We start from the raw sequence: 72,089 nt of genomic DNA, 5'->3' as shown, positions 1-72,089 counted from the left end.
AACCTCCGCCCTGCCCCCCCCCCGGAAACTCCACCCTGCCCCCCCCCCCTCAAAAAAAAAAAAAAAATTTTTTTTTTTTTTTTTTACATATGATAATTCCTAAATCGCTTATTACATTGTAATAAGTTTAATCCTCATAGTAGACATTATATTTGAATGGTTTAATAATAATGGGAATAATACAACTATTTATAACATATAAATTAACATGCAATAGGAAGAAATTTCCAGAAACACCAGCACGCTCGAATGTGCCCTTTTCACAAAATACTGCGCGTCAAAAGTGCCCTTTTGACAAAATACTGCGCGTCGAAAGTGCCCTTTTGACAAAAAAGCCCCCCTGCCCTTTTCAAATCCTAGCTGGAGCACTGATATCATACCTTCCAAATCACTCGAAGCCTTTGACTAGTAATGGCTGCAATATGAGAACCATAGCTGAAACTTTCAATTTAAAATCCACTGGTGATCAGCAATTTAACGAACTTGTTCGAACATTTGGCCATAATTGAGGAGGGCGTATTTTAGTCACACCTTACCTCTAATTCTGAGTTCTTGTGTGTGTATGTGTGTGAGTATTCTGTATGAAATTAGTATCATCTCTGTAATTTGTGCATTCCTAGAAGGATTTCAATGTCATTTCATATTTATGCCCCCCTTCGAAGAAGAGGAGGTATATGTCGTTCATTGTCAGATTTTAAAATCATTTGGCACATTTGTTCACCATCATTGGACGGTGTGTCGCGCGAAATAATTACGTCGATATCTCCAAGGTCAAGGTCACACTTTGAGTTCAAAGGTCAAAAATGGCCATAAATGAGCTTGTCCGAGCCAAAACTATGTCGTTCATCGTCAGATTTTAAAATCATTTGGCACATTTGTTCACCATCATTGGACGGTGTGTCGCGCGAAATAATTATGTCGATATCTCCAAGGTCAAGGTCACACTTTGAGTTCAAAGGTCAAAAATGGCCATAAATGAGCTTGTCCTGGCCATAACTATGTCATTCATTGTGAGATTTTAAAATCATTTGGCACATTTGTTCACCATCATGGGACGGTGTGTCCCACGAAAGAATCACATCAATATCTCCAATGTCAAGGTCGCCACGACAAAAAATAGATTTAAAAAAAAAAAAATTACAAAGGGGGTTAATTTTTTTTGGTCATTTCAAAAGTTCAGTTTGAGTTTTCTCCCTTTATCAGATTTTTTTTTCACAATGAAAACCTGGTTTTGTGACAATTTTGTCCCTTGTTCTATCTTACAGAAGTGTTTCCATGTGATTAACTTAAATGTGAAAATTCTTCTCAATAACTTGCTTCATTAACAAAATATATTGAACAATATCCTTAAAATTGCCCCAAGTGTACTGGTTTTGCGTGACATTTTTTGTAAAAGGCAATTTTCAATTTTATACTTCAATAAAACTTTCAGAAATATAAGGTATTGCCAGATTTGTTTGTTTTGGATTAAGCTTCAACACCTTGTTTCGGAGGCATTTTTTCTGTATTATATATGACTAAGTTACACAAAGTTAAAGCAGGTTTTCATCCGGGGATTCGAGAAAATATCATAACACATTCTATTTAAAAGGTAGATTCTAATTAGTTTGTATTATACATCAGCGGCTCGACTAGAGCCAATCAAAAGACTTGCTGGAGTCTTCAAGCCTCATTCGGTTAATTTAACTCAGCGTTCATTGCTACACTTTTGACTCATACACAAGATGGTTTGTGCTTATCGTGATTCGCGTATGCGGTAATGGATACAGTTCAGCAATGCGTCCGAGTGGACGCACATATTTCAAAACGATGCGTCTATTTCGATATTAATTTGTGCGTCATAGACGCGAGACGCACATGTAGATTATACCCTGGAATAACTAAATCAACAAAAGGTTACCAGACAACAACTTTTGAATGACCCACGTACATTTGTTCAAAACACATTAAATTAAAAATTAATATTTATTATAATGTGATACATTGTAATGGTTTAATTATACTCTTAGCATTGAAGTGCAATTTTATGCCTGGGACTTCCAAAATTTAATGCTTACAAATGGCTAACATGAGAAGGCTGAACTCCAAGGTCAAAGTCGCACTTACAGGTCAATAGTCAAATATGGCTATTAACAGGTTGTGTTTGACATAAGCGTAGTTTTGCGACAAAAGTGGAATGTGGGGGCAACTGTGCCTTATGAACACGTCTTTTTTTTTTAGGTCTATCATATTTTTCTTTTACTAAGTTCATGCCTTCTATCAGGTAAATTTGTGTCCGTGAACTCATATGAGCTCTTAAGGGCCATCATGGCCCGCTTGTTATGTTAAATAGCTACTTTATTTCAAAAATCTGTAAAATTGATAATTTTTAAATGTGTGAAAACAACACAGACTTCAATTGGTATTAGTCTAATTAAGTCTACAACAAACATTTGACATTTTGCAATACATGTATAGCAAAACCATAATTTATATTTAATGAAATTTTATATAATACAGTTTAGAAAATGTCAATATGTGTGTCACACAAATAATAGAACATACATTATGCCACAGTGGATGATTGGTGTTTGAGACGCAGTTCGTAGTTCGGAAGACGCGCAAAAGCAACTCACAAAGTGTTGATTATTTTAGTGTTTATTTTCATAAAGTACTCAATTAACAGCAATAATAACAATTATCTTTAGATAACACAGTTCTGACACACAGTATTAATTGTTTAGTTAAATTAATGTTTGTTTAGAAGCAATGTTTTCTTGTTACATTTAATGCAATTTATATATGTATCACAGAATAACACAAAGTCAAGTAAACAAGGAATTGACACATTTTTATCCCCCGCCAAAGGCGGAGGGATATAGTTTTGGTGTTGTCCGTCAGTCTGTCATCTGTTAGTCCGTCCATCACAAACTTTTCAGGTCTATATCTCAGAAACTATAATTATAAGAATTTGTATCATGAAACTTAATGAATTTATAGATATCAATGAGGAGAAGTGCCGTGTAGAAGAACCATAACCCTACACTTTCTTAAATAAGGGTTATTGCTCTTTGTTGTTTTTGTATGATGTAACTTTTCAGGGCTATATCTCAGACACGATACAAGATTTCAACATGAAACTTCATGGGGGTATAGATATTAATAAGGAGAAGCTCCATGCACAAGAACCATAACCCTATACTTTCTTAAATGAGAGTTATTGCCATTTGTTGTTTTTGTATGATGTAACTTTTCAGGGCTATATCTCAGATATGATACAAGTTTTCAACATGAAACTTCATGGGCGTATAGATATTAATAAGGAGAAGCTCCATGCACAAGAACCATACCCCTACACTTTTTTAAATAAGAGATATTGCCCTTTGTTTTTTTGTATGATGTAACTACAAAAAAGTAAGAAAAGGCACAACCCTACAAACATGAGATAAAACCCTGTAATTTAGTGCCATTTTAGGTCAGATGGTGACTGCTTACAAAGGCATTGAAGTAAGAACATATGTGTTATGAATGTTTTTCTTACAAACTGAAAAAAGTCGGGTTTTATTTAAATATGTTGAAAGTGACCATATATCTGGATGAAAATATTTTGGATGACATGTTAATTTCATGTCTTTTTTTGTAGTGTTAAAACCAGTTTAATAATATATTATTGATTTTAAAAACACAACTTCCATGAACATAATTATTTCAAGAAAAGTCAATATATGATACTGCAAGGTAAACTCAAACTTTGTATCCAAGAGAAGGTGTTGAAATTAATGAAGTGCAATGTTCTTAACTATCGTATATGCTGCTTTTTAATAACAAATGATTCATTGTTCCATTTGTGAATCGTGACTCATGAATTGTGGATATGATTGTCAATTGCTCAACAATCCATATATATTTCTGACCATTTTATAATTTTCTTAATATAAGTTATGAATTGATCTTAGAAGTCAAATGTATTACTTAATTAAAAACATTTATAAATATATAAAGAAATAATCTTTAGATTATCATAATATTCTCAGGCCTGTTGGTCTAAGGGATGTGTGGGTTGATGAGCAATTTCTCCTTTTATCACAATTATTTCTACCCTACCTGATCATTTCCTTCATATTCCATTTTAATTTAATTGACATCTGCAACCTCTTTCAAATTGGGAAAGTCCAAAATGTGTCGTTTGGTAAAGGTTTAAGGCATTTTCATTCCTATGGGTCTTGAGAATCTGTTTCAAATCAAATGCGTAGATTTGATCGTCGGCGTCTAAAAATATGTGAAATAGAAAGAACAACAATATCTTTTGGAGAGATAAATGTACCTACGTTATAAGCAAAGGACCTGTGCAACAATTCCCGGGCTTTTAAGTCTGTTTAGTTTACACGCTAGTAACTTTTTCCATTTATAAAAATGCTCACCCTTCCAACTTTAAACCCCCAGTGGGACGAGGGATAGAAAGAGAAAGTCACATGCTTGAGTTCATTTCAACCCATCATAGCCATGCGCATTGCACGTTTTTTTTCGCAAAGAAAAAACAGTGGAGCGATACAGGGCTATCATGGCCCTCTTGTTTTGAATATACAGTTATTATATATGACTTATTACTTATTAAAGATCTTTGCTAAAAGAATATACAAACAAGACTTAATATCTCGGCTATCAAAACTGATTTATATAGTTATCATTATAGTATTCAGATATTACATACTGATATCCATACACAAATTCTGGCATTCATTTATTTTCCTTGTCTTGACACTTTCTTCCAACAAATAACCACTTACTGTTAGATCAGCAATATTCGGACAGGTAAACTCTATCTAAAACCATGGTAAAGTCTAACCCCATTATTGCAGTTTATGGTTTATGTATAAATATGTGAAGTACATGTATGATTATAAAATTAAGAAATTTAGAAGCACAAGATAATGTATCACTTGTGACCAACCAATAGCTTTACAATAATTTTGCAAAACAGAAATGTACATGGAGTATAAAATTTAACTTAGATTTATTGGAATGTGAAATACATTTTTAAAAGCTGAATAACAGATCTATTAACATATTTCTCTCTGACAATACTAATGGCACAAACTTGACATTGCTTATTTGATGACTTGAATTGATAACACTCTTAAATAATTATAATGCACATGCTATGCCTTAAAAATGTTCTTTGGTCCAATTATGACATTTTTTTAAAATTATTCAGTACCCATGCTTCAATAGCTCGTATAATCAGATTACCCTACCCATTGAATACCTGAACATTGTAATATATTTATAAGATATAATCGCTCCGCAAATTTCTTTGTGTGAGTGTAGTGTCAGGCAATTTGAAAAAGATCTACAATAAATTGAATTTCTTTCATATCCAGTGCTCCAGCTAGGCCTAAATTGAAGGGCGCCGCGCCCTGCCCTCCCGAACCTCCGCCCTGCCCCACCCCCCCCCCGGAAACTCCACCCTGCCCCCCCCTCAAAAAAAAAAAAAATTTTTTTTTTTTTTTTTTTTACATATGATAATTCCTAAATCGCTTATTACATTGTAATAAGTTTAATCCTTATAGTAGGCATTATATTTGAATGGTTTAATAATAATGGGAATAATACAACTATTTATAACATATAAATTAACATGCAATAGGAAGCATTCCAGAAACACCAGCACGCTCGAATGTGCCCTTTTCACAAAATACTGCGCGTCAAAAGTGCCCTTTTGACAAAATACTGCGCGTCGAAAGTGCCCTTTTGACAAAAAAGCCCCCCTGCCCTTTTCAAATCCTAGCTGGAGCACTGATATCATACCTTCCAAATCACTCGAAGCCTTTGACTAGTAATGGCTGCAATATGAGAACCATAGCTGAAACTTTCAATTTAAAATCCACTGGTGATCAGCAATTTAACGAACTTGTTCGAACATTTGGCCATTATTGAGGAGGGCGTATTTTAGTCACACCTTACCTCTAATTCTGAGTTATTGTGTGTGTATGTGTGTGAGTATTCTGTATGAAATTGGTATCATCTCTGTAATTTGTGCATTCCTAGAAGGATTTCAATGTCATTTCATATTTATGCCCCCCTTCGAAGAAGAGGAGGTATATTGCTTTGCACATGTCGGTCGGTCTGTCGGTCCGTCCACCAGGTGGTTTCCGGATGATAACTCAAGAATGCTTAGGCCTAGGATCATGAAACTTCATAGGTAGATTGATCATGACTCGCAGATGACCCCTATTGATTTTGAGGTCACTCGGTCAAAGGTCAAGGTCACGGTGACCCGAAATAGTAAAATGGTTTCCGGATGATAACTCAAGAAGGCTTATGCCTAGGATCATGAAACTTGATAGGTACATTGATCATGACTGGCAGATGACCCCTATTGATTTTGAGGTCACTAGGTCAAAGGTCAAGGTCACAGTGACTCGAAATAGTAAAGTGGTTTCCCAATGATCACTCAAGAAAGCTTATGGCTAGGATCATGAAACTTCATAGGTACATTGATCATGACTCGCAGATGACCCCTATTGATTTTCAGGTCACTAGGTCAAAGGTCAAGGTCAAAGTGACAAAAAATATTTTTACAAAATGGCTGTCACTACAACTGAGAGCCCATATTTTATATTTGCCTGACTACAGTACAGACACAGTGTACTTAAACAAAAAGCCCGTCAGCAGTGTTCTTTTTTCTCGATGGGTGACACTTCCCGGGGGATGGACACGCTACTTACCGCGTTGTTTGGCCGTCATTCACCTTGTTTCACGATGAAAAGGAGTCGGCAACATGGGAATTGGAAATATGCATTCCGCAAACTAGGATACATTGTAAATAACCGAAATAATAAATATTCGGCCGATGGGGAAATGGCAAAAAATGACTTCGCAAACTGACAATCTGAAATTCAAAATTCAGCAATCCGGTACAAAGATAGCGACAATCACAGCTTCATTGCTTTATTTGTCCGTTTCACCAATTTTAGATTTTTAACTGTGTAGAGGTTAAACCACTTTCGACAGCTAATTGGTGTTTATCTGTTGTGTAATGCCAATAAAGTTGTGAAAAACTAAAGAGTCAGTGTTTATTACATGTATTCCCTATCAGAGCTGTATGTGTAAGAAAAATAAATGAAATTATGAAGATGATTTATATACATGCTAACCCAGTGTAACTGTTAACAGATATTCATTTTCATTTTTACCCGTTACGGTTATCAGAAAGTCCCCAGGAAGCACTTTTTTTTCATAATTTGTATGACACAATAAAACATTATTTGTACATGATCGTATTGCATTTAATCTAAATAAAATTTGCTCGTCCAATGAAAGTTGTGTCCCATAATGCATTGTACTCTTTACACTTCTGATGAATGGTGTAGGCCTCAGATTTTGGCTTTTTGAGAAAAAAAAACTGTTGAAAACATGCCCCCGGGGTAAATTTTGGCCATGCCCCATTACCCAGGTGAGTGATAAAGGGCATTTTTTCAATCTTGTCTAAAAAAATTCATAAATATAACAATGTTTCATTACAAATTTCTGCTTGAAAAGAGAGAATATGTATTGCTTAAATAAGGTTTATAGTAAATTAAAAACAGCGTTATTACATGTACCGGTATACCCCTTTAAGCTACTGTAATCCTTTAGTTCAGAAACATTTCAAACAGCTTTATGGGGAACAAAATAATGTTCTATGGTCCAACCAGTTTGTATAATGTTTTAAAACTATTCAATATTCCCCACAGGATTTTGAATAGCTCAACAAATGAGATATTTTACACCTAAAGAAGATTCCTTTGTGTGAAATAGACATGCTCAAATATCCACAAACATTTTTTATGCTCCCCCAAAATTTATTTTGGGGGGAGCATATTGTCGCCGCTTCTTCTGTTCGTCTGTGTGTCCGTCCGTGCACAATTTTTGTCCGGGCTATTTCTCAGCAACTCATGACCGGAATTCAATGAAACTTTATGGGAAGTTTCACTACCAAGAGGAGATGTGCATATTATCAGCGGGTTTTGGTCGGATGATTTTTCACACAGTTATGACCCTTTGAAATTTTCCATTAACTGTACATATAGTGCAATTCTTGTCCGGGCTATTTCTCAGCAACTAATGACCGTAATTCAATGAAACTTTATGGGAAGGTTCACTACCAAGAAGAGATGTGCGTATTATTAGCGGGGTCTGGTCGGATGTATATTCACAGAGTTATCGCCCTTTGAAATTTTCTATAAAGCAATTATTGTCCCCCCAACTACTGTGCCCTCAAGACGTTTCCTTTTATCTGAATATATAGTGCAATATTGTGACAAAAAAAACTTTGGGGAGCATTGATCACCGGTCTCCGACGGTTTCTTGTTTTATTATGTTTCCTTTAAGCTGAATAATGTTCAATATGATATTTAAGCAAATTAGCCAATGGTTTATTTAACCCATTCCAATAAGAATTGGAAACTTATCAACATTTTATTTGTATAACTTTATGTGCAATATGCATGTCAGATTTTTGTGAATTAGTAGCTTTGATATTGCAATTGTTTAATTACTGTAATTTAAATCATGCTTACAAAACCTTTAAAATCAATGCTATTAAGTTTCTATATATGAAGAAGACGACGCAGAAGAAGAGGACAAGGATGCATTCTACGACGCCTTCAAAGTGTTTCAAAGGACATCCCCCAACACGACATGCTGATGTTGCTCGGCGACTTCAATGCTAAGGTTTGCTGCGACAACAAAGACAAAAAGAGGACCATGGGAAGACATGGAGTGGATGTGATCACCAACAACGGGGAGAGATTAGTCAATTCTACCAACAGAACGACTTGGTCATAGGAGGGACCCTGTTCGCGCACAAGGAGATCCACAAACTTACATGGACATCACCAGACAGCAGGACCCAGAACCAGATCGACCACATCATCATCACCTACACAAGGTCGATATATCGTATTAAATATATCATGCGTCGCCGCGACTGTCAAGAAAAATATTGTGCGTCGCCGCGACTTTTAAGAAAAATATTGTGGGTCGCCGCGACTGTCAAGAAGGACATCCCCCAACACGATATGCTGATGTTGCTCGGCGACTTCAATGCTAAGGTTTGCTGCGACAACAAAGACAAAAAGAGGACCATGGGAAGACATGGAGTGGATGTGATCACCAACAACGGGGAGAGATAAGTCAATTCTACCAACAGAACGACTTGGTCATAGGAGGGACCCTGTTCGCGCACAAGGAGATCCACAAACTTACATGGACATCACCAGACAGCAGGACCCAGAACCAGATCGACCACATCATCATCACCTACACAAGGTCGATATATCGTATTAAATATATCATGCGTCGCCGCGACTGTCAAGAAAAATATTGTGCGTCGCCGCGACTTTTAAGAAAAATATTGTGGGTCGCCGCGACTGTCAAGAAGGACATCTCCCAACACGACATGCTGATGTTGCTCGGCGACTTCAATGCTAAGGTTTGCTGCGACAACAAAGACAAAAAGAGGACCATGGGAAGACATGGAGTGGATGTGATCACCAACAACGGGGAGAGACTAGTCAATTCTGCCAACAGAACGACTTGGTCATAGGAGGGACCCTGTTCGCGCACAAGGAGATCCACAAACTTACATGGACATCACCAGACAGCAGGACCCAGAACCAGATCGACCACATCATCATCACCTACACAAGGTCGATATATCGAATTAAATATATCATGCGTCGCCGCGACTGTCAAGAAAAACATTGTGCGTCGCCGCGACTTTTAAGACAAATATCGTGGGTCGCCGCGACTGTCAAGAAAAATATCAAGTATCGCTTCGTGTTTCTAGTTTCGCCCTTGATGAAAGAAGTGCAAGATTATATATGGCACTATCAGGATTCCGTATGTTTTAGTATTTGCTCCTTGTTGTCCTGGGTATTGAACCCTCAGGGCAGGCAAGTCTAGTGGTTATGTTTTAGTATTTGCTTCTTTTTGTCCTGGGTTTTGAACCCCCAGTGCAATTTTTGTTTGTATGCCCCCAGTAGGGTGGAATATGGCAGTTTTACTGTTCATCAAATTGTCTGTGAAGTGAACTATTTCTAAATTTGTTAAGTGCTTGATTTAAAATATGTAATTACCACTAAATGTAGATGTAAAATGACACAATTTTCAATCGAAGTTATGTAAATGTTCCTGAATTATTTGCACATGCACTAAACCATGGCAGATTTGCAAAGCCTCTGACAAAGCAATAGATGGTTTACGTGGGTAATGTCTTTGACATATCTTTCTTTTCTTTTTTATTTGAGACATCTTCAGAAACAACGATAATTATTTGTAAAAATGGTTGAGTGTATGAGTGCACATTTGTGTGTCTGTTACTGTATGTATGTGTGTGTTCGGGTTTGTACAGACAGTAACTACATCATTCAGCACATCATTCAGCATGCAATTTTAAAATTAATAATTACAAAAGACCATCATTAGGAGGCGGTGTTTAACATGTAACACCTGTCTACCTTACTTAAAGGTCAAGGGCACACTTACAGGTCGAAGGTAAAATTTGTCCAAACTGTTACTTTGTCATTAATGGAGCAATAACTGACAACAAATGTTCACCAGTTTGTGTTAAGACCCATGTTCCCGGCTCAAAGTCAGACTAAAAGGTCAATGGTCAATCCAAACTGATACTTCAATAGTAATTATGCACTTCTTAAATAACTTGCCAAATGTGTTTAACAGTTACATGTAGAAACCTCTTTCATGTTCCCTTAAAGGTTAAGGTAACACTTAGATGTCAGTTGTCATATTTGAGCATTATACAGCTTGGCGAAACTTAAAAATGGTCACGCATAAGGCATGTCTCCCTAATAATAATTACAGCGTATTATTTTCAGGTTTGCAAAAATGATATATTTTGATGTCAGATAGATCATGTGTTATTGCTAATTTAAACAAATTCATTTCAACATGCAATTTCAGCTAAGTAACCAGTTTATGTGATTTGCATAATAATAGCGTGTTCATGTCAACTTGTCAGTGTTATAGTTTATTGTACGTGTATTTCATATTCCTTTTTATTCACTTGTTTGAGAAATGGCTGAAATAAGGAAACATCAGACTTAATCCAAAGCATAAAGTTGTCCACCAAAAATGGACTGAATACAATTTTACATTTATGCTAACTTAATGGCAGTAATAAAAAGCTTGATGGGACAGTCAAGGTCACAAAGATGGCTTGGGACAGCTCTGGTTTGTTTACACCCCTTTTCAGTGTTTACATCCTGTATGCCAAGTAATAATTACTTTACCTTATTAGTGCACATAGCTTTTTAAAGGGGTTTATGGAAAGGGGTTTTATCCTCTGTATAACACTTGCTTTTTTCTTAATATTTTGTTATGTATTTCATTTTCATTTTATGTGATTCAATTGAAAGATGGAATTAACAAATTCCAAAGCAGGGTATTTATCATACAAAGAAACATGATATTCCCGTGGTAACTAAATTTACATTTATAATGATATAAAAATTTAACATTTCGTAACCATATCAGCTATAATCTCTTTTCAGTCGAATAAAACTTTACTGCCATGTCATGTGGTGAATTAAAAAATAACATTTTTTTGGTGTTAATATGATACCATTAACAACTCTGTCATATAATTTTGATATCACATACCACATCAATTATGTTAATTCGTTTAGGATAGGTGGATTTATTTCAGTTGGATAGCATATATTCAGGTGTTCAGTAACCTGGTAGGCGCCTTGTATATCATTAAAAGCGGGATAGCATCTTAAAATGTCACATTCAAATGAAATATCACTTTTCACATAGTTTATAGTCACAATGAAACATGTTTGTCTATATTTGTGTATTTGGTATTGCAGGGTATGTTTGTATCACCTGTAGTGATAGCTCTATTCTGTTTACCCTCTGTATACAAAAAACGATCTTGATGAGAAAAGACAGAAACAAACATGTACCGGTATTATTTCTGTAATGCCTTTCTATAATGGACAAAGAAATCTTGATATAATACTCTTAATTTTCTTTTGTGTTTGTATTCAGTGTACTTATTGCAAATTCTTAACCAGGAAATATGAATAAAAGTATGTTTTCATATAACCTTGAAACCTGTGTTGAAAAAGAGAATGTTTTTTTTTAATTTAGGACAATTTTTTGGTCTGTGTAGCCCTTATTTCACTAAAATGGACATGTTTTATTTTCAATAATCAGATTTTTCTTGTGATCAGATGGCATCGAAGAGTCGAAAAATTGTTAATAGGTCAAACTAAGGATATCTGAGCTGAGATTCAATTTGTTAACTTATAATATGATTTGAAAAAATCTCAACAAGATGCTATGCAAACTATGTGTAATTTACTGATATTTTAGTCATAAAGCACAGTGTATTAGAATTTATCATACCACCACATTGATATCTGCCTGATAAAAGGTTGCATGATATATTTTTAGCTCACTTGAGACTAGAAGCACATGAGGACGCTCCAACCCAACCCTCAAACCATAATCTGGGACAAGACTATACGCACATGAGGACGCTCCAACCCAACCCTCAAACCATAATCTGGGACAAGACTATACTCACATGAGGACGCTCCAACCCAACCCTCAAACCATAATCTGGGACAAGACTATACTCACATGAGGACGCTCCAACCCAACCCTCAAACCATAATCTGGAACAAGACTATACGCACATGAGGACGCTCCAACCCAACCCTCAAACCATAATCTGGGACAAGACTATACGCACATGAGGACACTCCAACCCAACCCTCAAACCATAATCTGGGACAAGACTAGACGCACATGAGGACGCTCCAACCCAACCCTCAAACCATAATCTGGGACAAGACTATACTCACATGAGGACGCTCCAACCCGACCCTCAAACCATAATCTGGGACAAGACTAGACACACATGAGGACGCTCCAACCCGACCCTCAAACCATAATCTGGGACAAGACTATACGCACATGAGGACGCTCCAACCCAACCCTCAAACCATAATCTGGGACAAGACTATACGCACATGAGGACGCTCCAACCCAACCCTCAAACCATAATCTGGGACAAGACTATACGCACATGAGGACGCTCCAACCCAACCCTCAAACCATAATCTGGAACAAGACTATACGCACATGAGGACGCTCCAACCCAACCCTCAAACCATAATCTGGGACAAGACTATACGCACATGAGGACGCTCCAACCCAACACTCAAACCATAATCTGGGACAAGACTAGACGCACATGAGGACGCTCCAACCCAACACTCAAACCATAATCTGGGACAAGACTATACGCACATGAGGACGCTCCAACCCGACCCTCAAACCATAATCTGGAACAAGACTATACGCACATGAGGACGCTCCAACCCAACACTCAAACCATAATCTGGAACAAGACTATACGCACATGAGGACGCTCCAACCCAACCCTCAAACCATAATCTGGGACAAGACTATACGCACATGAGGACGCTCCAACCCGACCCTCAAACCATAATCTGGAAAAAGACTATACGCACATGAGGACGCTCCAACCCAACACTCAAACCATAATCTGGGACAAGACTATACGCACATGAGGACGCTCCAACCCAACACTCAAACCATAATCTGGGACAAGACTATACGCACATGAGGACGCTCCAACCCAACACTCAAACCATAATCTGGGACAAGACTATACTCACATGAGGACGCTCCAACCCGACCCTCAAACCATAATCTGGGACAAGACTATACGCACATGAGGACGCTCCAACCCAACACTCAAACCATAATCTGGGACAAGACTATACGCACATGCTCTGGGACAAGACTATATGCACATGCTCAAAGCCCAGTTTTCCCAAAACGCGACTCAAATTTTAATGCTTCTCTTACTACATAGAAACCATACAGTGTGAACTTCATTTCAATTTGTAACCCTGATATAGTGATCAGTTATCTCAACAGTCTCAAACACCTCACTTTTCATTATTCCCCTCAAAATCAGCATTCATATTGGCCGTAAAGAATGTCATAGTGGTATAAAATTGCATAAGCTAAAATTCACCAATCCATACAACTCCATCATCAGACATTCAGTTGCAACCATCCGTTATATATATGAAATTTATGCAACTTTTAATTTATTCAACGTTTTCAAATAAATGAAATTCTTAACATATCATATCTTATTATCCATTCATTTGTAGCCGACCGTCAAATATATATCATACATCAAAACATGATACAAAATATATCAAATTTAAAACGCATTTCTACCGAACAAATGTTAAAACATATTCTAGGTCAATCACATTTAATTAAATATATACCCTACAAACACATAACTTTTGTTTATTATAATTTCTCAAATATCAAACATATTTTTTATAGGTCAATGACACAAAATTTTAACCCATTTATGCCTAGCGTCCTGAAAAAAAGGACTTTGCAAACAGCGTAGACCCAGATGAGACGCCGCATGATGCGGCATCTCATCTGGGTCTGCGCTGTTTGCTTTAAGGAATTTCTGTAAGAAATATTCTAAATATAGAAATAAATATACTAGACATCCCTAATTTTGGAAATAAATTGATCCAATCTAGATGGATGGGAGAGTCCACTTGGCATAAATGGGTTAATGACTATTTGATTGAGAACATTACATCAACAAATAGCCTTCATCAGCTAACCAAACTGATGCGCTACCCTGTCTAATTGGGGATTAGCATGTGAGAGCATCATATGTCAGCGCTAATTAGATAATTAATCTATTTCCAACCGTAATTAATTTATGTATGAAAGGTCTTGTATTAGCAAGGTGTCCCATCAAGCAAATGACACACTTAAGATCAACCCTTTGCATGCTGGGAAATTTGTCGTCTGCTAAAATGTTGTCTGCTTAATTTCTTAAATTAGCATTTTCTTCGATTTTTTTTCAAAAAATACTATCAAAATAGCAAACAGTTTGGATCCTGGTGAGACGCCACGTTCTGTGGCGTCTCATCTGGATCCAAACTGTTTGCAAAGGCCTTCAAAATTTGGTTCCAGCACTGAAAGAGTCAAACAAACCATCAACCACTTTTTCAAAGGTGTATCATGACCCAGCAGAGGTTTGTATAACCCAGCTATGCAGGTTTATGACAATAATACAATGACCCTGTCACAATTTTCATTGAAGTATTGCATTATTGACTTTATCATTACTTTGTATAATGATTGGGTTATGATAGTATAGGTATTGATGTTTGTGTTAATTTGTATGGTATGCCAGTAGTGTAAATGTTGTAGTTTACATTAATCCTTTGCAAGTTTGTTTTCTGTTTTCTTTGGTTGGATTCTTATTGAATGACACTTAATTGTGTGTATTCTTTAACTTGATTTCTCATTATTTGGCAAGATTGTATTTCTTATTCTGTGACTGGATTCTTTATTCTTTGACTTGATTTCTCATACAATTTAGCAATTTTGACTGTATTCTGTATTTCATATTCTGTGACTCCTAGCTGGTTTTATTAATCTTTGACTTGATTTCTTATTAAGTGGATTCATGGATTGGATTCCCTATTCTTTCAATGGAATCTAAAATCCGTCCTTTTTGTCTGAATTCCCATATTATTTGACTGGATTATGTTTTATTATATGTTTTTTTACTGTCTTACTGAATTTTTTGTTTATGCTATATACTTTATTAATGTACATAGCCGGATTCCTCATTTGTTTTCTTAAATCTGTAAGCTTAGTAGTCTTTGGCTTCATTTCTTATCCTTTGGGTTAATTCTTAGATCATTTTGCTAATTTTATTCTTTGGATTAATTACAATTTGTTTGTCTGGATTCTGTGTTGGCTTCATTTATCTATCACCTTCCATTCTTTGACTTGATAGGTTTCTATGTCTATACTGCACTCTTGGGATGTATTGATATGGCTTGGTTATGTCATCAGTAAACTTAAGATTTGTTTGAACTGGGGTAACATAAACATTTAGTGCCTGTTGATGTTAAAGAAGGATGTCTAATGCTTTATCCTGGCAACTATCAACCAACCACATGCTGTTGTTTCAATCGCTTACTTTCATTTTATGAAAGTCCAATGTTTACTTCATGCATTTACTTCATGTGTGTTGTAAAGTACATTTTTAAAGTACATTTCTTTTAGGATGGAGATAAATTATTTTACCCTTTCCCACTCAGAAGCAAAGTGAAAATGGCTGTGTGCAAACAGCATAAACCAGAACAGCTTGCGAGTAACTCGAGTCACTTGCGGGCTGTTCAGGTTTTATGCTGTTTGCTGCTCATCAGTATCTAAGGGATGGAAATGAAGCCTTTAAAACATGAATTCAAAGGTAAAAAATGGCCATAAATGAGCTTGTCGGGGCCATAACTATGTTGTTCATTGTGAGATTTTAAAATCATTTGGCACATTTGTTCACCATTATTGGACGGTGTGTCGCGCGAAAGAATTACGTCGATATCTGCAACGTCAAGTTCACACTGTGAGTTCAAAGGTCAAAAATGGCCATAAATGATCTTGTCCGGGCCATTACTATGTCATTTATTGTGAGATTTTAAAAAAACCTGGTACATTTGTTCCCAGTCATTGGACGATGTGTCATGCGAAAGAATTATGTCGATAACTCCAAGGTCTAGGTCACACTTGGAGTTCACAAGTAAAAAAATGGCCATAAATTTGGACTGCATGTCATGCGAAAGAATTCAAGATTTCAAAAGTCGAAATGGCCATAAATGATAATGGCATTATAATTCTAAAAAATCACCATAAATTTAATTCTCTTGTTTTGTAAAGACAGCATGCAAAATAGTCTGTGTCAATGCGGCACGTGGGGGTATACATCACGTCTGTGACAAAGCTCTAGTTTGCTTAGTAAAGATCTTCATTAACTTTTATTCAACAAAATAATGGGAGAATGTAGAATATAATCATCGTACCTTTCTGTTGGTGCATTGGTTTTTAGAGCCTTGCATTTTCCTTTAATTTATGAAGGTCATGATATTTCAAACTGTGTTATAGAGTCCCACTTTTGTCAAATAACCCTGAAAATTAGGTTAAACAAGAAGAATACTCATATTTTAATTTATTAATGTGTCATATAATGAAATACAGCATTCTCTTTGCTCCATTATATTATTTTGTATAAAAAGTAGTTTTTTTGTGTCTTAATGTGATTGTATATTTATGATGCATAAAACATGAATACTTTTCACTGTCAAACTATCGTTCTTGCAATTTTATTTTCAGAAATAGTATTTTTTGTGAACACTTAATCTAGTGAATATAATGCTTTTCTTATTGCAAACAAATGTTGTTGTTTTTTACGTTATGTATGAATGACTTTTACTTTATTTCCAGACTGCCGAATGTTTGGTCAGGAAAAAGCATCCCACAATGTTGCGACAGGTCCATGTTTCAGTTTATCGAGACTAGTCGTGAAACACAGACTTCTGATTCATGGAGTGCGGCAAACATATCTGTGCGACTCGTTCACTCCACTGTAAAGACCCGCACGGCATTAAAATGGATATCATCCGACGTTTGCAAACGATGGCTGCATGAGGTCTGCGTCTCACAACCTACATCCCAAGATAGCTTTGTGTGTGATGTTTGTATTGCACAATATAGTTGATGTATTGAAACCAGGCTTTAAAAATAAATCAAGGTCAACTACAATTTAAAATTAAAACTAGAAATGGCGCGGCAGAGGCCGACGAGTATCCCCACGCCGCATGTTTGACCCAGGGGCGCCCTAGGTTTGGTAATGGGGCCATGCATAGTCGAGGCTTTGTTGATTCTGGTGGCGGTGAAAATGTTAAAATCGAAGTCCTTAATACAAGAGTAAAATTCACTTGGATTTAGGTCCTCATCCTGCTCTCCTAAAAAATCTAATACTGAATCAACTTCACTGACGTCCATTATGTACATATCATCCTCATTGGAATGAGATGGCTGAACTTGCTCTGTTATAGCCAATCTTCATGCTTCTGCTTTGGAAAAATTATGTTTTGAGGTTAAATGGTTGACTAAATAGTAGCGTCTCAGAAATTTTATATCGCAATCTTGTACACAACAATAGAAATGTTAAATTTCATGTCTGTCATTGATGTGCCTGTTCACGAGTCCTTTTTGCTTTAAATTGTTTGTCACATTTTTCACACTTGAACATTTTGAAAGATTTTCATAATGAGTCTAAAAGTGTGATTGAACAAATTGAAAGTTTCAGCCCTTTTTATAGATTCTTGAGGCGCTATTTCATGAGTTTCTCATGCTTTTTATGCTTGACTGCATTCTATCTCTTCTCTAAAATACAGGTGTCCCTTTGCACCAATATTTTATAATCCCTTGTATAAACATTAGATGGATTAGCTAAACCATTTCACAGATGAATAAACACAAATAATTGACTACTAAATACATCTCTGCGCCACTACTGTGTAACTCTATATATGTTTTCAATACACAAGCTTCATTGTTGAATAATTCCTTTGTCCGATGAAAATGCTTGCACTTCTTCTGATTGGGTAGATAACCACTTAATAGATTTCGAAATTTAAACGCGGACCTTAAGTTCAAGGTCAAGGTCACATGGGTCAAAACTTTTTAATGCGCATGGAAAGGTCTTGTCCAGATACACATGCATACCAAATATGAAAGCAATATCTGAAGGTACTCAGTAGGTATGAGCCTTTTTCGAATCGTGTTTGCAGATTTCGAAACCTAAACGCTGGCCTAAAGTTCAAGGTCAAGGTCACAGGGGTCAAAAATTGTATGCGCATGGTAAGGTGTTGTTCAGATACACATGCATAGCAAATATTATACCAATATCTGAAGGGACACAGTAGTTATGAGCCTTTTTCGAATCGCGGTCGCAGATTCAGAAACCTGAACGCTGACCTCAAGTTCAAGGTCAAGGTAGCATGTACAAAATTGTATGCGCATGAAAAGATGTTGTCTAGATACACATACATACCAAATATGACAGCAATATCTGAAGGGACTCAGTAGTTATGAGCCTTTTTCGAATCGCGGTCACAGATTTCAAAACCTTAAAACTGGCCCAAAGTTCAAAGTCAAGGTCACAGGGATAAAAATTTTCATGCGCATGGAAAGGTGTTGTCCAGATACACATGCATACCAAATATAAAAGCAATATCTGAAGGGACACAGTAGTTATGAGCCTTTTTCTAAACCGCGGTCGCAGATTTCGAAACCTGAAAACTGACCCCAAGTTCAAGGTCATAGGGGTAAAAAAATTGTGTGCGCATGGATAGGTGTTGTCTAGATATACATACATACCAAATATGAAAGCAATATCTGAAGGGACACAGTAGTTATGAGCCTTTTTCGAATCGCGGTCACAGATTTCGAAACCTTAAAACTGACCCAAAGTTGAAGGTCAAGGGTAAAAAATTGTATGCGAATGGATAGGTGGTGTCTAGATACACATGCATACCAAATATGAAAGCAATATCTGAAGGGACACAGAAGTTATGAGCCTTTTTCGAATCGGGGTCGCAGGAAAATCACTGACCCGGCCCCACCCTGACCCCAATAACTTTTGGCCAAGGGGTCAGATCAAAATTCCGTCGCTGTCACCGTCGTATATATGCTCATAGCTACCATGTGTGTAAGTTTCAAGGTTCTAGTGCTAATAGTGTAGGAGATAATAGTGTCCAGGACGGACAGATAGACAGACGGCGGAGCTAAACACAATATCCCCACGCTTTTAAAAAAAACATGGGGATAAATAAAGGGTAAAGATGAGTACTAAAATTGTGTGTGTACATGGTTTACCTGCATAAATAGTTTGAAATTGCATATATATTTAAATTTTAGAACAACAAAGTAAATGTTGAAAATGGTTCATGATAGTTCTTTGTATATTGTTAAATCACTCATTTTAGGGCAATTATAATTTTTTGTTTAAAAAGGCAATCTTACTCAACATCTGCGGATTTAAGGTGATACATGTATTGATACTGATTTTAAGTTGATGCCATGTTATATACAGATAACTTGAATGTACCGATAGTTTTCAATTCATTGCTTTGTAACTGAAATAATGAATTTTTTACCACCTTCCTGTTACTTTTAATTTAGTGTTTTGTGGAAAATGAGATTTTCATGTTAAAAAGTATGCATTATTCAAGATAGATTAAATCAAAGACAACTGTTGATACCTGCACATGGATATTTCATTCCTTATGTGTGTAATTTCCTATCCTTGACATGCATAAGTAATCATGTAAGAAACAATTTGTTTGCAGCTGGTTGTTACTGCATGTGTAATTTCTATTCAAAATGATGGTTTTAATAACATGTAATTCAATGAGAAATGCATTTATCAACTGAAACATTTCTTAAGGTTCATGTAGAGGCTTCATTTTGAAAAATGTGGGACCCCTAGCATTGAACTCAAATTTGACTAAAGGAAGTGTGCCACATTGATAATGTATACATATATGCTTTAATGGATGTTTTTACTTCAAACTGCTACCAATGTTGTACATCGACGTATCATAACATCCACAAAATCAATCAAAATACACAGCGATTTTAACACTAAAATATACATTATTTTCAAAAATCTGAATCATGTTTATTCAACGTATTTCGGCGGAAAATTATATAACTAGTGAATAATATCGACATTGACGAGGGCAAGTTACGCTTAAATAGTAAAAACAAGTTTGCATATCTAGAAATATCAAAACTCGATGACATGTCATTTCATCACCATGGGGGCAGCCATTTTTAAATTAATAAAATAGAAAGAAACATGCTAAAAACTCACTCATCGCCTAATTGACATTCCAAACGGTTGACGATGACAAATGCATTGGAGTGTAATCTTTCCGTTGATATTTGCAAACTGCACGATCAAACCTCATAAACACTCAAAAGAATAACTATGTAAGAAGCATTTCACCAATGTTTACAATCGTTGTCGAATCACGTGTACTTTATTATTGCGCATAAAATAGTACGCTTACAGACTGACAGAAAGATCGATACGTTACAATTCAATTCATCACTGTATACTATTCTATTGATAATATATAATAATACATCGCTTTAACTATCTAAAAGTAGAAATAATTCTTTTAAACGGAGTTTTTAATAACGAAAGTGAAAACAACGGAAGTTGGATGGATATTCTGTGAGATGCCCTTCGGCTGCAGAAAAACAATACAAATTAACTAAAAAAGACGTGTGGGGGACAATTTTCAGCTGGAAAATATTTGAAATAGGGTAAGTGATGATATCTCTACGTGGTCATTTCTGCTATTTAGTGCGATCTCTTGCTGATTAATGTTAATAGTTGTTTTACTAGTTGCCACCCAACTGTCAAAATAAGTATGTGTTATCTCAAGTATGTGTATACACATACCCGGTTTTCTCACCACTGCACGTGGTTTCGACCGATTTGTTTTGCACGTTTTTCTACGGATCACAGCGATGGCCACGCTTTCAAATGGGCAGAAGTAATCGAAATATAAAATCAATCGTTTTGCCAATTTCTTTATATTCCTTTACAATTGTATATGTCGTCTGCAATCTATTTCAATTTGAGATGGTTTAAAATTTGCAATTTGGTTAAGAGGTAAATAACAAAATTGTTAAGCCTTTGAAATAGAATTGTGACCCTTATTATCCACCATACCTGGATTTTTAAAAAGTAGTTACGTTTTAGTTATTTTTAGAACTATGTTTAGGATATTTATCCAAAAAAAGGCAGTTGAATAAAAACTCATTTGTTGTTTTATGACAATAATTTTCTGTGAAATGTTGCTAACTTGACCTTGTATATGCATATAGCTTTGTATTTATTCAACTTAAGGTAGTGCATATCCTTCCTAACTTTAGATTGAGATTTTTTAAATTAGTGTAAAAAAGTATTGGTTTTAAACCAAAATATGCATAAAGCACACAAATATTGAATGTCAAAAATGTGTTTATGTTATTCTATCCGTCTTTAGCTTTTAAATGATATATAGTTTGACCATATTGTACCACATTCAATGAAGAAACACCTAAGCGAAGTTTTAATGAATTTTATCCCCCCCCCCCATGAACCTTAATTTATATATAAATCATATTTACTATATCATGTGCTCATGCATACATGTTGCTTATTGTTGATGTCTTAATAAACCAAGAGTATATTATCAATATGTGTTGTTGCTCGAAAATATGTTTTTGTAGCAGGAAGTGCTTTGGGCTCGATTAATCTGAGAACTCAACAAAATATTAATAAAATCCTTCTGTGCCTTTTAGTTCTGAAAACAGAAGTAGCCAGTTGGTATTACACATCTCCTAAACAAGTACAGCACAATGAAACTTAAGGTCCTAAAATCATAAATTTTATAAAATCTTTATATCCACACAAAAAAATTGATGATTGTGGTGCTCAGATTGCAAAACCACCTGTTTGGCAAAAATAATGCAGATGGTTAGATTATGATAAGTGCAAGAAAAAAAGAATAACTCTGGAGATAATAATTGATATGATAATCATTGCTTGACAGAATCACAATTGACCTAGATATTTATTTATGTAGTGATGTATTTTTCAATGAGTGCCTTAAGATTCCAAAAACATATTGACTTAAAATAAATAATCGCGATGGCGGAAATGACTTATCATTTCATGTTCATGAACCGGTTTTAAAATACTTTGTAGACTTATCTGCTAGGCGGTGAAGACTTTTAGACCACCTGATAAACTTCAACTATATTTGCCCTAGTTCAGTAATCGACTAAAGATATGCTAACATAATACTGATGACTGATGAGTCTGTTGTGTCTTATATTCTCAATGCTACTTAAAATATTAAGTCCATTTCAAAGTTTAGACTAATAATAAGCAAATTCGTTAAATTAATATCCCCCGCCAAATAAATTTTGATTATTGATGGGTGCAGAACTAACAGAAAAGTTTATTTGAAGGGTTGTACCCTTATCCCACTTATTTAAAAGTTACAGCATAAAAAACAACAACAATTGGCAATAACTCTTATTTAAGACAGTGTAGGGTTATAGATTTTGTGCATGACACCTCTCCTTATGATATCTTAACATCCAGTTAATTTCATCTTAAAATTGTGTATAGTATCTGTGATATAGTCCTGAAAAGTAACGTCAGACTGTTCATGTCACTTATTCTCATTGACAATTATACACCCATGAAATTTCATGTTGAAATCTTGTATTAATAGTTTCTGGGATATAGCCCTGAAAAGTTACATCATACAAAAACAACAAAGGGCAATAACTCTTATTTAAGAAAGTGAAGGGTTATGGTTCTTATGCATGGTTCTATAAATGAGATATAGCCCTGAAAAGTTACATCATAAAAAAAACAATAACAAGAAAGGGTAATAACCGTTATGTAAGAAAGTATACGGTTATGGTTCTTGTGCATTGATAATTATACACCCATGAAGTTTCATGTTAAAATCTTGTATAGTATCTGAGATATAGCACTAGTTACATCATACAAAAACAACAAAGTGCAATAAATCTTATTTCAGAAAGCGACGGGTTATGGTTCTTGTGCATGGCACCTCTCTTCAGCTATATTTATACACCCATAAAGTTTCATGTTGAAAACTTATATTGAGTTTCTGAGATAAAGCCCTGAAAAGTTTGTGAGTGACTGCACTGACAGACACACCGACGGTACGTTTAAGTATATTTAGCGTACCGGGGGTACATTAAAGTATACTTAAGAGTACACGGGGTACTTTAAAGCATTACCCGAGCCAAACCGACAATTACCAATCAAGCTTATTGACAAATAAATAAATGATGATAGTGGTAATTATGATTGTGTGAAATATAATACAATAGTTTTCCTGAATTGAGTGTACATGTGAATTAGCTAAAATAATGATAAAAACACTGATTGGGATTATACATTTCTGGAATATATATATATATAATCTGAAAATATTTTCTTAAATCAATGTAATATCTTTGTATTAAAACACTGAAACACTCATGACTGTAAATTAGGCATTACCATATTTCTTTACAACGTAATGCATGTACATCATCGATATATATAACATTTAAAACGAAAATCGTTTTAAAATTCAAATGTTTGCATGGTGTTAGAACTACTGTTTTGATATCTTTGTTGTGAACAACGTGTTTAGGTTCAACGTCCGAAAAAAAGATGTCCGAAAATAACTGCAAGCTGTTAAAACGCGAAATTAAGTTGAATTGAAACAACATTGCGTTAAATATTATTTTTCATCAATCTGACATTTTTCACGGCGACTGATCGGAGAAATCTCACGGGGTACTATGAAAATCGTCAGATTTCCGATTTATGTGACAGATCTCACGATCAAACAATATTCACGCTACACCGGTCTATTTCGTTTCCGTAGAGATAGCTTATGTCGTCCGTTTGAAAGCTTAAATTTGATTGGCTGACGGGTTCAATGGCTTATTCTAAAAATAAATGCTTCTCGAGCAGCATATTGCTGCTCAAGAAGGGATTTTGCTGCTCGAGCAGCATTTAAATGCTGCTCGAACAGTAAATTGCTGCTCGAGCAGCAACATGCTGCTCGAGCAGCATTTAGCAGCATTTTTTTCTGCTCGAGCAGAAGTTAAAGTTTCGACCCCTTTGGTGCGCCATAGACGTGTACAATGAAAACCACGTGCCCAAAGATTACGAAGTATGCCGTAGACAAAAAAGGAAGTCCGCTATAATATTTTGTGTGCTAAAATTAAATATAGTATTTAACTTATCACGTTACACTACGGTTGTCGCATTTCTCATGAAACAATCCATATTGTAATTTCCTACGTTAACTTCATGCTACAATGGACATGTCAATAAGGAAGTTTGTTTTAAATCCGGTTGTCACCGTGTGAAAATGACTTAAAAAGTACAGGATTTTAACGAATGCGTGTTGTTTATCGCAAGCATTCGATTATCATTTGATTTAAATAGAAGTCGATACTTTAAGAATGTATACAAAAGAATGGATATATTTATTTGTACTTGGATTTATTCTACGTGCATACATATGCGCAGGTACTATTTGATTTCATTATTTATAAAGCTATAATATTATGATTTATATCAAAATATAATGTGTTTTTTCATGCTTATGAACTTAGATGAATTAACGGTTTTAGACACAGAATTCAACTGTGACTATTACCGATATAACGTGACGTTATCAACTTATCCAGTGTAATCCTAAAAACTTCAGTAAAAAAGCACCATAAAAATACGTTGTTATTGGTATATTATCAATTTCTATACACTCATGATAAAAGATAGATAAGTTAATTCGTCATCTGTAGTATTTCTAGTTATTAAAAAAGTAACTGTTGGTCCAGTATACGTCATGATTTTTTTTTACCGCTTGTTTTTATTAGTCACTATATTTAATCTTGTAGGTGTATTTGGTTCTGTTTGTACTACCGGTATCAATGATTATATGTAGCATTGGTCATTAGCCCCTGCCAGTTTGTTTATGATGGTGCTTTGCGATTCGCTGAGTGTGTTTTGCCGACAACAGCCCCAAGCACATTATTATCGTACGTGCTTTTACTTGTTATTTCAATGTTCCTTGAAGTTTTCATTATTTCCATTTAATGTAATTGGTAACGGGATCTTCATTTACGTACGATACATTATTTAGTTCTTAATAATTAATTATTCTGTTCATTACGGTCATAATGAATGTTGTATTTGTAGTGTTTCATTTTCAATTAGCATTAAATATTACCATTCTTCAATTTACGCAAATTAGCGTTAAGCGCCAATATTCTATAATCCATAATAGATGTAAATAATCAAAGAAGTCGACAGTGTAAACAGCCCATTTTATTCTCTGTAATATCCGGAAAAACACTGTGGTGAGTCCCCCACAGTGTTTTCTTAAATATTCTTTTTGATGCAACTTTCTGAAACCTGATCAGACTTTTCCTAATAGGTTTCTCACGTGATCCTATGTGGTCTCACGTGGTACGCTGATTCACCTACTTTTTTATATTTGTTCGGGTCAAAGTTGTTAACCCTTGGTCATGGAACTTTCTAGAAGTTTCTACTGCTTACGTTTGCGTTCTTGATTTGGTAAACAATTTAGATTGGAATGTGCTATTCTTTGTTAGCTTAGTAAGCTGTTTTCTTATAGTACATCAATGTGATAGAGTTTGTAGCTCACCTGGCACAAAAAAGTATTCCGGTGTAGTTTTGTGAAAACTGGGCTTAATGCGTGATATGAACTGCGCAATTCCTAAAGTATTTCTAACAATGTACAATAGTTATTCTAAACAATATGCAATATTTATTTTAAACAATATGCACTAGTTATTTTAAACAATATGCAATAATTATTTTAAAATTTTGTTAATTGAAATTAATTAAAACTTTATTAATTATGATTAATTAAAATTATTAAATAAGTTAAAGTGAAAATTTAAATATTACAAATATTTCATAAGATTGTGATTTTAATTGGATTACATCTTCCCCTCCTTCTTTTTAATTAGAATTCCTATTCTAATATATAGGCTGTTTAAATTTAACTGCTGTTTCAAACAATCCCAGAACATTTAACTGTATAATATTAAAGCATGCATGTATGAATCTAACATATTTAACAACAATCGAAATTTATGTAATATATAGATAAAAGAATTCGTAAACACACTAGGCATTAATCGTAAATGAAAATACAACAACTCTAAATGTACACTCCGCCTGAAGTGTCTATAACAAAACAACAAATATAAACAGGGTTTCAAATAAATTATATTAGAGAATCAATACTTAGATCATTATTTGAAACATCAATAAGACAAAGATCAAGTACAACGTAATTGAAATGCACAATAATGACAAAGCAGTCTATATACATGTTAGTATTTGTTTGAAAACAAAAGAATTATCAAGTATTATTTATACAATTGAAAAGTTTGTAAGTTAATGTTTAGCATAGGTGACTTTAATAGTCACATTTAGTTATACGTTTTTATGTTTAGTATGTTCATTTGGGTTCCAACATATACTGTGTTATTTACAGATACATATACATGTACATGGATAAAGGTTTATTATGAAATAGTTTCCAGTTGAAACATTTTACAGCATGGAGACATAATTTACAAATTTTGAATCCGTTTTGTATAGTGTCATAGGAGCAGAAGATATGATGGGGTGTATGGCAACAAGGGGTTCGACTTAAGAATAAATGAACAAGAGGATCAAGTTTTTTGAATTTTGGACGACAATTTTTCAGCGAAGCATGACAAACTCGACAATATGTGTTGTCAAAATCGATAGGGATCGATTGGCATTTAAGGGATTGTTTGTAAAGGCGAAAATGTTGAGTCATTAATTTATTGATTTGTTTAAGATCTGCATTTAAGATGTCTGTAATGGAAAAATCGTATAACGAGGGAGGTAGAAATTTTGATTGAAGAAATCTTTTGTGGGCTATTATGGATCTTTGGGATTTTGAACCGAACCTTAAAATAATTGCTTGGCAGATTTGAAAATTTAGGGGGTGGATTTCATAAAGTAGATGGTCGAGCATTTGAAGATAGAGTATATTTATGTCGAAATAGTCTATAGCGAAAATTAAGCTTGAAAATGAAATGTTAGGATTATTTAACATGTGGGTAAATAGTAACTTTTTAGTGCGTCTATGGATTTTTCTTAATTTGGGAAAAGTATTTAAAAAGTATTTTATGTGATGCAGTTGATGGTGATCTAAAGGGAGGGAAATGTATAAATTACTAGGAGAGTTGCCATTGTATTTAAATAATAACTTGAAATAATTAGAGAACAATATAAAAAATGAAATGTTAATAACAATATCCATTTTATGAAAATAATGAAATGTAAAATTGACAATAGGGAACCAAAAATGTAACGATAAAATGATATTATATATACAATAGAGTATCAATGAAAATACAAATTTAAGAACACAATTATGAAATACACACTATAATTATATGAATGATGTATTGTCGTGTGCGCCTGAAATGAGAACAGCGAAAGTATATTTTTTTTTCTTGAAGTATGTATGTAATGAATAAAATCAAAGTATGTAACGATTGACATCTAATATGAGAAAACATGTAAAATGTAGTATTTTCATTTCAATAATCTTCAAAGTATTTATAATGGTTAAATGAAAAAAAAATGAAATATAACATTGAATAATTGACGTCAGAGTTGAAATCCATGCAAAATTTGACATCAAAGTTATAACATATGCAAATATGATGATGACAAAGTGATAACTAATGCTATTCCACTAATGCTATTCCATTTTTTTATTTTTTTTTTAGTTGAAGTTCGTTTAAGTACGTTCCTTAATTCCGTTATGGACCAAGACTAGTTCAGTGTGATAGTTTGTGTTGAGCATTTGTCGAAGTTTGATGTACTGATAAATGCCAATTGACAGAGCAGATGGTATTTCCATTATTATATCCCCTGTAGCGTTCCGAAACGAAATTTCCGTAGTGTTAATGAGCAGTTTTGGAAACAATCCAAAGCGTATGCTGTTTATGTTCAGGGTGACAGGTAAGTCAATGATCCATTCTGATCGACAAGAAACTGAACTGACGATGTTGATATCAATACAATTTAAACCATTTGATATGTGTAAAATCAAAAGAGTGCCACGTTGTCGTTTGAATATTTGCAATTTGCGAAGGATTGTTATTAGCAAGAGAACGTGAATCATGGCCAGAAAGACAAGAAAATGTTCATATTTCAGAGACTCATTAAGACTGTTGGTAAATTCCTGAAGTGGTGATAGCGTGGTGGGATTGTCGTATTTAAGATGTTGTGCCGCTGTTGGTTTTATTAGTGTAATTGCAGTTAATAGAATGCGATTTTTCGTGAAAGAAATATCAACATGAGCGTGTTTCCGATTGTGAGTAATATACCTATGATTGAAATTATATCAAAAGTGGATAAACCTGATTCAATTGAGATTTCACCGTTAAGCATTGCTTCTGTTAGGCTATGGTACACAATTTGGTTTTTCTTTGCTCTTTTCACAAAGGTTTGCATGTCAATTTCTAATTTGTGCGACCGAGTTAATATATCCTGTGTGTTTTGATCGAAGGTTTTAAATACCGGTAATAATACATTTATTGGATCATTGTACGAAATGTTTTTCATCAATTTATCCAAAACCGTATTATTAAAAAATTGTTGGAGTAACGGTAAGTTAATTGGATATATTTGGTCGACAGTAGTATCGTTTGTCAAACATTTTGTGAATTGCTCATCAATACGTTGACTTTTTGAGACTAGTTTACATGCACATGGTACATCGATAATGCAGTACTTACAATCATCTATTGTTTTAGAACGATTTACACATTCCAATTTTAAATTTGATTGCATGTATGCAAGTACCTTAGAACTATTTAAAATTCTCAGCTCTGGTTTCAAGACGTTTCTTACTATCTTATATTCACATATATCTTTCGTTTTTGCATTGTCCCCGTGTTTCAAGAGTTCTACGAAACAATTCGTATTGAAATCGATTTCAAATATAACATTATGTTTACATAAAATTGCTGAACCTGCTGTCAAACAGTCTCTCAAGAATGATTCATCAAGAAATGTGAATAATAGGTTTTTCCCATTATAAATTAAATACCGCGGTTTTGATGTGAATTCATTAGCATCTTTGTTTTTTATATCATTGTCAAGAGGAATTGGAAAGAAATTTAATTCATAAATTTCGTTATCCAAACTGTTTGTCAGTGGAAACAATACCATTATGTATATCGAAGTATTGTTGCGTCCATAAATAAATTCAGCATGATTGTAGTAGAATGCCAATTCAGTGCTGACCAATTTATGAGTCGGATAGTTGATTTTTAACGACGAAGCTATTTCTGTTAACGTTTGGGACATTAGTTCGGGGTTTATTATATGAATCGACAATTTACGATTGCTCAGTGATTCAATTCCTATGGCTAGCCTATCAAACTGTGACCTTATTTTGATCATTTTATCATTTACATCTAGTATTAACTTTTCAGCAGTTGTATGTTTATTTGACATAGATTCCATTTCGTCCACAATTTTATGCCTGACTGCTGAAGCATTCGCAACGAATTCATCGAATAATTTCATATGCTCATGAACATTAGTTGCAAATGATGCCATTTCGCCGAATTCGTGCGTAAATGTGTTTGTTAAGAGATTAACTCTTTGTGCCAATTTATTTGCATGATCGCGTAATCGATTAAGTTGTGACGTTGTTGCAATGCCAAAAAGAGTTGAACCTAATTGTCCTATAAAGGGAAGTAAGGGTTGTGACTCACGTGTCTTCCGTTTATCTGAGATTGTAGGAATCATGCTACGAAATTTGTGTAACAAAGATTGTATATCATGTTCCATTAAAATCCTTAGAGTGTTGAATTCGACGCTAATGGTACATCCTTTTTCGTAGAAATAAGTGTCTCTACACAATGAATAATTTCTACCGATGTCACTATTGAACTGATAGTCCGGCATATCAAATCGAAAAGTATGCGTCCATTCATTATTCACGAAGTTAATTGTTTTTGGATCTGAGAACTTAACGCCATGGTTCATCAGCAATTGTTCGCTGTGTGCTCCCACAAGTGACAGGAAAAGTATAATGAATCGTGTGACCAACATCTTGCCTAAAAGAAAAAAAAACAGTTAATTTGTTTATCATTTTACCGTTTTCTTTTGTGATTTTTCTTTAGAGATTTGTTTATATAAAATTGTTTAATAAGTGCTTCTGATGTATCTTCGTCATTTGCCCAACTGTTCTTATACTTTTTGTTTGTCCATTTTATCAAATATTGTCCTTGATTATCTTTAATTCTGGTTTTTAAAATTTTGTCAGCTTTGTACCATTTCTTGTTTGAATTTTTTGGTGGAATATCATTTTGATTTATTGTATTTTGTTTGTCAGTTGCCGTTATATTTGGCTGTGTATTGTCGGTAACGGTTTGCGGATTGTTTTGATTTTCTGTGTTATCATTAGTTTCTTTTTCATGGAATTTGAATGTTTGAGATAAATCACGTAAATCCTTTTCATCATGGTATCTTCTTAATCTGTTGATATTAACCGGAACTTTTAATTCTTTGTTTGAATATCGTTCTCTCAAAATATATGTGCCATTTTGTAATATTTTGGTTATGTAATAGGGTTGCTCTGAACATTTTCGAAACAATTTTCTGGATTTATTTAAAGGTACTTTTTCTTGTTTAATAAAAACAAGATCTCCTAATTTAAATGGACGTATTGCAGTTTTGCGATTGTAAAACTTACGCATAACGTCACGAGAATTATTTATGTTTTCTTGTGTGATATGCCATATAAGTTTTAATCTTTGTTTCAATTCCTCAACATAAGTGTTTATTGAAGGGTTGGTATTAATTGGTGGAAATACTTCGGAAGTGATGGGTTTATTCATATGTCGGCCGAAAAGAATGTAGTACGGAGAGTATTGTGTCGTTTTCGGACATACTGTTGAATTATAGGCTAATTGGACACTGGAAAGCTTATCAGGCCAGTCGCTTTCGTCTTTTAACGATGTACGTAGTATTGAGAGTAATGTAGAGTGTACCCGTTCTACCATTCCGTTACTCATTGGGTGATAAGATGAAGTTCGATGCCTCTTTATTTGAAAGAATTTATAAAGAACATCCATTATACCACTTAAGAAGTTTTGTCCTCGGTCAGATGTGATACGTTTGGGCGGTCCAAATATTGCAAATACTTTATGATAAAGTTGTTTTGCGATTTCAATAGTGTTTTGCGTTTTTAATGGTATAAATAGTGCAAATTTTGAAAATGCGCATATGACGCTTAAAACATATTTATATTCTTTGCTCTGTTTTGCTACCGTAACAATGTCGATGTGTAACATGTCAAATGGTGCGCTTGCAATAAAAGGTTCTTGTAGTGGATATTGTTTATAATTGTGATCTCTTTTAAATATTTGACAGTTTTTACAAGATTGAACATAATCTTTAACTGCTTGATACATTTTTGGAAAGTAATAAAAAGTTTTGAGGGTTGCAAACATTCTATCAACACCACAGTGACCATTTAAATCATGAAAACTGTAAAGTATTTCACTTCTTAATGACTCAGGTAAAGCTAATTGTTTAATTAAAGTTTTTTCAGTTTGATGTTTCTTAGATCTTGGTTCGTAAAAATGAAACAGAACATTGTCAACTATTTCGTATTGGGTGCTTATATATGGAATTCGTTTTGCTAAGTCTTTATCATCAGGTAAATGACCGTTCTTTAAAAATGCATAAATGTCGCCGAAGTCTTTTGATGTAGCTTGTAAGTTTATAATGTCTAGTTGATTAGTTGTTAAGTGTGCGTGTTGTTTGCGGTCATTGACTGTCTGGAGTTGTGAACCAGGTATGTGATCATTATCTGAGATAACACTGTTGTCAGGTGGAATGGTGCTAAGTTGATTGTCAGCAGAGATAATTGGTTGATGATAGGTGGGTGTTGTGTTGATTGTTTGTTTTCGCATTTTTCTTGTGAGGATGTTAACCTGGGAGCAATGATTATTTTGCGTTACTTGTATTGGTGCCAAGGTTTGTGGAGGTGTTAAAGGTGCGTTATCATTGGAAAGTGTATGTATGTTTTCCTTGGATTTAACGTTGCTGTCTGATTTAGAATAGTTAATTCTACTAAGGTAATCGCTCGGATTTGTCTTGCCAGTTTTATAAATGATTTCATGATCATAATTTTCTAGTTCTAAAGCCCATCTATATAGTCTGTCATTTGAGTGTTTTGCTGTATGCAAAAATGTTAAAGCTTTATTGTCCGTTATAATTTTGACATGTATATTTGATATATAGACTCTACATTCTTTCAAAGCGTAAATGATTGCTAATAATTCCAGTTCACAACTACTGTAACGTTTTTCGTTATCTTTTAAAGCACGACCCCCATATAAAATAACATGATGACGTTTTGGAGAATCTTCCTGACATAAAATGAATCCTACTGCGGAGGTACTAGCATCTGTATAAATAGGGAATTCTTGATTAAAATCTGGTAATCGTAAAATTGGTTTTGCCATTAATGCCCGTTTTAAATAATTAAAACTTTTGTCATGTTCCTCGGTCCATTTGAATATGGTATCTTTCTTAAGTAATCTATTTAACGGGGCGACAATGTGTGAGTAGTCTTTTATAAACCGTTTTAAGAAATTTGTCATGCCTAAAAAAATCTTTAATCCCTTTTGATTATTAGGAATTTGGAATTCGTTAATTATTTTCAATTTGTCAGGGTCCATTTGAATAGTGTTTCCTTCAAATACTGTGCCTAGAAATGTAATTCGTTTTTGTGCGAAATGACTCTTTTTAAGATTTATTACTAAACCAGCTTCTTTTAGTTTATGTAAAAATTGAGAAAGTTCTTTGATGTGGGTTTCAATATTGTCACTCATAAGTATACAGTCATCCAGAAAAAATAGAAGGTTTTTGAAATTGAATTCTCCTAATATTTTTGAAAGATACAATGACCAATAAAAAGGACTATTGCATAACCCATAAGGAAGCACGTTAAATTGAAAACATCGTCCTGTTGGTGAATTAAATGCAGTATACTTTTTAGAATTTTCGGCCATGGGCAGATTAAGAAATGCTTGTTTTATGTCTATTTTAGTAAAGATAGTTGGCTTTTTCTCTGCGATCATATTTTGAACATCTACAATTGTAGGCATTTGATAATACATTTTCTTCGAAATTTTATTTAACAGTCGGTAATCAATGCATAACCTATATAATTGTTTATTTTCCTGTTGGTCTTCTGGTGAAATATCATCTGAATGTGTATGTTTTTTAACTAATACAATAGGACTACTCCAAATTGAAGTTGATGGTGAAATTATATTTTTATCTAGCATTTTCTGTAATTCATCTTCAATGATTTGTCTCGTTTTGGGGTTTACCGGATATGGTCTTGAACGTATAGGTATAGCATTCGGTATCAATTCGATGGAACATTCAAAATTTTTAACAGCGCCGACATCTGTTTCTGAATCACTAAAAATATCTTGATATTGCTTTAAGAGATCGAACAGTTGCTGATTATTCGCAAATTCTTTTCCTATTTTATTATGTAATATTTGTTCTTTTTCGGTTGTCGTTTTAACGTTTCCACTTTCGTTACATTTATCTAAATTATTAATGTCATATATTTCGTTTTCATTTAAAATATGTATTGAAGCTAAAATATCATATTTATTTATCATTTTTTCTGTATCCGAGTTATTGTAAATTGGAAATTGTATAGTTTTATTTTTGTTGTCTGTAATACATAAATCAAGTTCCATGATATTTGTTTCATCCATAATATGTAAATCTTTATTCAAAAAACATTCTTTTAATTGAACAGGTATTTTCTGAAATGAATGAGCTTTAAGTCTTATCTTTTTATTAGCTTGAATACAGTGAATTTCATTTGTTATAAAATTGGTTTTGCATGTAATATTATCTTTATTTATTTCAAGAGTATTAGTCTCAAAATTTAATTTTGCCTCGTATTGCGAAAAGAAGTCTACTCCTAGTATTGCATTATTCGTTAAGCCTTGTACTATGTAAAACGGGTGCTCAAAGCGCGTGTTGCCAATTAGGATTGGGAGGTTAATGACCCCTTCTACATTGTACGAATTATCAGAAATGGCGGTCTTGACATGGAGATTAGATGGTAGGCATTCGATTCGCGAAATGTTTGTGGAGGCGAAGAATGATTTGCTGATTACAGACATACTACTGCCCGAATCCAAAAGAATGTTTGTTGGGACATCTGCAATTGTTCCTGGTAAAGAATTATGAAAAAATGCGGTTACTACCTTTAAAGCTTATATTTTACGTTTAGATTTAATACTTTGTTTTTGTTTATTTTGAGTTGTATGCGTACTTTTGTTAATTAAACCCTTTTTATTTATTTGTTCATGTTTTACTTGGAATTTTGAATAATTTGCGTTATTAAAATCGTACCTACTGCTCTGTCTTTTCCATCATTTTTTAGTTCGAAAACACATTGATTGAAAGTGATTGAATTGTTGGCAATTGTTGCATCGTTTATTGAATGCAAAACAGTTTCTACCCCCCCCCCCCTACAAGAATCGTATCCGCATTTGGGGCAAATTTGGTTTTGTGCATTTTGTCTGTTTACTTGTAAACGTGGGTTAGATACGGATCTATCGACTATTCGCGGTCTTTGATAGTCTAACGGTACTGACATCCTATAATTTTGGTTTTGTCGTGGTTGAAATTGTTGATAACGGCTGTAAGGAACAGATGGCATTTGATTTGGAAACATATGTTGTTGAGCGTAAGAATTTTCTACCGGTATATTTGGTATTGGGGTTGACTGTAAAGCATTAATTTCCTTAATTTTGATGTCCGCTTTTAAGGTTTTAATCTCTTCCAATAACGTTTGAAATTTTGTGTCAATAGCATTGACTGAAAATGACGTGGTCATGTCACAGAGTTTACAGTATTTGGCCAGTTCTGACAGAGATTCTGGCTGTCTTAAAATAACATCTTTCTTAATACTGTCTCTTAATCCATTGACAGCAAGCTTACGAGAACTTTTTCTTCTAAGCCTTGTACATCAGTAGAAATTGTTAATGCTCTCGAGATATAATCATCACATGATTCATTTTCTCTTTGTTTAATAGCAATTAGATGATAATCTAATTCTTTAGTCTGAAATCGTTTAGCAAGTGCTTTGGTGAGTTCTTGATAATTAGATTTAATATCTTCGGTCAGATTATTGTAAAAATTCTCTGCATTGTCGGACAGGTAAAATGGAAGAACATTAGCATATTCACCCCTATCAATGTTATTCATGCTACAAAATTTCTGAAATTTTGCCAGAAACGCTGGTAAACTATCATAGTCTCTGCCTGTAAAGCATGCTAACTTAATTATGTTTGGCTTAAACATTGTACCTCTTGGGTCCGAAGTCTGTGCGGTATGGAAGTTTCTCGCCGGTCGTTCCCCGTCTGCTGGAGAGTGGCCAGGTGCGGAAGGCGTCTGCCTACGTAAGTTAATATTGTCACTATTAGCACTTTGCGATGGAAAGTTAGCACTATTAACACTAGGTGATGGGGTATTTAAGAAAAAGTTAGGTCTCTGCGAAATAACACTGGAAATTGGATCCTGTAGTCGTTCGTCGGGAAGGCACTGAAAATTACCATATGGCGGTGGTTCTGGGTCGTACCGGAAATTGGATAATGGCTCGAGCAGCGATTCCTTCGGCGGGTCCTGCGTTAATGGCTGGAGTGTTGTTTCTTGGGTTTCTTCGGTGTCTGATGCATCGGATTGTAATGGGTGACTTTGAAATGGGCTGTCATGTATTGTTACTCTTCTGATTGTTTTGATAGAATTTAATTGTTTATGAAAATCTGAACGTAATTGTTTTTTACGACGTTTTTCACTTGCAACAAAATCTTCGGGAGTTTGTAAATAAGGTTTTGACTCACTTGATGATTTTGGAGTGTCTTGTTTTGATATGGTAGTTGATGGTTGAAATGGCTGCTCCGGAACTGTCGAATCGTCAGGTGGGAATGTTGGCGGCGTCAACTGTGGCGGTAGAGTGGCTGATAGGCGAGAACGTAAATTGTAGTGAGACATCTTGAAACATTTCTGACGATTTTTGTTGTGGAAAATGTTATTGTAAAGGAATTAAACTTTAGAACCTATTCTCCACCAGATATCGTACGTGCTTTTACTTGTTATTTCAATGTTCCTTGAAGTTTTCATTATTTCCATTTAATGTAATTGGTAACGGGATCTTCATTTACGTACGATACATTATTTAGTTCTTAATAATTAATTATTCTGTTCATTACGGTCTTAATGAATGTTGTATTTGTAGTGTTTCATTTTCAATTAGCATTAAATATTACCATTCTTCAATTTACGCAAATTAGCGTTAAGCGCTAATATTCTATAATCCATAATAGATGTAAATAATCAAAGAAGTCGACAGTGTAAACAGCCCATTTTATTCTCTGTAATATCCGGAAAAACACTGTGGTGAGTCCCCCACAGTGTTTTCTTAAATATTCTTTTTGATGCAACTTTCTGAAACCTGATCAGACTTTTCCTAATACGTTTCTCACGTGATCCTATGTGGTCTCACGTGGTACGCTGATTCACCTACTTTTTTATATTTGTTCGGGTCAAAGTTGTTAACCCTTGGTCATGGAACTTTCTAGAAGTTTCTACTGCTTACGTTTGCGTTCTTGATTTGGTAAACAATTTAGATTGGAATGTGCTATTCTTTGTTAGCTTAGTAAGCTGTTTTCTTATAGTACATCAATGTGATAGAGTTTGTAGCTCACCTGGCACAAAAAAGTATTCCGGTGTAGTTTTGTGAAAACTGGGCTTAATGCGTGATATGAACTGCGCAATTCCTTAAGTATTTCTAACAATGTACAATAGTTATTCTAAACAATATGCAATATTTATTTTAAACAATATGCACTAGTTATTTTAAACAATATGCAATAATTATTTTAAAATTTTGTTAATTGAAATTAATTAAAACTTTATTAATTATGATTAATTAAAATTATTAAATAAGTTAAAGTGAAAATTTAAATATTACAAATATTTCATAAGATTGTGATTTTAATTGGATTACATTATTATTGATAAGAAGCCAACTTTTCTACGCTCCATTGAGTTGTTTGTTTTTGCTTTGTACGAAGAATTGGTTAAATGTAGTTTCCTAGATATTATGTAAAGTGGAGTTACCATAAATTGTAAATCGAATATTAATGTGTGCGCTCAGTAAAGTTCGTTGTCATGCAGACATTTATTTTAAGCACTGAGAAAGTCGAATGCTTTGTGTTTAAAGCAGTATGCTTTTTTTAAAATAACTGTGTATGGTTATACCGGTCCTAAACGCCCCTCGTTGCAAGGCAAAGTCAACTTTTACGTATCGCATAATTCTTTGCGTGGAGTCACTAGTGCGACACATAATTTAACCATTTATGTTTCATGTGATATGGCTCGGCAAAGTTTATCATACACTTCCTTATAAAAGGATAGTAAAGAAAATGTGTTCCATGAATGCCATATTTACCTTACAACTATCGTATTATAAATAGCCACCATATCTCGATACACTATATGAGATTGCAATTCAACAGTGAAAAAATCTACGCATATTAAAACGAATATGAAAATAGAAAACGATTTTTGCGCTTTATTCTTCTTAACATTATTTTGTTTAATGCTGACAAGATATGCTGACATAAAACATGTTGTTGTGAGTCGATGAGCTTCACCCAATTTCGCTGAATGAATGACACAGAATATACTATTTGATCATGTAAATGTCTTATATACATAAAAGAAAAATTACTTTATCAGATAGCACATTCAATACAAAGTGACGAAATAAATGTGTGGGCTGAAAATGGTCTGCTTATTTTAATCGCGAAAAGCCAGAGTCTATAATAATAAACAGAAAACAAAAGATACCGACACATCAACCTTTGCTTATGATAAATAGGCCCATACAAGAATTCACTGTCCGCCAACATAATTATATTTATATAATTACTTTACTTGCCCCAGTACATATTTAAGTTATTAGAGACATAGCATGGAAACGCGTTTGTACATGCGCCGTATTAGATACTTGGTAAAAGCAATCCTTTGAAGTTATATACTGTACATTAATAAGGGTTATATTCGAATACTTCGGAGTAACATTTGATAGTTGTTCTCAGTATGAACACGTTGACTTAGAAACTATTTGAACGTTGTTTGCGCATAGTGTCGGATGTAAGAAACGTTTTCAATAAATGCATAACACAAAGTGATTTAGAACGAATACATCTAAAATCAAATAACATAATTATATCTAAATTGTATGAACGATTCAAAAGTATTAAAACTTGTAAAAGTAATTGGGCCTTAAATGTGAAAAAACTTCTGGATTCATATGGGTTTTCATACGTTTGGCTCAATCCCTCTTCTGTCAATCTCGATACCTTCCATATCGTTTTTAAGTCCACTGTTGTTGATATATTTTTTTTAATCTTGGTACAACTCAATTAATAATAGCAGCTCATTAATTATTTAAATGCACGTTGGAATTCGAAGCTTATCTTGATTATTTGCCGAGGAAATTGCGAATTTGCCTCTCAAAGTTACGATTTTCGTCCCATAAATTAGCCATTGAAACAGGTAGACATAACAATATAGTAAGATCTCAGCGCTTATGTACAAAATGTCATGTCAGAGATATTGAAGACGCGTACCATTTCATTACGATATTTCAGCCTTCAATTCACTGCGAAAAAGAGTGTATCAAAGCATAATACTATAAAAAACCAAGTATGTTTAAAATTGTTGAATTAATGGGTTTGTCAAACAAAAAGCAAATGAAAAACCTGAGCAAGTATATCTGTAGAGCCTTAACACATGATCCAACATAACTTATTCTGATTATTGTTGTTCAAATATTAATGTATCTATTCCTCCCCATCTGTAAGTGTTGTTTTGTTGTTGTTGTTTTTTTCTTACCAACTCCTCTTGGCTAACGTTCTTCTAACTTTATTTGTTTATGGTTTTCATCCTCCGTCTTTTTTGTGAAACTAATCGAATAGTATATTCGCATTAAAATCTACGCAATTATTTGTGCTGCCTAATATTTAAATTAAATTTATTCTTTAGTGTACTTGTTTGTCTGACAAAACGCTGTATAACTAATTTTTAATCTTGTACTTTGTTTATGGTTTCATCCTCTAAATTCTATGTACAATTTAATAATTAAATTCATTACTTCCAGCATTTATACATGAGTTTATTTGTCGCGCAAAACCTTAATATTGTAGTTGCATATTTTGTAATTTGCAAAGACGTGTTTGTTGAATTTATTATATAACTATTTATAACAGTTGCATATTCTGTTATTTGTGTAAAATCACTGAAAATGTATTATTATGTATGTGATAAACCTTACGCGATTAAGATTACATTTAGTTAAATGCAATTATGTTAACGTTGACATAAGTATATGTTGATATATGACTAACTTTTTGTGAATGACAAAACTGTAAAGCTTACGTCAATAAAACATTCTGTCTGTCTGACAAAGCGATTGACCGAGAAGCATTAAGTACGCGTCGCGAAGAACATAATTAATCAGTTTGTGAATGATTTACACCAATCTTCAACCTACGTATCTCGAACGTATTGCTCCTGATTAAGGGCGAATATATATATTTTCCTGTATGTGTTTGTTTAACGTTTCTCGAACACGTACTTTGTTCAACTAGTCAATACGTCTGTGCGGAAAATCACGATTGTAAACAATAACCAAAGCGCTGAAGGCAATGAAGTTGTTCGCTATTGCATAATCTTAGACGCAACTCAGTTTAAAATATTATTTTATAGCTTTTTATATCGCAAGTTTGAAATAAACACAACCCATTCAAGTTTATAAAGAGTTTGTCTTAAAGCACAAGTTGAGATGTGTGTGCACTATTTATCCTCATATTTATGTTTTAGAGATAACTTAGACAAACTAAACAATATGTCTCTTTTTTCGCAATTGGTTGCTGCACTGGCAACCATCTTTAGCAATTTGGTTGCCTTGCTAAAGAATAACAAGCTTAGAATCATGTACATGTTGTGTTATGTGTATCTAATACTTTAATATTTTATTCAAATTATTGAACAACAATTTTGCCGACATGACAGATTTAAATGCATCATGTCTTGTTGTGAGCCGAAATGGAATCATTTCCTAGGCCTAATTGATTCACAGTCGCCAATTTTTATTCTATGTTTCATTGCGTTGAGTTGTTTCAAGCTTTAAAAAAGCTAGTTGACCTGCTTTTTAGCCCGACTGTAACCAACTTTTGAAATTGAGTTTCATGGGCTTAAATCTACTGGCCCCAGGCTAACAGGCAACCTCTAAACCTGTAAGTTATTCATGATGTAAGGTCTGACAGTGTAATAAACTAATTCAATTTGCAAATCTGAAGACATTAAAGGGACCTTTTCACGTTTTGGTAAATTGACAAAATTAAACGATTTAATAATTTGGAGAGTTCTGTTGTTGTCGGATTGCTTATATAAAGCATAAAATGAATCTCTCATTGTATGAGCACGGATGGCCGAGTGGTCTAAACGATAGACTTTTATTCCAGGGGTCAGTGGTTCGAGCCCAGTTGAGGTTTACTTTTTTTGTTTCTTTAATTTTATTCTTGTTTTTTAATGGAGCTTTTAAGATACAATGTTTACATTTATCAAAATTAAGCATTTAATGACAAACTGTGAAAAGGTCCCTTTGAGATATTTATTTAAAAAATGCCACAAGGTAAAAATTTAGAACTCATTGGTTGTTTAATTGATTTAAAAGAGATTTTGTTTATTTGCCTTGTCAGCGAGGTTATGTTGAAGTTATTATCATAACTTTTATCTTTTTTGTCAAATCATTAATAGCAAAGATAATTTAAGCTTCATTTTGGGAAAACAGTACTTAATGCATATGCATTAATTGTCATCCCAGTACCAGAGACTCTATTGAAACAAAAACTCAGAAAGTGTCGTCATTGATAAGCTTGTGCGCACTGCACATGCTTATCAATGTACACAGGCTAATCTTAGACACCACTTATTTGACATGCATTAAGCCCCGTTTTCCCTGTACTCAGCCAATAAGTACAGTTTTCAATGACAAACTGGCCAATGTCGTCGCACAGGCTGTTAAACACTATTGATTTCATACACACACTCACTGTCTGCAGTGTACCAGTGCTGAAGTATAAACAGGCTAATCAGTGTGTACAGGCAGATGCGGTGGTTATCGTTCTTAGCGTAGTTAAGAGCAGATTTGCAACGTGCAGTGCTAACATTTGTTGTTCGCAAGTGAACAACTAAAAATTAGCTGGTCTATTTACAGTAAAAATGATCGGATTAACCCGTATTTACTATACGTCTACGAGAGGCGCAAACAGATGCAATATTGCAGACTCAGAACTAAATTCAGTAAAGTTAAATGAACATTATGTTTATGCAATAATTTTCAACCAGTAGTACGAAACTGTTATGCAGTAGAAATAATATTTCATTATTTATTTGAATGCAACTTATTCCGGCAATCAGAATTTATATTAATTAATATTTATCCTATCACAGCTTAAACCATTTAACATGTTTTATACGGCAAAGTTTTTAGTTGATCATTACAAAGTATGGGTACTTTTGATGCAGTTAATTTGTACTTAAAAGTGAGCAAATGCTCCGGAAAGAAGCTCGCTGTCATAGGAACCAGTTCCGCTTCTAGTATAACTATTAACTCTAAATCTAGGTATTGTCTTCTCTATCGCGTTGTCTAAACTATGCCTCATTTAAGGACCAATAACTGTTTCTTTCATGTAATGCATCTTTTCACGTGGAACTATAACACATGTTTTAAATTAATATTACAAGAAGTTGTATTGTATAAAATGTCAGTCATATTTCAATGGTGTTACTTAATTTAACCACTTCAGGTATTTATGCAGTAACACTCTATATTGTTGCACTTTTCGTTTAAATATATATGTATATGTTCTTAACGTGCAAATACTAATCATGTAAGTCTTTGTTTTAATATTCGTTTGTGTTCTATAAATCACATATGTTCTAAACAAGATCAATATGTTATAAAACATTAGAGACAAATCACAGTCGTGACACCGAATATCAACACGGATAAATTTCATTTCAAATTAAATGAAGTCCATTGAAACTTGCTTACTTGAAAATAAATTTGATATCATTGATAGCTGATGGAGATTCACCATGTTTTTATTCGAATTATTGTAAAAATGATAAATTAAATAAAACAACTGATGTTTATAAGGTGATGTCAGAGTTTCAACACAAGGAGCTACACTGTCGACAAACGAATCAGTATGGGGCGATATGGATATCGAAAGAGCAATCGATGGAAGAGATGGTTCTCCTGGAGTATGCAAATGTTGTACCGCCATTAAAAGGCCGTCCTGGCTTCAATTAAATCTACCACAAACCTATTTTGTGGAGCGTGTTGTACTTAAAGGGCGTACAGACACAGGTAGTATATTAGTTAATTAACATGTATGTGATTTTACCCTCGCTTTATTGTTTATGTTATGATACATATACAAACAATCATAGTATATCGTGTTCAATAAACATGAGATGTAGGGTGTCACGAAGGTATAAAAGTATAGTTTATATACAAGTGACTCTAAATTTGCAAAAAATATTTTATTTATATTTTTATAAAGCTGCTTAAATTTCAGTGATCCATCAGCTAAGGAATATTGTAATGGTTGGTGGTTATGACGAACATAACATGGTCGAACAACAAGCCACTAGTTTTTCTGATACAATACGAACCTACGAGATAAATCCGCCACAGGCTATACAAGCAATACGCGTCATTGGCCGGGGATCAGATTATATGACAATATGCGAAATAGAAGTTTACCGACAAGGAGGTAAAGTATCTTAATTGATCAAGCTATAATATAAATATAATGTTGGTTTTATGCAGTTAATCGTTTTATTTACAATTATTTGCAATAAATGTAGATTAGTTTTTATATTAACGAAACGATCAGGATTGAAAACTTGATATGAACGCATTTTTTCTGAAGACAAAATGTTTATAGTAATCTTACCTGACCTTTTTTGTAAGATTGCATGAATGGAACCTATGGCCCTAATTGTGAAAACAGATGTCATTGTCTGGAAGGACCTTGTGACACGATATATGGTATCTGTGGGTCAGGATGTCAGTCTGGCTGGAGAGGAGCCGCATGCAACGAAGGTAAACTATTTATCTATTGTCCAGGTTGGTGTGGGATATATTAACAATGTATTCAGGTGACAAGCATTATTTGCTCCGAAAACTATGACACAACAAGTCTTTATATATCATCATATGCCTTTTTAAAAAGTCAAATCAATGTAAATATGTGACCGGAAAGGGCCGTATGTACACACATGTAAATAAAAACAAATTGAAGATCGTCGCAGAGCGACTTTAGGCTGTTTTGGAACCACGTTGTTTGAACATGAACATATATTATCGTGTCCAACGCATCCATGCTTGGAAAGGTATTTCGTGTGCTTATTAAAATAAGGCTTAAATAAACTTTAATTCAACAGTTTTCACGACAACGTTAAGATTATTCATTTGATGTCAACGTTTCAATTTTGAGTGTTCAATACCTTCTATAAGAACATAGTGTTACTTATACTTAATATAAACAGCCTGCGACAACGGATTGTACGGCCGAGACTGTCTGACGAAGAGTGGTTATTGTCTTAACAACGCATACTGTAATAAGATATAAAAAAAAATAATTGACCCTTTATAAACTTCTTGTGATTAGATCTTGCTTTTGCAACGGTATTTTAGGAAATATTTTAACATATGGTTAGAAACATGCTGATGGATGTCAAAATCACATTTACGGTAACGATAAGTTGTAAGTACGTGAGAGATTTATATGTTATTAGTGAATATGAATCATTTCCGAAATCGTTTTCTTAAATGTTACTGCCGATAAGTACGTGATGACAAAAACATCGATGCTAGTACTTAATTAAATATGTAGAATTATTCTTGACTATTCATTGAACAGAATGTGACAACGGATCGTATGGTCTTCGATGTCAGAACAAGTGTGGTAATTGTCAGAACAAGGTGGCCTGTAACAAGGTTTCCGGCGTCTGCCCAGGGGAATGTGAACCCGGATATAAAGGGACGATGTGCACAGACGGTACATTATAAATGAATGTAAAATAAGTTTGTTTGTTAAATGTTATAATATTCTTAATATGGTAAGAAGCATTAGGATGTAAAAATCGAATTTACGGTCACGATACGTTGTACGTACGTAAAACATTTATATGTTATTAGTGAATATGAATCATTTCCGAAATCGTTTTCCTAAATTTTACTGCCGATAAGTACGTGATGACAAAAACATCGATGCTAGTACTTAATAAAATATGAAGAGTTATTCTTGACTATTCATTGAACACAATGTGACAACGGATCGCATGGTCATCGATGTCAGAACACGTGTGGTAATTGTCAGAACAAGGTGGCCTGTAACAAGGTTTCCGGCGTCTGCCCTGGGGAATGTGAACACGGATATAAAGGACCGATGTGCACATACGGTACATTATAAATGAATGTAAAATAAGTTTGTTTTTTAAAGGTCAAAATATACTAAATAGTTTCCCTATATAATTCAATGTAAAAGCGACAACTTGAAGCGAAAATAATGCAACATTTTGCACATAGAGACCCCCATTACCTACCTTTTCTTAAAGGCCAGTTTAAGCGGAATCGAGTTACGAAATAAAAAGATATGTCATTTTCAAACCAAGAAAAAAACTCGACACAAATCAAAATCGAGTGTTTTTGCAACTTTTTTCCGGCCGTTTCTTAGTGGAATGTAACTTTTTTTCAGTGCTTTACTACAGTCTCTAAGTTTATCATATTTCATGGATTCAGCAGCATTGAACACCTATTCATGCCCTACCACTATCTCCAAACGATAAAACCCGAACAACAGTCTAAAGTGTACAACATGCCTTCGAATCAAATATGATATTTTTTTAGAGAGTACAGCCCTACATGAAACGCTCATTTAGTATACTGTAACATAAACGTCCCCATATAAAAATGCAGTAGTCGCATTTTAAGACACAGAGAGAAATATATAACTGCAATTATGTAATTGTTGGCCCAAAGAGAAAAAACAAAGAAATCATCTCACTTCATAAATATTTAGTGCATGTAAAAAGGGTTAATTAAGGATGTCCGAAAAGAATAGATCACTAAACTAAATATATGCCAGAGCAAGGTTCAAATTTGCGTCTTATGTTTTGAACAAATGCACAACAAGGAATTATTGATGTAGAAAACAATACCTTCGTTAAAATCTTTTTATCTATATAAAAATGTATTATGAAAGAAAAATAAACGGTGTGATTTCTTGAACTACACACCCTAAAATATCTCAAGAATTGTAACTTTTTGAACCCAACAACACTATATTGAGACACAATTTAGCTCACGTGAGCACGAAGTGATCATGGCTTTATTTTGTGATCGCCTGTTTTTTCGTTGTTCTTAGTGCGTCGTCCGTCGTCAACATTTAACTTATTAACAATCTAGAGGTCACAATTATTGGTAGATAGTCTTGAAACGTGAGCATAATATTTGTCCCAACGATATATTGGCCAAGTTCGAAACTGGAGCACTTAAATAATAGAAACTAAGTAACAAGGTCAAATTGAAAAAACAAAACTTCTTGACATTTAGACGTAACCTTTATAGTTTCCTGCTCAGAAACTTGGTCAGAACAATACATAATATCCGAATTCGAAAATAATTCAGGTCGTTAAAGGCGTTTAAACAACATTGCCGTCATATGGGGTGGGGTTTCCTTATATGTCTAAATAAAACCTTGTTAACCATTTTAACACTTTAAAATGCGCATTTATTTTAAAACTTAATGTAATTTGGACACAAACCCTTTTATTGTTATATCCAAGCATAGTTTCGAAAGTCTGTAAAAAAAACACGGTCACCAGGAAGTCGGGCAATTTCCTGTATATGGCTTTAGTTATTATAAATCTATAAAACACACGTATGGTCAGATCTTCATGACACTTATTTAGAACATTTGTTATTACAATAAAGCTTTGTTCAGGTTGTTATAATTTTGGTCTCCAGGTGTGGCACGTTGCCCTAAATAGAAATAAAGTGAACGCTTCTTAATTTGTTAGAAGTCACTTGTTTAGTCCACTCATCATAAAAACTTGCTCAGACCATGCTTTTTAATGATATCTAGGAACAGGTAAACAATGGGTCCGGTTAGTAAAAAAAATTATTTCACTGAAGTTTTCTGTTATACGGCTATATGAAAACTTTATTATAACTGAAGGTATCGCATATTTACTTAATCTTTGTTAAATTTTCTCAAAATATTTTTTATAGCATGTTGGATGCATTCGAAAATTATTTTGGTATTTCGCTAAAATAGCTACCCTGCGATGTGTTTGGTTATCGTTTAGTTTCGGCTCAAAAGTAACCTTTCATTACACGTTGATGTTGGTTTTCTCTGAATATTATCAGCCTATTATAACAACTTTTAAACTGATGATGATGATGATGATGATGATGATGATGATGATGATGATGATGATGATGATGATGATGATGATGATGATGATGATAATGGTGGTGATGATGATGATGATGATGATGATGATGATGATGATGATGATGATGATGATGATGATGATGATGATGATGATGATGATGATGATGATGATGATGATGATGATGATGATGATGACGACGACGATGATGACGATGTTGATGATGATACACCTATTGCTGCTACTGCTGCTGCTGATTATGATGATGGTGATGATGATGATGATGATGATGATGATGATGATGATGATGATGATGATGATGATGATGATGATGATGATGATGATGATGATGATGATGATGATGACGATGTGATAATGATGATGACGATGGCGATGATGATTATGACGATAGATTTTACCAATACAATTATTTTCCAAGGAAGTCGCATACAGCTAAATTTACTTAGCAAGCAATACTTGTTACTCTTGAATCCTACTTGACCGTTAAGCCTATACGTATTATGTCAAGAGCTGAATCTAATTTTCCCACTTAATTAAAAATATTCATAAGTGAACTATTTAGTTTTACAGCTTCCTTTTCAAGGAAGATAAACTGCGCTACCTACTTCCTTACTGATTTGTTCAACCAAAGATGTTCCCCCTAAAATAATATAATGTAAATGCATGTTAATAGCCTCAGTGATGTTTATTGGTGCTGCAATACGTAATTCTCACGATTTGTTTTGCAAACGAGCTAGTTGATAAACCATCAAAAGGTTACACAAATGATATTTGAATACGTCGTTAATATGTACAGCTATGATTGCAATAATAATGTGTTCACATAGAATGCGACAACGGATGGTACGGACAGGGCTGTCTGACTGGATGCGGTCATTGCCTTAACAACGCTGCCTGTAATAAGACTTCCGGTGTGTGTCCAACTGGATGTGCAACAGGATATAAAGGATCGCTCTGCTTTGATGGTATGCTTCATTTGCAATTCTTATTGACAGTACTCTCACTTAAAATATTGAATAATAATTGACTCATTATAAAGTACTTTTAACCAAATCTGTCTTCGTTAAAAAAGTGTACGAATCGACAATATTATATGTTAGTGAATACAAAACTTTCCCTGCATCGTTTGCCTCAATTGGACTGATTACTATTATTAAATAATGAAAACACATCGCATTACTTACTTGTTTTGTTTTATTCATATAGATCTCGAGTTTGAAAATGGATTTAGTCAATTTATTAAAAACACATTGCCCGAGTAAGGGGAAATTTTGCGTTTGTGCTTGTCTCACCCAATGACATTCGTTTAATTTTCAGGACATACAACAATATTCTTTAGTAACTTAATAATGACAGCCAATGTTATGTATCTTAAATTAATTATTCATTGTTATTGGAATTGGATAAATTAGTACACCATAAATTCTATATTTAAATCATAATGATATTATTTCCTACAAGAACAAAACCAACCGTGCAAATGCATGTTAATAGCCTCAGTGATGTTTATTGGTGCTGTAATATGTAATTCTCACAATTTGTTTTGCAAACGCGCTAGTTGATAAACCATCAAAAAGTTACACAAATGATATTTGAATACGTCGTTGATATGTACAGCTATGATTGCAATAATAATGTGCTCACATAGAATGCGACAACGGATGGTACGGACAGGGCTGTCTGACCGGATGCGGTCATTGCCTTAACAACGCTGCCTGTAATAAGACTTCCGGTATGTGTCCAACTGGATGTACAACAGGATATAAAGAATCGCTCTGCATTGATGGTATGATTCACTTGCAATTCTTATTGACAGTACTCTCACTAAAAATGTTGAACAATAATTAACTCATTATATATTACTTTTTACCAAATCTGTCTTGGTTAAAAAATTGTACGAATCGACAAAATATATATGCTATTAGTGAATACGAAACTTCCCCTACATCGTTTTCCTCTTTTGGACTGATAGCTATTATTAAATAATGAAAACACCTCGCATTACTTACTTGTTTTGTTCTATTGATGTAACTCTCGAAATTGAAAATGGTTTTTGTCAATTTTTAAAAACCATATTGCCCGATTGTGGGGAAATTTTGCGTGTGTGCTTGTCTCACCCAATGGCATTCGTTTTATTTACAGGACATACAACAATTTACTTGAGTAACTTAATCATGATAGCCAAATGTTATGTATTGTAAATTAATTATTTATTGTTATTGGAATTGTATAAATGAGTATAGTCAAGTAACCAATAGCGGATCACTAGCGAAAATAAGTTGTGCTGGGAAAAAGCAATACTATTTTTGCCACCTCTATTACATCAGTTTAATAAAATATTACCTTTTCTTACTGTTTTAGCAAATTTTATGTTTTAAATGCAGACAATAAGTATTTGTGGCACGTTTTTGTTCGCAGCGGAATTCATGCATTAACGGATCACTTGTAGCCATAACGGATCACGTGATCAAAACCACTCGGGGGCTTTCTCAAGCGTAAATTGAACTGTCAAAACATGAAATACGTTGTTTACAATAACAAATTTACATTGCAAGTTAGTTTTTTTTTAATGTTTGTTATGCCTTTAATGATGTTTAAATTATATTAATTTTTGTGCGAAATGTTCAACCTCGTTCTGAAACGAGACGAAAGTATACAAAGTCGAGGCTACATGTCAGCAAAACACGCCGACATTATGGACAAAGGGGCGCTCCAATTCCGACTAAACTCCGGCGTTTTAAGAATATGCCTTGAGTTTGCCTTTTGCAAAGTATCATTTAAAAATGTTAACAATTAATTGCGATACGCATTCTTGAACATCAAAGTGATCCGCTATTGGTTATGATCCGCTATTGGTAACTTGACTGTATACCATAAATTTTATAGTTGAATCATAATTATATTATTTCCTACAATAACAAAACCAACCGTGCAAATGCATGTTAATAGCCTCAGTGATGTTTATTGGTGCTGCAATATGTAATTCTCACAATTTGTTTTGCAAACGCGCTAGATGATAAACCATCAAAAGGTTATACAAATGATATTTGAATACGTCGTTAATATGTACAGCTATGATTGCAATAATAATGTGTTCACATAGAATGCGACAACGGATGGTACGGACAGGGCTGTCTGACCGGATGCGGTCATTGCCTTAACAACGCTGCCTGTAATAAGACTTCCGGTGTGTGTCCAACTGGATGTGCAACAGGATATAAAGGATCGCTCTGCATTGATGGTATGATTCACTTGCAATTCTTATTGACAGTACTCTTACTTAAAATATGGAACAATAATTGACTCATTATAAATTACTTTTTACCAAATCTGTCTTCGTTAAAAAAGTGTACGAATCGACAAAATATATATGCTATGAGTGAATACGAAACTTCCCCTACATTGTTTTCTTCTATTGGACTGATTACTATTATTAAATAATGAAAACACCTCGCATTACTTACTTGTTTTGTTCTATTGATATAACTCTCGAGTTTGAGAATGGTTTTAGTCAATTTATAAAAACCGTATTGCCCGATTGTGGGGAAATTTTGCGTGTGTGCTTGTCTCACCCAGTGACATTCGTTTTATTTACAGGACGTACAACAACTTACTTTAGTAACTTAATCATGATGGCCAAATGTTATGTATCTTAAATTTATTATTTATTGTTATTGGAATTCGATAAATGAGTATACCATAAATTCTATATTTAAATCATAATGATATTATTTCCTACAATAACAAACACAACCGTGCAAATGCATGTTAATAGCTTCAGTGATGTTTATTGATGCTGCAATATGTAATTCTCACGAATTGTTTTGCAAACGCGCTAGGTGATAAACCATCAAAAGGTTACACAAATGATATTTGAATACGTCGTTAATATGTACAGCTATGATTGCAATAATAATGTGTTCACATAGAATGCGACAACGGATGGTACGGACAGGTCTGTCTGACCGGATGCGGTCATTGCCTTAACAACGCTGCCTGTAATAAGACTTCCGGTGTGTGTCCAACTGGATGTACAACAGGATATAAAGGATCGCTCTGCATTGATGGTATGATTCATTTGCAATTCTTATTAACAGTACTCTCAGTAGAGTATGCGCATGCGTGAGAGTGAAGACGTGAAAAATTTTCTGCTATGATTTTTTGCGGATTTTGTGAGAATTTGATTGTTTTCCAGGAGTTGTTTTACATCAAATTGACATGGAAGTGACAGTGAATACGGTGGTGTATGTGAATAAGTTCACTATTGTATAAAACTCGTAAAACTCGCAAGAATTGGAAATAATAGTATTTATCTTTGTTCGATAAATTTGGCGGTATTTTTACCTGCATTTTTTCATATGTGAGAAGTTGTCACTGATGTACTGGGTTTGTGCAGCACAATGGATTATAAAGGGGACTTATCAACGGATTAACCAACCTCAGGGCAATTCACATCTTCGGACGAGCGGGTGCAATCACCAAGCGGTTATCAGCTTTTGTTGGACGTGTTTGGTGAGGATTTAACTCAGGAATCGCAATCATTGGAATTACTTACACAATGACATAGTCGTGTCGACCGCTCGGGCCACCAACAGTTAACCACGCTTGAATCACGTGACACGGACACGGATAGCATATCAGATGACAACGTGATTCATGATGATATGGCTGACGTAAACAATATGGCTGATGCTGATATGAGGTCATTGTATGAGTATAACGAGCTGGTGGAAATTTACAGAAGAAATGCACAAGATAAGTGTGTACAACTCTTTTTGCACAAATACGCATCTGACGAGTATGATTTAGATAGACTGAGATGTGAGTATTTTGAACAGTTAAAAGAAGTTGATCACGAGTTTCCCTTTGATCGGAATGTGAATCTTAAATGACGAATGTTCACGAGGTCTGGGGAACCTGTAGCTACGCGCCTGGCACAGGATCTTTACTATATCATTGAAGTGACTGAGGGGGGAGATTACTCTGTGCTTAAAGATATGATTAGTACCGGCAAATCCCGAAAACCGTCTGTATTAACGCAACAATATCAAAGCATATCCAGTGGAAAAAACATGTGCCAGTAAAATGTCGGTGTGCTAACGAGGTGGCACTTCTTAAAGACACAGTTAATTCTTTACAAGCGAGTATGCTGCTTTTAAAACAATCTATCCTTGCTAATGAGAATCTTAGAACGCAACAAATAAGCCAACTTATGTCGACAAATCTCGCAATAAAGGCTGATATCTTGAAGTGTTCGAGCAATGTAAACTCCGCGACGTCATCAACTCTCCAGTCTCTATCTAACATCTCAATGCAAGCTATGTCTCGAGTAACCGAATGTGAAGACAATATTCGGCATGTGGAAGTGTACCTAGAAAATATGAACATTATGAGTCCCCGATCTCCAAATCACGTCCCTGACCCTCCAGGATTTCACGTCCCCTTCACAGGGCTAAAAACGGGCGTTCCACTTATCGCATCACGTATGTCGAGAACTCAAGGGTCCCCCATTGTGAACGCAAATAGCAATACACGGACAAATGCCACCATGATAAATGTGCACCCATCGAATGACATCGACGGAAACGACGGCAATTCTAGAGGCGATAGTACAACTCAACTTCTGGTTGATCATGTAACGGATGTGAAAGGACAATCTATCCCTGTCAGGGTCACAACCCGATCACGTGACACTAGTGACGGTGATTCATGGTGCGAGGACGAGTTTAAGTTAGTAGAAAACCGTCGCGTTGAACGATATTGCTTGATAGTACTTAGATCGACTGTGAATACCAGACTCCTGACCACAGAGGTGGAGGACCAGGGCCCGAGGTTGAAGGCTATTCGCATGTTTCCGATACGTCGGGATCCGGGACGGGCGCTACTTAAATTGACACTGGTTGCAAACGATAACGCCAGCCTCGTTCTGACCGACAATTTCTGGCCCGAGTACGTCAGATGCTTACCATGGAGATCACGCGAGACACGCAGAAAGCATCATGTACCGATGAATGGATCTCGGAATCAGCGGCTTGGAAACGAGCGGCCTAAGAAATGGGCGGGAAACAAATGGAGAATAAACAAGCAACGAAGCGCAGAGATCCCACCACGACTCCGGAGAACGGCCCAGCGACAGACAGACAGACAATGTGAGTACGAAGATAACCGTCTGTATTATGACATTCCGACATACAACCGTTATGTTAATTTATCTACTGAAATTGACTGAACGAAAACACTGCTTAATATCAGTGATGTGTGTGAAAACAATTATCTTTCTAACAATGGCTGTTTTTGGTCTCAATATACTGACATGGAACATTACCGGTATTATGTCTAGCGCGGCGTACCTGTCAGAAATACTGCCCGGAGGCAACATTGATATAATTATGCGGTATATCTGAACATTGGTTACTGCCTAGTAATGTACATTTCATGGATACTATTCTTAGAGACTATAGTCACCACACTGTTTGTAGTCATGTTGATTATTCGTCATCCTCACTCGTGATAGGTAGAGGCGGTGTGTCCATCTTGTGGGAAAAGAAATATGACAATATTATTTCACCGTTAGCTATTGATGACGATAGAATAGCGGGAATACAAATGCAACTCTCCCCAGGGAAATACATATTTGTTATTCAAGTCTACCTCCCCTGTGTCAACCATCCAAATGAGAAATACTATGACAGTATAAATAACTTGTATGATGTATATAATACATATAGCGACCAAGGTGACTCTATATTTCTGGGTGATTTCAATGCTGACATTCAATCTCAAATTCACACTTATAGGCAGAGATTACTGTACACATTTGTAAATGATTGTACTCTGTGTGCTATGAATATGCATAACTCCTGCATTGGTCATAATAATTGATATGTATCTTATGATGATAAATTTACGTCGTTGATTGATTATGTATTTGTACCTTGTGAGATATCTGATTGTGTATGTCACTGTGAAGTTGCTGATGATGCCTGTCTCAATGTTTCCAGGCACAGACCTATACTATGTTGTTTTGATTTTATAATTCATACTGATGAACTTGTTGCTAGAAAGAAATATATTAATTGGAAATCTGCTAACAATGATCATGTAATGAAGTATTGTGAATCTCTGGATGAAGCTTTACAGATTGATATAGTACAAAATCTTACGGCCGACCAGTTATACTACAGGCTATGTGAAGTGATGAATACTTGTTCAAATGACTGTTTCCCAACAAGGCGATTCAGAGGACATTTGAAGCCGTTCTGGACGGATGCCCTCACCGCCCTCCACAGTCAAATGGCAGAGTCACGTGATGCTTGGCAACGACATGGAAGACCCAGAGGAACTCAGCATAGCGCGTATCGTCAATACAAGGAAGATAAGGCTAACTTCAGGAGGGTGATGCGACAATGTGCGGATCGCTACATGGCCGAACTTGACAATTAGCTAGAACACGATTCTGTGCATGATACTGTGAGTTTCTGGAAAACGGTAAATTCCAAGAAACATGGATCCGGAGCCAATCTTGGCGGCGGTATTCAATTTAATGGAACGACGTATAGAAGTGCGAAGATATAGTTGACCAGTGGGCCAAGTATTTCACAGACTTATACACTCCATCCAACTTACATGACTTCGATGCTGAATGGGATCACTATGTCAAACAGGAAGTTGATGAAACGTTTCGTGGCTTGTCTTCCGATCAAGACGTTACCGTATCTCCCGCATTGGTGGCCGAAAGTATTAAAACTTTATCGAAGGGGAAAGCATGTGGTCCCGATAATATCACCCACAAACACTTACTATATGGTAAAGACATAATCGCTTACCTCTTATCTCAGTTATAAACTGTAATGTTACGGTCCGGACTAATCCTCGATAGAATGAAAGAAGGTGACATTATTACGTTGCATAAAGGTGGACGAAAAAGGCGAGATGAACCGAGCAACTATCGGGCCATAACATTATCCTCGACCTTGCTAAAAGCGTACGAGATGGTCTTGCTTGACTGGTGTAAAGGCAATAAAATGACCTCAATAAGGAGGTTACAAGGAGGGTTCAAAGACGGACTTGGATGCATCATGACAAGTTTATCTCTACGGGAATGCCTAAACTACTCTAGGGAGCACTCATCACCTGTGTACATGTGTTTTCTGGATGCACGCCAAGCGTTTGACAGGGTGTGGCATGATGGCTTATTTTACAAGCTGTCCTCTCTCACTTCCGGTGATGACGCCCATACGCCAGCCATCGACGCTAACTCGTTAGTTGCTTTTCGTAATATGTACCAGAATGTTACAAGCCGCGTGCGTTACCATGGACTGCTATCAGGGCCACTTCCGGTACGCCAGGGAACCCGCCAGGGCGGAAAGATCTCGCCGCTATTCTACCTGGTATATATCAACGGTCTCATTTCAGAGCTGGAAGAGAGAGGGAATGGAGTCTGACATAAACATGTCCGCACCAACTGTTGCCGATGATATGGTTCTGGTGTCATACTCACGAGCTGGACTTGACAATATGCTCCGAATTTGCACCAGCTACGCCAATAAGTGGCGATTTTTATATAATGCAAACAAATGTTCTGTTGTGATATATAACAATAAGAATTTTTTCAATCAAAAGCAGTTTTACCTCGGAACAGAAACTATTCCTGTAAATGACAGTAACATTCATCTTGGCATTGAACGTAACTCATGCTTGTCAACAGGCACCTGCATTCAAGAAGCGTGTTTGAATCTAAGAGGAACGTATATAAGCGTATGCCCTAAAGGCATGGGACCTAAGAGACTAAGCCCTATCACTATGAGTACGATATTCAATTCAGCAGTGTAACCTAATGCTATCTACGGCAGTTAGCTTTGGAATAAGAATTCATCAAGTGATCTATTGAAATTGCAAATTACTCAAAACTTCTGTTTAAAACACTTGCAAGGAAATACCAGAAATGCATTTCTACGGATTTCTGTTTAATAACAATAAATGCTATACCAATAGTTTACATACTTGAGTGTCAAAACTCAAATTACTAGGACAAATTCGCAGATTAAATCCACAGTATCTTGCAAACGATCTATTCAACAACAGACTTATACGATTCCTTGCTTTAGACCGTCAATGTTTCGGCTTTATTCCTGACGTGTACAAAATATTACAAAGATACAATCTTACCAACTATCTACATTCATATGTTGAACATGGATTATTCCCTTCCAAAGGACAGTGGAAGCAAATCATCGAACGCAATATCGTGACGCGTATCAACAAAGACATGGTAAAACGTTTAAAAGATAGAGACCCATGGGTCGTAACGGCGCATGTAATTGAAACTAACGGTTACTCCCCTTTATGGTTAATCGCAAAGGACAATAAGAAACTCTTAGCTTTGGACAAAACCCTTATGAATGGCATCGGCTTATTAATATCAAATCAGTTCAAGCAGATCTGCAAACTGTGTAATCTCAGAACGGGAAGCCTGATTATCCACAAGTTGTGTTATTGTACTGCTAATGAAGCCGAACGTGAGAAATTGTGGACGCTTATTCTTGAGACTTGTGGGATTTATGACTTTAAACGCTTCATCCAGATCAGTGCCTTTGAGCAATGTGTGAGCATATTAAAGTTGGGTTCTGAAACATCTCAGAAGCATTTTTTGCACCTTGATATTGCCGTCTCAATCTGCAAATTGCTACATTAATACAATGATGGTGCTGCCAATGATCAGAAACATGTCCAGATGTTTTATGTTGTTCTTCTCTTTTAATGTGATCTTTTTACTATATTGCAAATATAGCAATATCTGTATGCGTATTTGATTGTATATATGTATTGTATGACACATATGATATTCCCATGAGGAACTACTTTGACTGTAAACGTTTCACTATAACAGTCTTCTATGGAAGGCAACACTTGTGATTTGTGTTTAGTTGGTCGTGTGTTAAAATTCCATATATTTGCTAATTACATATGTTCGCTAATTATGTCTTTATTTTCGTTTTCGCGTTAAGACATATTCTAGGCGAATACATAGTATCATAGTATTTAAACTAAAACTCGGTCTTTATAAACGTGCGCATTGGTTTTTAATCTTGCGGCATTATTCTAGGTATTCTTATATCATTAGTGTATATTTAAATTGTTTTGTTTATATGTTGTCCTTATCTGTTTTCTCTTGTTACGGTTGTATGTGTTGTATGGTGCCTGTACGTGTGTGCGGGTGCGTGCGTGCGCGCGTGCGTGCGTGCGTGTGTATTATTGAATTAATGAACTAAAATAATTATCATTGACTATATATATATATATATATATATATATATATATATATATATATATATATATATATATATATATATATATATATATATATATATATATATATATATATATATATACTCTATTATGTTACTTATCTTTGTAAATAATGTATTGAGTTGCTTCACTTTGATCTCTTGTATGTGTATATAATCGATTGTATGTAATTATTTTAATTATTTATAATCTGTATTATATGTTATGCTCTTCATGAATGGAGGAAAATTAAAGTCTATCTATCTATCTAACTTTTATCAAATCTGTCTTAGTTAAAAAAAAGTGTACGAATCGACAATATATATATGCTATTAGTGAATACGAAACATCCCCTACATCGTTTTCCTCTATTGGACTGATTGCTATTATTAAATAATAAAACACCTCGCATTACCTTATTGAATGAATATATGTTATTATGTGCGTTTTATTAAACAGAATGCGAAAACGAACGGTATGGTCTTGCTTGTGAGAAAACCTGTGGTCATTGTAAAAACAAGGTGCCATGTAACAAACTGTCCGGCGTATGCCCTGGGGAATGTGAGCCCGGATATAACGGGACAATGTGCATTGAAGGTAAAATACCCTTGGTTTGTGCATACTAGTCAGAACTTGCTATATAACAATTCTTCGTAGTAATATTGTAAGAAAATCATTGAACTTAAAACGTCGCTGAATTATTTGCATTATGATAAGCATCAGCAATACCTTTCATTAATAAACAGTGATGTTAAAAAAACTATCTGTTAATAATGCAGATCTGTATACAAGATATATGTTATGCAATTCATTAAAGTAAGGTAACGATTCAACTGCTGGAACGACCGCTTGTATAAAACTTTATACATTTACATGCTTAACGGTTAATTTCGCAAACAATTTAATATATTTTTGTCAAAGCTTACATCCGATTATTGAGCACATTACTAATATAATGTTTAATATACGAGTGCCCAGAATGCATTATCGTAGTAATTACTTAATATGAGAACGCTGACAACCTTCTAATATAAAGGGATACACACAGACTTTATTGATGTCGAGAGTTGAGTGTGAAACTGCTCTATCTCTCAAGCCTTTTCATTAGAGATACATTTTGTTCATTTTGAACACGCAGTTAACATCGTTGTTAAACGCATTGTAGTATCCCTTTTAATATCCTATACTTCCCAAAAAGTAGGAAGTTTATTAAATACCATATTAATTTAAATGTGGAAATTGTTTGTGAATTGCACGTTTTCTACTTTAAAAATTTTCAGGCCTTCCGGCGGGAAATTTTATATTCAAATTTATTGTTCGCTAACAAAGGTCAGCTAATGTGAAAAGCTGGGTTAAAATGCTATGCAAAAAAAGATGACATGATTGTTAATAAAATAGTTTTAACGACAAAACTGTGTCAAAGCAACGATTTTAATTTGATCATGCTTATTTCCAATATTCTTGTTCTCGTTTTTGTAATAAGAATTAATACATATAGAAACTCGGTATTTTCACTCTTCTAGCATGTGATGACGGTTTCTTTGGAGACAATTGTTCAGCAGCATGTGGGAAATGTAGTGGCGCGTGTCATCATATAGACGGCATATGTTCACAAGGCTGTGAAAAAGGCTTTGAAGGCGATCTTTGTATGACACAACGTAAGGAAGACACTTCCATTGTTTCAGATTTCTTTCAACAATATGTTCCATACATAGTATCTTATGCAACACAATCAGACATTAAATGAAACTTATGTTCACAATTAAATACATTGACTTCCTCGTTTCAGTGATTCAGTCTGAGCTCATAGGACCAGCTGTTGGTGGTTCGGTTGGGGTTGTTGTTGTAATCGCAATCGTCATTGTATCAATTATTGCAATTAGAAGGAGGCGTTCAACACCAACAAAAAAGTGATTTACGTTTTGCAATTTTGTTTGTAGTAAACATTTTGCCATATGTTGTATATTACGCACTGTGAATAGATACATACACATGCTTCATTAGTAGTAAATTTGTAATAGTGGACACGCACGCTATTATATTCACTGAGGACATAGACTAGACTTCTGCTTGCAACTGTAAAATTTTTGTTTCAGAAACCAGTTCGACGACATTCCTGTTGCAATTCAGAATATTAAAGATTCTAGTAAGTTGTCCGTTTTGTAAACATAATAATCATTTTTATATTTGCATTTGTGTTTCTAATGTATAGGTCTTCTACAAAAATGTATTGAATAATTGTCTGACTTTGCAGAAATCGACCAAACGCCGACAACGTCAGAAACTAAACCTCTGAAAGGCCCAAATAGAGCCATTCCAAACGCAGTGTATGCAAACACAGCGTCGCCAGAAGAAGACGGCCTTTACTACAACAGCGAACCACTACATAGAGAACGTAAGCGTACTGAAATAAGTCTCATTGGTGTCGAAAAACTGCGATAGTTCGTACGAGACAACTACCAGAACGAAAATATCTTCCAGCAAGAATTCGATGTAAGTATAACATGACTTGGCAAAAGTTATGTTAATGCAATGTTGTTATTAATGCAGTCTGCAATATTGACCGTGCATTTAGTTAGTAAAATGTCGATGATGATGTGGGTTTTTTCCAAATTATTACATACATATATATAATGAAGTAATGCATAAACTAATGATTAACACTAATTCCAATGGTTAAATGAACTATTTTAATATAAACAAATCTATCCTTTTCGTTTTGATAAATAATCGGCTTTTAAACAGAAAATACCATATGGTCTTCAACATCCGACGATTGTAGCATCTGCAGCAACAGGCAAAAATAGATACAAGGAGATGTATGCATGTAAGTTATAATTTAAATAATAATAATTATAATTATACATGATAATAATAATATTTATAATTACAATATTTTATTAAATTGTATGGCAATTTTGAAGAATAACATTTTTATAATAATGATCTTACCATAGTTGAAATACATAACTATACAAGTATTGCCGCAATTAAGGCTCGAACTATATAATTGGATCACGTGTTTGTCCTTGCAGACGACCATTCTCGAGTGATTCTCAGAAGAATCGCCGATGAACCGAATTCCGACTACATCAACGCCTGCCATGTTGATGTACGTGAGGCATTTATGGTTGACAATGAAGAGCTTATAAATAGTGTATTATACATATTTAATGATTTTACACTTGTTAAACAGATTTGCTAACAAATAGTATGACCTTGAAACAAACAATATTATAAAGCCGAGTTATATGACAAGAGCCAAAACATGCATATATTATTTTAAGAAAGTTAGCAAGTAAGTATTTTGTGGTGTAAAACATGTGCATGAAAGTATAATTTAATTAGTATCCGTTAGGAATTATTATTCGAACACGTTTATACGTAGAGTGTGAAGATGAATACCATACCAAAGAAAGTGTTAACAATCTTACTAATTTATTATTGCTATTGAAATAAAATATATGATCAGCCTGTGAATATGTTTTGTGTAGGGCTACATGGAAGAAAAAAAGTATATTGCGTCTCAAGGTAAAACAGTTTCTACACATGTTTTAAAACATGATATTTTCATGTCAACGAATCGCGTAAATAACTGATGATAATACGTGTATATGTATCAATAAAAAGTAAAACTCGATACAAATTATCGGGGGATAAATTCGCTAGTATTAAATGTAACGCGGCTGATCTATTTCCTAAACAATAAATGACAATAAAACATTACACGATATGCTACCAGACGGAAACGTTTTGTTAATGTGCCCGTATGCTTTGTATAATGCCACTTGCATGCCTCTAGGTCCGGTCAATCCAATGGTAGGCGATTTTTGGAGAATGGTGTGGGAACAAGACGTCTGTATTATTGTTATGGTTACGAAACTCGTTGAAGAAGGAAAGGTGTGTGTACAAATCTCTGTTTCTGACTTTGAAGTCAGGGACGTGTACTCGGAAATTCTTTGGATAAAACTATGTCAATTGTTGTGTAAAAACATGAACATTCGAATACATGTTGTTATGTCTTTTATTTTTTCAATCATTGGTCATTTTGAGCATAAAATAAAAATAATAATGTTATATACGCTGTACATAAACAAAAAAGTAATTACGACGCACGTAAATCTTTTTTATAAAAGGTCACAAGTATTGCGAATTAAAATAAAATAAAGATTAAATCATGAGTTTCAAATAGTAAAGCAATTTTTTAGTATGTCAATTTACGTGAGGGATATGGCCTTTTGAAATTTTTGAAATGTTCATTAAGCAAGTTATATTTAATTATCACTGAATTGAGTGCAACATGCATCATAACACACCTGTAGTAAAAGTACTTAAAATATAGAAAACTCATGCATTTTTATTTTGTAATCGATGTTCATATAAACTTGCGAATTTCAGATGAAATGTTTGAAATACTGGGGCGAAAGCAAACCGATAATACACGGCCCATTTGCGGTCACACTTTCAGAAGAAAACGACTATTCATGTTATACAATTCGAACGATGACTGTGCATGAAAAGGTTTGTTTGATTCTTATAGTTCTATTTTCAAATCTACAATATAGCAATGCCGAAAGGATACTTTCGTTTTACGACACATTCTTCAATAAGTAAATTATTTGGTATAACAGTTCGATTGACATCTTATTGAGTAAATATTGTTCCGGAGGCGTTACAATATTTCTAGTAGGTAATTTGCATCAAGTCTAATGTGAAATGAAGAAGTAGTAAAAGTCTATAAATGACCAATGAATTGCAGGATAAACCACATATATTCTCGCAACGTGACCCTGTTTCACTACACTTCTTGGCCCGATAAAAGTGTGCCAACCAGCAGTACAAGCCTCGTTCAATTCTGGAGAAAGATAAGGTGTCAAAAGAGAACCACAAAACAACCATGGCTAATACATTGCAGGTAAAATAAGAAGTATCACTTTCTTATTTCAGAATGTTTTAGTGTGTGCGATGGGAAGCATTTATATTGTTGCACATTAAGACGTTGTATGTGAAACACTACTCATTTGATAACACACATCTTCGTAACTTTAATGGTTTCGATTTCGTTTCTTGACTATATCTGGTGTACCTTATATCCCTCCTTGCCCGATTTGGGTACACGTCGGGTAACATGTTTACATGGGAGAAAAGGAAGACGTCTATTGATCTGGAGGGAAACAGGTCTATTTCCAATTGCTTGTGTTTGAAATTCGAATACACACGATATCTAGAAAACATTTGCAAATATATCTTGTTCAAAAGTGTGCACAATATATCTCTGCAATAGCGTACTTAAATTAAGCAAGAACCTACAACTGCATAAACCGTTTTATAAATCGTGTACCAAACGAAGAAATCCGAAAAATGGTACCGGTTAAGAATGGATTGGTTTGATTACATATTGGGTTTTGAATTGAGTAACGATTGTGTTTGTGTCTGCTGTCAGCGCTGGTGTTGGGCGCACCGGGACCTTCATTGCAATGGACTATCTCTACGATCAGGGAAAGGAGACCGGGAACATTGATATCCCACAGTGTGTGACCAACCTGCGCGCACAAAGAGTCAACATGGTGCAGACTGCCGTAAGTGTATCAAGCCGATAAGTAGTTTCGTGATATCTGAAGATTGTTCAAATCTTTGTTGTTGTTTTTTAGAAAGAAAAAACACCCATACAACTGTATTTATTGTACAGTTATTTTCCCTATAAAAGCGGCATCTTATTGCATGTAATAAGGAAAGACATACGTCAAGACCGCGGAAGTTGTTCGTTGTACACGTAATTTATTATAAAAGCGATAACATAGCATTTTATTTAATAATAATTGTCAAGATCGGCCATCATTCCAGAGTCAGTACCGATTTCTGTATAAGCTGATGCTTGAAATGTTGGTACTTCCTTCCCAACCCGTGACTACCGAACAGCTAAATGGAGAGAATATGGAGCTCAAAGAACAGTATTTAGTAAGTTTGATAACAGGGAATCCAATAATTACCCACATTTGATTAAACCATGTTGATTATGTCGCATTAAGGTTACTTTTCATCAGTTGTAAGACACATTGACTTTAGATTTTGTAATTCGCAACTGCACAACATGTGTTTTCAAAAACATATTAATATACATTGACTTTCCTTTGGAAACATGTAAATACAGAACCATCAGTTCAAACCAAAAGACGTAACATTGATAAAACGCATTAATAATAACGTTATTGTGAGCCTTTCATTACTTAAATATCTCAAAAATCGAAACATGTATCAGGATTTAAGCACCGAGGAGTCACTGTTTCCAGACGATAACACGTACAAATCAGCAACGGCCAATGAGAATCAGTCAAAAAATAGATCAATGGACATCCTGGCTGGTATGAAGAATTATACGTAGCCTTATATATACACTAGATTGATCTTGTGGTTTTGTATTTTTGTTTGTATTGATGTGGATTAAATGTGTTCATTGACAAATTGTTTAAATTCGGCATGTTTATTGAAGAGTTTGTTACGTAGAAGGCAGTGCCATTATTACAATAAAATTACATTTAAACACACAGTAAATTGGCTTTACATTGCGCATAAGACCTAATGTGATATTTGTGCTTCTTACATTAACATGTAATTAATTTTCAGCTGATAATTATCGCCCATATTTGTCATCCCACATTCCGAATACGACCGATTACATCAATGCTGTGATAATGCCAGTAAGTGCTAAACAAACTGTATTATAGATTAAATATTACTTGCTTCAATATTGTTTTTAATTATATCAGTTTCAATTGTATACATCTTTGTACTTAAATAACTATATAAGTATTCGTCAAAAATGGCAATTACAAAAATTATTCAAATGTTGATTGACTACGATTTGTTATGATTTGAATTTGGTCTGCCAATATTCAAAGTCAGTGTTTTGTATACTATAAAATAATGTCAATATTTAACATGTTTAAATGTATTTTATAAACATGCACTTTAAAACCGCTGTCTTCGTCTTAGTTCACTTGTCTTAATTTTACTTTTTTATGTACGTTTGCAAAGAAATTTGTATAAAGATTAACTATAGTTGACGATGTTTCATGGTGCTAGATTTTGTCTTGTTTTTGGTCTTGTTTGCCTATGAATCAATGTTGGTAAATAAGATATTAAAATATCTATTTTATAGTGATTATAGTTGCTTTCACCATCATTTTCTTTAACAGTCATCATCCGTATCCGTATCAATATAATATGCTTCAAACGTTTCCAAATTATTTTTTTTGCATTATAAAAGACAAAAAAATACACTGTTTAGTTAAATATGCAAGTTTCAATATGTACTCAAAGCCTAAAGATCATAATTAAACCATGGTTGACCACTGTACTAAATCATTTTGTAGAAAAAACACGGTCTATGATTCATTTAATTGTTAACTATAAGACCATGACAAGTGGTTGATCCTGGTCTTAAATATCATTATCAATCCTTAGTCGACAGTGGCTCTATAAGGCGATTAACCACGTTGCCAAAAAACATGTTTGACAAGTGCACTGATTTATTGTAACATACTACCTATGACAGTAGTAATGTTATAGGTTCTGCTCTGTGTATACCTCCAAATTTCATGTATAGTTTACCCAGTTTATTATGTGTTTTATGACATTCATATATGTTCTTATGTGCATTTGGAAACTAATCTAAAATATTAAAATAACACATATTAAGTAATAGGTACATATAGTTAATGAAATTAACATAACAAGCGATTAATCACGATGGTTAAAAGACCATGTTTAACCATGGTCACCTAGGCGAGCATAGTAGATAGCGTCATGAAACATGATGGGCAAGGGCAATTTTTAAAACCACAACGGTCTGCAACCATGTTTACATGACTGTGTTGATTGTGTTTATTTCACAAAAGGTCCAGAGTTCGTTATTTATGTTTTTGTTCTGCGAATATAAATTTAGACGTTTTTAACCGCATTTAATAAAAACGCTTAGATACATTAAATACTAATCCTTTGATTTGCTTCAGAGTTTCAAGCTGCCGACAAGATTCATCATCACACAAACTCCTCTAGAACACAGTTTTGTGGACTTCTGTAGACTGATATGTGAAAAGGAAATTGAACTGATTATTTCCTTTGATGACTCCATGTCTGAGGTGAACAAAATACGTATGGTCTTGTACGATGCACTTACAACCCGATTAAAAACGGGTGGAACTCATTGCTATCACTTCGTTATTCCCATTGGACGATATGGGGTTATGAAAGCCACTTAAAAAGAATTTTACAAAACTGCAGTCTAATAAAAATAAGTGTGTATTGTGGTCATATAATTAAACTGCATAAAGATTAGCAGAAAATCAATAAGTGTTTTCCATAAAACACAGGATCCTATCTTGGAACGGTAAATTTAAAGCAATAAGATTTAAAACATTTAAATAAAGCATGCCGAACGTCATGCGTAATGGGAATGTGTTATTTATTTGCAGGAAGAAAAATGTCTTCCAGGCAAAAACGAAACAAAGTCGATTTCTGGTATAAGATTGACTGGTGTATCTTGTGAACCAAAAGACGGACCGGACTTTTATACAAGATCGTTTGACCTAAATCTTAAACAAAAGGTAATCTTTGTCCCACTTCCATAAACAGTTGACAATGTATATAACTCAATAATACTTGTTTAAGTCTATTCAAATTGTGTATTTGTAGCTAAGGGTGTACGTTTCGAAGGCAGGGCAACAAAGTCATTTGACGTTGATGATCTAGTATCAAATTGGGCTTTTTCGTAACACGATTTTGGTTCGAAGTATATACAATCAACATTTAATTTAGTTTGAAGTTCGAAAGAATCTTTGAAGCATTTGTTTACGTTGTAATGTCACTGTGCGCATTGTATGCAAAACCCAGAGGTCAAGGTTAATGGATATAGGACAACAATAATATTATAATTACTAATCAAATGCCTACAATTTGATCATTCATTCTGGTATACACTTTTGACGTTCTGTAAGCTGTTAGTCTCCTGTTCAATTACGTTTATCCGCTCATTCGTCTTTCAGTCAGCACAAAATGAAATACTTCAACAAAACGTAAAACAGTATCGTGCCACTTGGACATTATATTTAAAGTAAAAATGGAATATTTTACGCGACCCGTAATTTCTGCAGATATAAAATGTCAGGTGGCTGTTACTAAAACAGAAGTACACTAAGTAACTCAATTTTTTAAAATGTACATAATGCATAATCATGAAATTCTTTATTAATATACGCGAATAGCACTTTGACGGCAGTACTAAAAACTGCTGTTCACTAATTCATTTACGAATTCATTCGTCTGGCAAATTGAAAAAAACACACACGTAATATTGCTAAATTAAAGACGTGGTCAGATAAAGTGCTATTTCCAATTGTTTTAGAATGTGTAGTATTTGTCTTACTGTTTTATGACCCCTGTTTTCCGTGCAATAATGCTAAGCATTGTTGACTTTACAGACACACAGATTTTCACAGATAGTGTACACAGGTTGGTCGCAACCGATGGAACTGCCCCAGAGTCCTCGATCATTTATGGATCTGTTGCGCCACGTACAAAATGTTACAAGAAGTGAAGTCCCCATCCTAGTCCAATGTCTGTAAGTTAATTAACTTATCCACGTATACACATTCAAGCTTAAACTAACACTGCATTACATTATGTATAAAATGAACTTGTATATTTTTATACAAATTTGTGTATCTGTTGTAATAAATAATATTACATTTTATAATAATTATAATTAATCATGATGAATAATTGTTTAGCTGTTACTCTGCCATTCGTACCATACTCATTTCACATACTCAGTATGGGACCTGTATTCCTTACTGCCTTGGGATAGTGTCAAAAACGAATCGATTGAGATTTTGTAATTAACAATTGTGATGTACTTTTTCTACCCATATTTAAACTTGATCAAAATATATCGATTCGACATATAGAACACGGAAAGATCCGTTTTCTTTCCATGTGATTTAGACGGTTTACATACAGACAATTTACTGGGCTTGGGGAGTAATTTATTCCTTAAATGCAGTATTATATCAGTTTGCATCAATGTAGTTAATACACATATGCTGCTGAAATTCTGCATAACTTAAGACAAGGATTATATGTTATGTAATTTCTGTATTTCTTTAGAATTGCCTATGATATATTGTATTGATGTTCTTACTGTAATTCTCATATTTATGATATTGAATGTGCAGCCTCAAACTAGAACTACAGTTTTTTCAGCAGACTGGAAATAGCTATAAGTGAACCGATAATATAACCATCAATCATTTTGAGAGATTTAAATATTTAAAATAATGAATATGGGCCTTGCTCTGTAAAAAAAATGTATGTAAAATCTTTCATGAGTAGTTTATCTGAAGGGAAGAGTTCATAACTATATATATGGGCCGTGCTTTTTGAAAAGGGGGTTAAATGCATGTGCGTAAAGTGCCGTTCCAGATTAGCCTGTGCAGTCCGCTGAGGCTAATTAGGGAAGACACTTTTCGCCTTAACTTGATTTTTGCGAATAAGAGGCTTTTTAAAGACTTTAAACAGAATATATCATAGAAGCGGAAAGTGTGATCCCTGATTAGCATGCGGACTGCACAGGCAAATCTGGAACGGCACTTTACGCACATGCATTAAAGCCCCTTTTCAAAAAGCACGGCCCATATATATAGTTATGAACTCTTCCCTTCAGATAAACTACTCATGAAAGATTTTACATATCATGTATAAATAGTAATGGCGCCGACAAAAGCGGTCTGTTCGTGGTCATATGGACGCTTCTGGAACACGTGGAGATTCATGGTGAGGTCAGCATACCACGTGTCGTCAGACACCTGAGGCTGAGGCGAAAACAGATTATACCCACATTCGTAAGTTGTGTAGCGTATTGTAGTACACATAATACACGCAAAGCAGATAATTACTAAATGTTCCCTATTTAGATGATATTTGTAATAAAGATCATTTCACGATTGTTATCCGATCACTAACAGACTGACCGGACGGAAGACTGGCCCCGTAACTGTAAGTTCAGACATGAACTAAATCGTTTGAGTACGTCGCATTCGCAACTGTTTTGTAGATATATTTTTGGCATATTAACACGAGTCAGTGTATGTTTCGGTTGTAAAATGATTTAAAGTAAAACAATGTGTATGTTGTAGGACCAGTTCAAGTTTTGTGCAGACTGCATTGCGCTGGATGATGCGAACACATACGCAAATTTTTAGAAAATGTCGTCATAGACATTACATATAAACGAAAGCATGTGTTGGAGGTTTCTATACTGGACATGGATTATATGTCATTTTTGCGTTCGCAAATGTAAAATATATTGCATGCAGAGCAATGAATACCGTAGGTACGGAAACAGATGCTTAATTGTTAAATGGTGTAGCAAAATTTTGTTATGATTGTATTATATTTTCCTTACATTTATTGGCTTCGTTATATTCGTTCATTTGTAACCATAAAGTGCACAGGAATTATGTATTTTTATGTTTTAATTTAATATTTGTTCTATTTAAATATACTTACCTGTCCATTATTTGTGTGATATAGAAAAGCTTACTAAACAAATAAAACCTTTAATTGTTTTGTTTGGCATTTTGTATCAGTATGTCAGCATAAAAAATGACGATGAAGTGACAGGACCAGTGATGAAAACAAAACGTTTCGACTAAATGGTGCACGTTGTTTACTCGCGAAGGTGTTGGGCATATCCAAGAAAAAAAGCGTGTTACATGATCTGCTTGGTTCGTTCATTTGACAAAATCTCTTGATGATTCATATGGTGTTAATATCAAAATGTTTAATATATGTATAACTCTTTGTTTTTCATACGCAAGTTGCCATTACAAATCTGTTGGTGTACATTTAATGCTAGTATATGCATGCAACTAAAAACCTTAAAATATCTTGGCCTTGCATAAATATGATAGAAACAAGAACCTCGTGTTGATAAGCTCTCTTATTGATTATTAATATACAATTACTATCATATTTGTTAAGTTTGTAAAAAATGCAAGCGTAAAACATGATATCAGCGACATCGGAAGAAAGTTCTTAATGCCAAATATATGAATTGTTAGCTCGACCATTCAATAATGATGACTTCGGCTAGTTTGGAACGGTGAGACTGTTTTCACGTTAAAACGATTTAAAGTGCTGGGTATTTAACCCGACATATTGTTTTCTTGAGAGCTGGTTAAAAAAAAATGTGCATCGATACTGTATTAACATATTTGTATTTCATCAATACTGTATTAACATATATGTCTTTTTAGATAAAGTTACGCCACAATATTAGAAGGATATAACGATTTTAGACGGTTTACCATAACAATAAACATTAAAATGTCGTTTATCGAAATAACAACTTGTGTTTAATTTATTTTGATTGTAAGTTTGCATTTATAACACTATTTCCTATGGATTTTAATATCATTTAACTTTAAGTAAATTTAAAAATGACTGCTGATTTAAACGATGAACACATTGCTTTACTTGCGGATTGTAGAGCTTATCTGTTTGTTGGAAATTAACTTTTGCCACAGAAGTGATTGATTTATATAGACATAAAAATAACCATAATCAATACAAATTCAATATTCGTTAAGACCAGAGTTTAAAAGCTTGTTGATTATACTGTTCAGCATAAAGATGCAGTCAACCACGCTCTTTCCTTTTTATGTAACACAATCCAATGTAAAAATAATTTTGTTTTAATCACACCATTTTTTAGTCTGTGTAAAAGAACTCGAGATAAATATATGATACAATATTATGTTATGTTATTCTGCGGTATTTGTTTTAATAAACTAGGATCCCGCCTTTTAATATTGATGTGATGTAACCCATTCCCTACCCACATGATATTATGCGCTATGCGTTATTGAATATAATGGTTAGTTATGATTTTATGGAACCATACGCTGTTTGTATTATGTTAGCTGAAATATTATCAGACCCTCGAGATTTGCATTTTTTACTTGAAACCTGCCTGATATATATTTCCGACTCTGTCCCTGGCAAATCGAGGTGTGTTGTGTGTTGAAATTATGCTCACGTAATTCATTAAACACATCTTTATATTTTGATAAGAATCACGTTCATTTAAGTTATTATAATGATTGAGCATTAAATTCATTGGTATTGATCTGTTTTTAAATAGATTTATAGCATTTGTAAGTTTCTAGCAATTTTATATTAATCGTATTGCTTTTCTACGTATAGCATTGTATGTTGTTCTAAAAAGTATGCACATGTGTCTGTTTGTGTTGGATCCGTTCTTCCAAAAGTTATTTATGTGCAATAAGGAAATCTCGTTTTGCTGTTTTACATGTATTATCAAACATTTCTGTTGATGCTTTTGTGTAGTGTCATTTAATGTTAATACTTTGCCAAATACATAATTACTATTTTCATATTGATATTGCGTGGGAATGTCAATTAAATGCTTGAATACATGTACTTGTATATGTTTATATATAATTGATAAAAACATTGTTTTGCCAATATCAGATATTATTATTAATTAGTGTTGAGTTGTCTCCTTTTGAGCTTTTCACTTGTAATAGTGTTTACCGCAAAAAAACTTAAAGCATGCTCCGAAAATTAGAACCTATCAAGTATTTCAAATTCACGAATGAGATTCCCATTAAACGTGTCATTGATTTAAAATGTACATAAATAATACAATTTTATTACGCATTACTTAACAATCATGTATTTCAATTTGGATAGCGCAAGGTTTACTAAACGCTATTGAGCAAAACTACAACATTTTGTTTTACTTTCACTTCGGACGGTTCATTTTATTAAAGCAATAGAAATTTACATATTTCAAACAGACACTTTCGTAACACTACAATAATGAACAATCAAATACTTACCTACATTGCTTTATCCATCATCCCAAAAATCACAACATTTCCGAAAATAACTGCTTTGTTCAGGAAACACTTAAATATTTCCAGGGTAAAACAATGACATCAGTTCATTCTACGACTACTGCTACTACTGCTACTACTACTAAGTGTGCTTTCATACAAAATTTACTGCCTTGCGGATACAGATCCATTAACAAATATAAGAGCTTTTGTATTTTAATAACAATAAATAAGTTTATTAACTACTTACTGTGCCACTGAGATAAATTTTAAGTTCAAATAAAGGAGCAATTAAATGATAATGTTTAATGTCCCTTTTTAATAACAAAATAGGTTACAGCAATAAATTCCTTAAAACAAGAACAGAGAGTCCATTCGTCTCATCTATAATGAGTTATATAACAGCGCGTCTTGGTGAATAGTTAGACAGTATATAAAATAGGTGTGTAGCAAAATCATCAAGTATGTGTATAAAAATGTAGGCGAATTGATTATAAGTTGTAGTATGGTGATGAATGTTGTAGCAGTGATGGTGGTAGTGACAGCGGCTGCGGTGATGGTGGTGGCGGAATATGTAGTGAGGGATATTTTGGTAGTTATAGAAGTAGTGGGATAGGTGGAGTTGTGGCGATGGTGAAAGA

At 34.3% G+C, this 72,089-nt stretch overlaps 2 protein-coding genes across 2 annotated transcripts; both read left to right on the top strand.

The window, feature by feature from the left end:
• The first annotated feature begins 43,742 nt into the window (after nt 1-43,742).
• Nucleotides 43,743-61,432, top strand: LOC127869888 (multiple epidermal growth factor-like domains protein 10). The gene is made up of 14 exons (XM_052412546.1): nt 43,743-43,833; nt 44,686-44,823; nt 48,891-49,028; nt 50,346-50,483; nt 51,172-51,309; nt 57,989-58,126; nt 59,053-59,187; nt 59,319-59,439; nt 59,626-59,675; nt 59,784-60,022; nt 60,275-60,356; nt 60,565-60,641; nt 61,024-61,060; nt 61,332-61,432. The coding sequence occupies exons 1-10, from the start codon at nt 43,743-43,745 to the stop codon at nt 59,969-59,971; spliced, it is 1,275 nt and encodes a 424-aa protein (XP_052268506.1). The 3' UTR covers nt 59,972-60,022; nt 60,275-60,356; nt 60,565-60,641; nt 61,024-61,060; nt 61,332-61,432.
• An 877-nt stretch (nt 61,433-62,309) lies between these two features.
• On the top strand, nt 62,310-70,810 carry LOC127870345 (receptor-type tyrosine-protein phosphatase mu-like). Its single transcript, XM_052412968.1, has 10 exons — nt 62,310-62,444; nt 62,973-63,108; nt 63,374-63,487; nt 63,789-63,891; nt 64,154-64,227; nt 65,542-65,670; nt 66,004-66,135; nt 67,009-67,148; nt 68,292-68,427; nt 68,722-70,810. The coding sequence occupies exons 2-10, from the start codon at nt 63,007-63,009 to the stop codon at nt 68,785-68,787; spliced, it is 996 nt and encodes a 331-aa protein (XP_052268928.1). The 5' UTR covers nt 62,310-62,444; nt 62,973-63,006; the 3' UTR covers nt 68,788-70,810.
• The last annotated feature ends 1,279 nt before the right edge of the window (nt 70,811-72,089 follow it).

The sequence above is a fragment of the Dreissena polymorpha genome, chromosome 2, assembly GCF_020536995.1.
Source record: "Dreissena polymorpha isolate Duluth1 chromosome 2, UMN_Dpol_1.0, whole genome shotgun sequence".
Taxonomy (NCBI): Eukaryota; Metazoa; Mollusca; class Bivalvia; order Myida; family Dreissenidae; genus Dreissena; species Dreissena polymorpha.
The sequence above is the reverse complement of the archived record's forward strand: the minus strand, read 5'-3'. Positions and strand labels throughout refer to the sequence as shown.

Excerpts from the sequence above, each read along its gene's own strand:
- LOC127869888 (XM_052412546.1), top strand. The coding sequence starts at position 43,743 with ATGGAACCTATGGCCCTAATTGTGAAAACAGATGTCATTGTCTGGAAG. Across the intron at positions 49,029-50,345 it reads AGAATCGCTCTGCATTGATG|AATGCGACAACGGATGGTAC; the intron begins GTATGATTCACT and ends GTGTTCACATAG. Across the intron at positions 59,440-59,625 it reads CGTTCAACACCAACAAAAAA|AAACCAGTTCGACGACATTC; the intron begins GTGATTTACGTT and ends TTTTTGTTTCAG.
- LOC127870345 (XM_052412968.1), top strand. The coding sequence starts at position 63,007 with ATGGACTATCTCTACGATCAGGGAAAGGAGACCGGGAACATTGATATC. Across the intron at positions 63,892-64,153 it reads ATCAATGGACATCCTGGCTG|CTGATAATTATCGCCCATAT; the intron begins GTATGAAGAATT and ends ATTAATTTTCAG. Across the intron at positions 65,671-66,003 it reads TTGATGACTCCATGTCTGAG|GAAGAAAAATGTCTTCCAGG; the intron begins GTGAACAAAATA and ends ATTTATTTGCAG.